Below are 72,089 nucleotides of genomic sequence, written 5' to 3' on the forward strand. Positions count from 1 at the left end.
TCTGTCTGTACATCCCTCCATGATCTGTATGTACATCCCTCCATGATCTGTATGTCACACTTACATTTTTGCATGTATTTTATAACTTTTACATCTTAGTGATAGTTCTTATCTTGGATGTACAACTGTGGTGAGAGATGGATGTTACTGCGTGACAGAGACAGAATGATTCTTGGTGATAAATCTCCCTCCTGACCTGTAAGGGCGCTTTGTAAAGGGAACAGAGTGCCCTGGACTGGATGGACAGACAATTCATTCCCAGTGTTAGAAGGAAGTTGGTCATCTAGAAAGGGGGGGGGAGCTACGGTACACTAAATCATCGACCCGGAAGGGAAACGACGTGGCAGCCGCGGATTGGAGTAGCGGTTGCACTCGTTAACCAAGGGGTCATGATTGATGGTACAAAAGGGGGCGTAGCGAAGTGATCTGTTCCTTGTTATGGTTTAACGCTGAATCGGAAAGAGAACCTGTATTGTACTCGTGAGTGTTTTGTTTGTTTTTTTTCACGATAAACTGTATTTGCACCACGAGCACTAGAGCACGCTCTGTGGACTGGTGATTGTGTTTGTGTTACGTGTGGGTGTAAAAAGATCGGGACTGTTATTATTTCAGGACCAACCCGTGGATTACAATGAAGCAATACATGCCACTGTATTGCTAGTTATCATTATTATTAACTGTGTTTTGTGTCATCAGACCATTTGATTTATAAATAAAATATCATTACACCTGGATTATCAATGTCTGTTCATTGCACACTGCTGCATTCCTGCATCTGCACACCGTTAACCACTTTGCCACATAGTGACAGACTTGTTTAGCAAGGGAGTAACACAAAACAAGCTCTAAAGGTATAGCCTATACACGTTTTCAACATACCTTTAAAATGGCAATTTTGTTGACAAAGGAGGTGTCACGTCGGCCTGTCAACAGTAGAATGTGTGACTGAGCTGGAATTAAAACACTGGGGGAGAAAAAACGGGACTAGAGACCAGTCAATTAAAAATGCTGCAGGCGCAGATGAATATTAAATCAAATAAGAGTACAGTATCCGGATATGATCAGGAAGGCATTTTAAATTATTTAGACAGCTATTTTGAAAGTGTAGTTTCATTGAAATGATGGACAAGCTGGAGTCTGAGCTGTGCTGAGGTTGAAAAAGTAAAGTCTTATGACATTAATAGAAGTTAGTAAAAAAAATAAGTGTACAACATGTATAATGTAGTAGTGTTGTCTAATCTGTGTTTTAATAAATAATCTACCGCATGAGTTTCCTGACTGAATTCATGTGCTGTTTGTTTGTTTCTGTTTATAGCCTGGTCATTTTTTACGCACACATGGGTCTTTATCAAAGTCCATGGCTGGGTTCTCCTATAACTTTCATGAAAGCAACATAAATTCATTGAAAAACTCTGAGTAGAGGGGTCATTATCCCACAGGTGACCTCTCAAAGCTAACAGGTCTTTAGTATATTGGAACTCACTTTAAACAGCAAATAAATATCAAGCACCCTGAGCAATCCATTTAAACTTCCATATACATTTAAACTTTCATTCATGCACATTAATGCTTGATTAAACTACTGAGTTGCTTGTTACTAGTTTTGGAACTTTTCTGTTTGCAAAGAGTGGTGCAATATGCCAATTCATTGTTGCTGTTTTCTAGAGCGATGAATCAAGTACTGTGATATGACTGTAAGGTCATGTTTTGAATGATTCAGTCAGCTGACATTCTAGTGGTCACAGTGTGAACAGTAAACGTCAGACAAAAATGCTACTATGGTGCCATCTGCTGCAGAACAGCAGAAAAACAAGAGACCGGAATAGAAGATTTGCAGAAATGAAGTCTTGTTATTTAGCCTGCCTTAACATTATAGTAGTAAATTGTTAATTAGCCAGTGCATAATACTAAATTACTGATAAGTTAGATATGTTATGCATTTGTACACTGCCTGGTCACTTTATTAAGCCCTATACCTAACATAGGGCTGGGCCACAGTTTGCACTGATCAGCCTTGACATGGCATAGACTCCACAAGGTGCTGGAAGGTGTCTCCAGTGATGACGAATGCTTCGTTCAAGTTCATCCCGAGCATGCTCAATCAGTGACATCTTTGGATTGTGGCGGCCATGGACGATGCCTGAAATCCCTGTCATGCTCCTCAAATCACCCACACACAGGTCTGGCTCAGTGGATGGTGCATCATCATCTTGATAAAAGTCATCGCCATCAGGGTACAACTGCTGCATTGTTGGGTGGACTTTACCACCAATGCTTACCGGTAGCTTCAGATGTCACTTTTAATATTCTCTTACTATTTGAAGGCGTTCGCAGTCATTCTGAGTGGTTCTGGGTCCTGTTGCTCCAATGTTGAGCTATTTTTCTCTAAATATTTTTCTTTAAATAGATCCTAAGTGTCAACACTGAACATCCTTCTTAATTCCATTTGAATCATGACAATGTGACCTTTATCTTATTTTGTGTGGAACGATAATTTTACCAGTTATTTTTAGACTGCCAGCCCTACCTACTCTCCATGTATATATACAGAGAGTAGGTGTGGAGTTCATATAAACTCACACTAATCATATAGATTGAAGTGCCTCTGATTAATATCCCTTTAACTTGTGCCTATGATGAGTCCCAGTGTCTTCCAGTGCCTGTGATGAAAAACCTTAGCATGCCAGAAACAGCACAGTTTGTGATCAAGAAAGAATTAGCTCTGAGGCACAATACAAGAACACAGTCTTTATAGTCATGTGGGGTCCTGTATTAATCTTGTTGGTTAGTGTAATCGCATGAGGATTTCAGTGATACCAAAGCATTCATATGCAGTGGTTGACAGCGATGGAGATTCTGTTTTTGTTCATGTCTATAAGTATATACCTTTTAAATGTATCATTTATTGCATATGAGAATTCAATCACTGTGCATCCTGTGCATAAATCCAACCCTTTTTATGTTTAATAGCAGTAGTTCAGTCTTCATTTTTGTGATTTCTAATGAGTTCATATTCTCTTACTATTTGAAGCCGTTTGCCGTCATATTCACTTTTATAAAACACTATTATTATTATTTCTTAGCAGACACCCTTATCCAGGGCAACTTACAATTGTTACAAGATATCACATTATTTTTACATACAATTACCCATTTATACAGTTGGCTTTTTACTGGAGCAATCTAGGTAAAGTATCTTGCTCAAGGGTACAGCAGCAGTGTCCCCCACCTGGGATTGAACCCACGACCCTCCGGTCAAGTGTCCAGAGACCTAACCGCTATTCCACACTGCTGCCTAGTTAACACTATTAGTTAACAGTCTCATGAAAATCAACAACAGACCAAATCAACTTGAAGAACTGGAGATTTATAAGAGGGACATCATTTACAATTTATTTCCTTGTTTGACAGACTCTTTTGGGACCTAGAATGCTATGGTGTATGATTCTACTGGTTTTATTAAACTAGAGAAGTGTTTCTCAAACATGAATTTTAAAGAGCCACATCTGCGGCCCTGAAACATGACATGGGGCCGTGGCAGGTGGAAGTCTGTTTTGAAAATGTCTTTTCAGCCCACACAGCGCTCTATATATTTTGACATTACATACTCAATGCATCATTTAAGAACAAATAAAACACTGCACAGCTGTGGACATGACGCTGTTAGTAATACATGTTAAAACAAAATAAAATGTTTACAATTACCTTTACTGATGACTCATGTGAACTTGCATGCCTCTAACCAGGGCCATAAAGTCTGCTTCCATATCTGTTATAACACATCTCAGTTCAGCTTCCAGAGGAACTCTGGTAACAAATGTATCCATTATGAAACACTACTTAAAAAGCATCAGTAGGCCTTATCAAAATATACTGCTGAGAAATTAGCTGAGTCGGTGTGTATTTGAATTTTTTGTGCCTCCTGCTGGGAGAGTCCAAATAGAAGTCCTAAAAGGGGGGTTTCGAGGAAGCCTCGCTTCCAGTTAAACAAAAAACATCTATGTATGATAGAATCACCCCTGTATCTTACCAGTTACCAAGTGATCCAAAAACAAAAACCAGGCATTGTTTTTTTTAACTGACTGAAAAGGATGTTCAGTCTCATAAGTAGCTCGATAGGTGAAAGTATATGCGGGTCACAAAACAAACAATACCATGCCTTAGAGAACCCCTGAACTACAGAGTTTTGACTCAATAGACTCTTCTAGGAGAGCATTACTTGGTTATGTTCTTGTATAAAATAAAATTTACACAGGCAATGTTTATAGGCAGATGCGAAAGCAAAGGCAAAAATGATTTCAAAGGTTTTAAATTAGCCAGAAACTACAGCAGAGTCTCGCTAGTCTGAATCCGCTGGGATCAGAATCAGTTCAGAATAGTGATTAGTTGGGAGTGCTGCTCGTCACCCGTACCATAATTAAAATGCTCCATGGCCTTCAAATGAAACAGATATGCTGGAAGTGTTTCATGCACTTATCTCTGGATTATGATCTTGAGGTTTGGTTTCTACAGCTGCAATCAGCCTGTGTTCTATTATGACAGCGACATTAGGGGTCGCACTGATGAGTCAACTGGAAAAGTGAACTCAGAATCTGGTAGTCCATTAATCACACACTTCATTTTCAAAGCAGCAGCAGTAACAGTTTTTTTTTTTAGTGTGCCCAATTATTTTAGCCTCAACTTTCTCCCCAATTTAGAACGTCCAATCATTTTTTCCCCTCACCACAGCAATTCCCCACACAGCTCAGGAGATCTGGAAGTTCAATGGGCGTCCTCCGATTCCACGAACGAGCCAGCTTCCTCTTCTACACCCAGGAACTCGACAGCGGATGTCAGCGAGCTACCGCCCTCTGGAGGACATAGGCCAGCCCTGCAGGTTCTGCCTGAGCTCACTGGGCATCTGGCCAGTAGGGTGCACTGTAGCGCGATGAGGAGAAACAGTCCCTGACAATGTGACGGCCTCTACCGAAATCCCCAGCGAAGACCGGAGACTTTGCACAGCCAGGACGTGAACCTGCGCTCCCCTGACAATATGACTCACCCTGCACATCATGCAGCTGTGCTGTGACCAGGTGAGCCACTTGGAACCCAGCACAGTAAAGATTTTGTGTGTTAAAGTGTGTACTAGTAGAGTGTTACACAACAGTACACAGCACCAGACATTAAGTAGTCAATCCCTAGTTCAGTTTATGGGTCACTTTGCACTAGCAGTGATCAGATTAGCAAATCTACTGTAATCAAGACATTACTTTAACTGGTCCTTCCTGCACTAAGTTGTTTGTTGCTAATGTTATAGAATTGTTGGTATATTCCTCCTTTGAGTCCCATGAAATATACATGTATTTTATTTCACATCAGAGTTGAAAGTGCAGACTGCTATTTAAGAAATGTCACTTCCATTGCCAGGGACATGCTGCAGAGTTTCTGTTGTACTACGATCGATTTACACTGTGGATATTAGCTTTCAATTGCTTTATGGATCTCAACTTTGTATGACTTCTAAGTAACCATACATTGAAACAAACATACAGGGGGCATATAAAACAAGATAAATATATATATGAACCATTTATATAAAATGTATAGTTTCTATGTCATACATTTGAAATCTGTATAGGTTTCCCCAGCCCAGGCTACATGACCTTGCAGATCTTTGATGATGTGACTGTGGGCTGTTCCATGTGTGATGCTTCTTCTCTGGTCTCCCCCTGGCTGTGTTTCTGGCTCCACTCCTCTCCAGTCTTCTCTCCACACTGCAGCTCAGCGAGGACTCTCTTCTGCTCTTTGAGTTCGTCTTGCAGTGCCCTCTCCTCCTGCAGCAGACAGTTGAGGTGATTCTGCAGCCTCACCACCTCACTGCTCCACTTCTGAGAGCAAAGAACAGGGCGAGTCAGTGACACCAGGAACGCAGAGTGCAGGGTCACGGTCATGGAAGAGAAGGGGGCGATAGTCTTCATTAAAGGGAGTAATTCCCTTTAACATGTTTGAAGTTAGTATGAATTCAATGGAATAAAACCACATTAAATATGTGTTAATTACACAACACAAGACCAAGTGCTCCCTCTGTTGCCCTTGCCTACACAATTATTGAGCACCAATCAACCTGACAGTGTGGTTTAATATAACCTGTCAAATACAGCAGATTTGTTACATTTAAAAATGTATTTTTATTAGTATTCCAATGATGATATTGACCGTTTGCATTTTGTTAATGGTTATTTATTATTGCAGCTAGTCATGTAGTTTTCCCCTGATACTACTATCAGGAGAAACATAATGTTGACGACAATATAACAATATCAGAGGTTTAGCTTTTCATGCGGCAGGTTTGGAACAAGAAAAAAAAAAACACTGTTTTGAATCTGTGGCACAAAAAAGAAAAAATAACTCCCACCCCAACAGGTAAGAAATGTATCTCTGTTTTAGGTGGGGACCCCAAGTGTGTGAATGTTTTCTCTGGTTGTATAATCACCTGGCGGCACCACTCCTGTATGTCACTCGCTTTGAGGGGCCCCTGCAGGCTGCCGTCCCGTCGCATGTACACCTCGCCATGGTCTGTCTCGTAGAGCACGGGCTCTCTCTGTGGGACCGGGGGGTGCACGCTGAGCCGCACCACCTTCAGGAAGAGGCCGGTGGAGTCTCCCTTCAGCACGGGCAAGAAGCTGAGGGAGTAGGCCTCAGGGAACACCTGCGGGCGGAAGCCCTTGAGAGCAGAGTCCACCAGCAGCCTGGTCCGGTCCTCGTCACGGTAACCACACTCCACCCCGCGCACCACCCCGTCGTTGTCCACTCCCACCAGCAGGCTGCCCCCCTCCCCGTTCAGGAAGGCACAGGCATACTTCCGCAGGTGGTGATGGAACCCCATCCTCAGGTACTCCCCTACCAGAAAGACAGTGTCAGTCACAGCACTATAAAAGAAACAAGTCCATTTTTATCTTACCTTTCCTATTGTACAATCAAAACTGCACTTTCTTTTTGTCCTTTTTTTTTACTCTTAAATGTTCTATTTCTTTTTGTTGTTTAATTGTTCTAGCTTTTTTTTCTCTGACTTTTTCAAATTTGACAATTATCAAATTCTGTATTGGACTGTTTTTAATTTAATGGTTTAATTGTTCTTTCTTTTTTGTGTGTGTGAACTGCTTTGAGATTCTTGTGATGACCCTATAAAAATGTGAATTGTTGTTGGAGATTCCCACTGATGAATCCTCAGCCTGGTCTCCGTTGCGAGACAGCAGGCTGACCAGCAGGAGGCGCTGTGCCATGATGAGGTGAACTATACCTAGGGCTTCTAGTTTTATTTTTAATCATGTCATGTCCCTTTAAACATATTTTGAGCCATTCGCTTTCTTAATCAAACACTAATTACCAAAGGAAGTTGTTTCTTTTTACCCTCATATCTTGATTGAGTTAACAAACAACGTGCATTGATATCTCATCTGATTCTATTTGAACCTGCATTTCGTTCTGGCTCTAATCGCCGAATTCAGCGTATTAATTTCCACTGCGTTAGTTTCTAGTATTGCATCGCTAATTTAAACAATCTGGTATTCAGTTAAGGCTTAACTATTAATTAAGGTTTAAAGAGAGGGAGAGAGATGGAAAATAAAACCAAAAACTAGAAGCCCTAACTATACTCAGTTCACTCCTCACAAAGGTTCCCATTCATTCACAGCACAACATGCCAATGGATTACTGCTTGTGCAAAGTCCCACTAAGACTTGTGACTTTATATTAAAATACGAAGAAGGAAAAACATTTAGTTATAACAGCTATAACTAGAGGATGCATCTTGGGTATTGTTCTTTCCTCATACATTCGACACCCATTTAGTTGCCCATCATATCTTATGTGCAGGGTCTTTCAAACAGGGCGTCTTGTGTCATTTCAAACCAGAACCACGCATAAGGCATTATGGGCAACTCCAAAGAGGTCTATTAGATCAACAGAAATATCCCAGTAATGGCTAGTGTACCTCCCCCGCGCTTGAACTCCATATTGCGAGTCTCGCTGCCCACATGTGCCCCGTAGAACAGCTTCTCGCTCCCCAAAATCTCCTGCCTGCTGATGGAACTGTCGGATTGGGTGCCCATGACTCCTTTGCCCCCCAAAGGGGACTCCTGGGTGTCGCTTCCACTCCCCAGCACTAGTTTCTTCTGGGGTAGGCAAGGGATGGACGGACGCTGCAGGGACTAAAACAGAACCCTCTGTATTTGTATTTTGGATACCTTTATAATACAAGACTGTCAGCATGACGAAAAAGGTTGATGACCACGACAGCCACTGTTTGTTCAGAACAGTATAGAATAAGAAATGGCAAGGAATAGTTTAATGAGGTCAGCGAATGTTAGTGTCCTGGTTAATTCTATTTTATAAGTATCAATAGGGGGTTTATTCACTGCCAGGTCGATTAGGTTAGTGTGAGCTTTGAAACTTCCCGGCTGTACGTCAATGTATCGAGAGTTCATTGCCAGGATGAGCTGAGCTATACTGGATACCTCATTCTGTATTGTGGAAGTAATGATGCATCTGATCAAGTTTTTAAGCCCAGCAGACATATAGGATTTAGTGTTCCAATCCTGCGACTCTTTCCACAGAGGATCGCGCACAGCCATTGTGCGGCTTTGTTAGGATTTTGAACATGTTTGTTTGTAAAGTATTGCTGAGCTACCTTTGCTGGAAACCTAGCAATAACTCATTGTACTGAAATTGAGAAATTGAAGAAGTTATAAATAAATAAGCCTCGTGCAACCCCCCCTGCCTCTCTGTGATTCAATATGAGGATCCTAAATTACTATTTGGAAAGCACTGAATTTATATCCTTCTACAGTGAAATATAGCATATGATAATTTATTGTCAGCATGAGCTAAACCATGAGTTTTCAAAGTTTGAAATGGTCTGTATTTCCATTTGTTTAGGGTCCCCATTCAAAAAGTGGGCATCCTTATTTGCAAAACCTGCCTCTATTTGTGACACTCTACATGGCAAACACAAGAACTGCCTTGTTTTTGCATTAACTTCTATCATACAATCCTGACCTCCTGCTGATGTTTCAGATTGCATTTGGCTACAGTTTTCTAAACTCAGTTGTATACCAATGTGATTATGAGGACTCTGTGAATGTGCACGCACTGGTTTTGTTAATGTGTCACAGTTAGAGTGCTTGGTGTACTGATGGCACAGCCACTCCTACCTCGGAGTCTGTCTTTTGTCTGCGGACAGTCAGGCTCTTCCCAGACGCTGCCAAGTCCTTCAGGACGCCCTGCTTGGCCCTGTGTGACGCGCTCTCCAGGCTCTGCAGTATGGTCTGAGAATCCTGCTCCGTCTGCAGGTGGATGATGGCGAGGAAGCGGTTCTGCCGCTTCACCACCTCGATGTCCTGCCTGGAGAGGCTCACGTCCAGCTCTGACAGCACCTCTCTCAGCATGCAGGCCAGTGCAGAGCGGGGCAAATCCTGGTTCAGGTTGGAAATAAACAGGGACAGTGGGGAGCCAACCACACAACTAGGAGGGCCAGCCTCATTCCTGTGGAGGTCAGCTTCACTGTTTAGGAGGCTTGGCAACTCAGCCTGAGGGCTAAGGGGGGAAGCCCCGGCGCCAGGAGTCACTGATTCTGAGATAGGGGGCACAGATTCTGGGTTAGGAGCCCCCTGTGAATTTGGGGGGGCCACATCAGGACTAGGTGGGACAGCATCAGGGGTAGGAGACTCAGCCTCATTGAAAGAGGGGGCTGATTTTGGACCAGGGGACTGTCTAGGGAGCATAGTCGCAGGGCTAGGAGGGACAGCCTCAGGGCTCAAGGGCTTACTTCCACGAGGGTCTTTTTTCCTAGAAGCAGAAGGGTCATTGATAAGGGCAACAAGCTCAGTGAAAGAGGGACTGGGCGCGCTGCTGATTATACCAGACGCACTACTGCAAACGCTGCGTCTGTTCTTGCTAGGGTCAGGAATCTTACTAGTGGAGACACTGTGCCTCCGGCTGGGAATAATAGCCTTCCTACTGTATGTACTGGGCTTCTTGTTCATGAGAGGTTCAGGATCAATGAGTTGGCAGAAAGCTTGGCAGGGAAGTTCTGTGATCCTTCTCAAGCATATCCTGTGTTATGCCCACAAAACTGTAATAAAAAAAACATCAAAAGATAATTATCTCTTTGCTTTCTGTCCTTATTTAAAGATGTATTTTATACGTTCACAACTGAGACGCATGCCTTTTGTGCCCTGACTGTCATTATATTAGCACGAAACATCCCTTGTTTAATAACCCAAATAGCCATTTGTAAACTCCAACAGAAATCCTCGCTCTGGAACTTTTTGACAGAGTGCCCAGTGAGTGTCAGATCGAGTTTACGAATGCACCCAGTTATACAAAGCAATGATGTCACTGCATTGTAATGATGTCACTTCATAGCACAGTGTAGGAACACAGGGATACATTGTGCGTTGCCCATGCAGAGCTCTCATTTACAGGCATACACAGCTGGGAAACCCATTCAGCCAAATAACTGCTAATATGTTTCCTGCTAAGAAGCAGACTGTTTCACAGCTCCCTCGGATCACAATCCTGCAGAAACAATCTTACCTTGCCCTTTCAGCGATGAGACGATATCGATCTTCCCTTAAACCCTATAATTGTTTTACAGGGGAAGCTGTTCTTAAAAAGACATCTTGTTCCTATCAGTGACAGACCAAAAGGGATCGCCCCGATACACACATTTCAGGGTTGTTTTAGATGCAGATGAGTCCTGTTGCATGCAAGCTACAGAATCATGTGCTTTTAAAAACCCCTAGCAACCATTATGACATCAGTGTGATGTAAAACGTTTCTTAATGACTTTATGTTAAAGAGCAAGTAGATATAAATACATTACTTTTTACTTTTTATGATATTTGCAATCTAAATAGTTCTGTTGATTAAATATTGAATTTGATTTGGAAAATGCTTCAAAACTTTATAGCTGCAGAAACTTTTACTGAAGGAGTAGCGACAATTTCACCCTCCAGGTTAAAATGACTAAGCAAGTGAACTAATTGAAAGCATGGCTTACAAATATTTATTTAAGTGTAGTACTAGATGTTTTAAAATAAAGTTTTTTTTTTGTTTTTTTTTCCCCAAAACTAGACAAAAGGTCAGATTTATGGAATTATTTTGTTAGCTACAATCACTTTAAACTCAAATCAGAAAACTTTTTCATTCCAGAAAATGTGTACCTTGTGTTTTCAAAGCAATGTGCCTGGTCCAACAAACAACAATACTCAATATACTTGCAATGGCATTCAGAACTATTCATTTGCAAATATCATAAAAAGGTAAAGGAAGGTCAATTATATCACTCATGTTGCTTGATAACTTCTTAGATAAAAATCTAATAAAAGAACGAAAACCACATCATGAAACAACGACTAGCTCACCAGGAGAAATCCTTGAACTTTTTTTTTATTTTTCGTTTACACGAAAAAGGAAAATCGCATGGATGTGAACTCTGATTGGTATGACTGGGATGCTTTAACAGTTGCTCCACCTTCATTTTGGGGGATCCTTCCATGAAACGTTCTTACTCCCCAACCACTGCCCTTCAATGAGAACCTCTAGGTGGTTGCTAGGCTACAGTGAATCATACCAGCTTTGGATAAAATAAACCTAATTCAATGAAAATGGGTTCATCATCACTGGCATACCTCTCCTGATGAACGCAAACCAGTACAACCTGTGCATTATTCCTAGTATTTGGTTTCCAGTCCTGGTGTTGTTTCTGTTTGTTATTACATCCAGTTCTTATTTTCAAGTTTGACCTCAGCATGGTTCATATACATATTTTCTCTACTAAAAACAATTAAGAGTTTCTTCAAGGGCTTTTTGCATGATCAATGTGAAAGCTTAAAGTGTGTGTGGCAGGATGGACCGAGGTTTGAGACTCAGAGACAGTTGAAAGTTCAAAAATAAAGTTTTTAATAAACAAAAATACAAAATAAATCAGCACGAGGGCCAAACAAAAAGGTTTCAAACATAAAATAAACACACAAAACAAAAACTTACAAAAATAAAGGTTTCCAGGCTGGGCGTTGCCTTCACTGGAACAAAAAATCACAGCACAAACAAAACACACCTTCTCCTCTGGAACTCTCCTCTACAACTCTCCAACTCTCTCCCCTAGCCAGGGCCTCTCCCCTGGCTTTTATCCCCTGTGGCTGGAGCCCAATTATTCAATAATTACTGATTAGTCAATTAGGGCTCCAGCCACATTCTCACATGTTTTTCTGGCAGGGAGGAATTTTAACCCCCTCCCTGCCAGTCCCAACCATGATCATAAAGACGGGGCCGTACCCCGTCACAGTGTGAGACTAATTTGATTATTATTCTCACCTTCAACATCTGTGCAACCTTTCTTGTAATGAAAATAAAAATACATCAGACTCATTGCCTCTCATTAGCAGCAGCAATTAACTCAACTAGCCCATCACAATGCAACTGTCAGAAGGGATGTTTTTTTCTTGCCTGAATTGATGCCATACTTCAGCAAAAGAATGTTCGTCCATTGTGATGAAACCATTGACGTCACACCATTCAAACACTATGGATACATAAAACAGTAGTCTTGCTGCTATGTGTGGAATACAATGACATAATTGTTTGATAGGACTGCGCAGTGAGCAACACTCTCACTGAACTCTCCTGAGTTCTGCTGCTTCTGCCAGAGAACCCAACAGCAATTCAAAGTGGTATTTTTAGGCAGTTTTCACATTGCCTAGCAACACAGAGCTGCTGCCGTTTAATTTATTTCTGAGGACAGCTATTTATAAAATGATATATATATATATATACAAAATAATGATGTTACTGTTTTCTGGCCAGGCTGTGCTATACTAACTCATCTTCAGCTCAGAGTGGTTAACTAGCAGTCCATATCTCATGGTATAGCCCAGGCTATTTATTTTTCTAAAATTGTTTTGTTTCACAATTGTAATTCCATTATTGAAACAATTTGATTAATTGGACGCCCTCTCCGGTCCCAATTAGTCAGTATTTACAATACTTTTTTTTTTTTTTTTTTAATATGGACTATTTCTGTCTTGAAAAAATATTGATAATCGGATTGGCTTCTAATGTTTATAATAGAATACAAAACAGTAAAACAGGAATTTATAAAATGCCTGAAATGCCTAAAAGCCCTGTACATATAATAATAATAATAATAATAATAATAATAATAATAATAATAATAATAATAATAATAAAAACTAAAATGCCTTGTTAAACAATATTTTTTTAATTGCGACCCAGCTACGTTTCAGCAGAGGATTCCATAAGCAGGGAGCCTGGTACCTGAATTCCCTCCCTGCCTCTCAGTTTAGAGACAAGCTTTCCAGATGGTCACTATCCCTGCAGGAGAAGAGCAGAGCTAATGAGGGCTGGATTTACTGTTAATAAAATAGATGATACAATATTGTTATTATTCAGAACCCAGAACACAATATGATGCAGTCCAACACCCCCAGGAAGTAACTGGAGATGAATTTCAGAATTTCAGAATTGAATATTGACCTGGGGGCTGCTCTCAGAAATCCTCTATCCACTCCATTTCTTGTAACCCACCCCCGTCCCCCTTGTCTGTACTGGACACCCCTATTTGTACTTAGACGTCTTTCAAGAAGATAATGCAATGCTGGTATTGTCTGCGATTGGTTTAGGGGTTCATGTGACAGATTTCGGTCGTCTTTCTTGGTTCTCAATCCAATCGAGCATCTGTGGGATGAACTTGAACACCGCATTCATAGCCACAATCCTCCCACACTGAGTCCAGGCTGTCACTGCAGATAAAAGGCGTGTCAACCCGGTGTGACCAGCGAGTGTCACACTGATTTGGTCTATACATGCAGAGCAGTGATTACAGTACCTCTATATGCCCTTGACAGCTGTTTATTTGCATCTCACTTTTGGATAACTTTTTTGAGAAAGTAATAGTAGCTAACCAGGTTTCACACCACTGTTCCTGAAAAGTGGCTTTGTTTTCCCTTAGCTTTAGAAAACAGTTATAGAGAAAGAAGAAAGTTTTTAAAGAAATCAACCTACACAACATTACACTTTACAATGCCACTGCAATGCAGATTTATAAATAAATCTCACGTCACGAATATTCACCTGTGGAGGAACATGGGCTGATTTAGTACTCCCTCTTATTTTACTATTTGACTAACACATTAAAAAAACCTAAATATTGACCTGACAGCATTTTCACAGAAAACAGCGTATACCCAAGTGTAATCTCAGACTGCTACTTGCTCTGTTATACAGTACGTCTCGCAAAAGCAGATTGTCACTGTATAAACTGGAATTCATATATTTAATGCTGATGTGCTTACAAACTAGTGAAACACAACTGAAATAATGAATGGACTAAGCATTTTTACATGCAGGTCAATCTTAATTTTAGCCAATACACCAATCCAGCAGCACCCCATGACCTCCATATTAAACATTTAACGGGTAAGAAATTAACTCTAGTCTGCGAGAATTGCACACCATTCAAAAACGATTGCTATTGAAGCCTACGTGTTCACATCTATTGTATACCATTGTATAACAGGAATATGGACAGTATTTGGCAGCCTGCCTCATGCGGAGTAAAGCAGCTAGTGTTTACCTGTTTTATTTTATTTGGGTAACAGTCTTACAGAAAAAATATGCATCAGGGCTGTACAGTGTGTTAATAAACAACCTTGATCTTTAAACAGTAATAAAAAACAGTCATAAAGATGGCGTTGACGCCCATCTGTGGTTCCTCGGAATCCCCCCCCCACCCCTCCAAAAAAAAACGATGCAATTATTATTATTATTATTATTATTATTATTATTATTATTATTATTAAAAAGCACTGGGCCGAGCTCTTCTGTACCCACAATCCCGCAGGGCCGGCATGCTACAAAATCCCCAAAGATGTCCATGGTTGAGAGACAAACAGAAAGTGGGTGGCAGGGTCTTGCTCTGAGCTTGGCTGTGACAGTCTCATGTGGTAAACCGTTTTCTTCTGCTTTTTATAATTGTCCCAGCATTTTGATTTGATTGTTTTTTTTTTTTTTTGAAAAGGTATAAAAGTCTTGTGTTCTCTCAGAACTTGCCCTGCTTGATTCTGTCTATGTGGTAGGTGAGTTTGATGGCTGGGCCTAGCTTCAGGCCCATATATTTCATCATCATGTCGCTGCGTAGCAACAGCAGAGCTTTGCCGTCAATCTCCTGCAACACAAACCGACAAGCTGTCACGAAGCAGGAAGACAAAGCAGGAAGCAGATACTAAGACAGAGAGAGACAGGAGGCACCCCTAACTTACACAAAGTTCATTAAGTAGCTTCAACTTCATTTCTTTTTTCTACATTTAAAATTACATTTCCCCAACTATTGTGTTTGCTATCATTTTGAGTGGTTGTGGATCCTCCTGCTCTAATATTGAGCTGCTCTAATACTGAGCTCCAATCATTTGAGCTGCTTTGCAACTTTCTGGAGAATCTGAACTGGAGACCAAAAACCTTCCTTTTCCAAATCATGTGACAATGTGACCTGTCAGCTCTGCCAGCCCCACATACTCTATACTGATACAGACAGAGAGTAGGTTGCGCTGGCGGAGTTAACCCTTTGCTGTCCTATGTCGGACCAGGTCCAACATTACAATTTTCCCTTTCTGGGAAAAAAAAAAAGGGGGGCGGATCTGAGCACTACACATAGCCCCGGCACATCAGGAGTATTAAGAATGGAGTATTAATGACTGTTTGAATCCTAGCTCAGAATGGACAGTGAAAAACATACGTGTTTCCGGAAGAGGTCTGCATGTGGCCCGAGCTGGGGGTCAGTGTCCCGTACGAACTGCATGACGTCCTCCACCGTCCAGAGATTGGGGTCCCTGCTGCTGGAACGAGGGCTGGACCCCAGGAACCGCTCCGAACCTGGGAGGGGTGGCAGCATTACTCGCTAAAGCACTTCACATATGCAGGGGTCTGTGATTGAGATAGTTCTACCTGGAACTTCAAAGAACCAATCTAACCTCCTTCCAAGTCTTAATGTCTTAATCATTAAATGATAGGAGGATGCCATGAGCTAAACCTTGACCTAAACCATGCTGAATCTGAAACTGTGTCTAATTTTGTTACTGACTGCATGGAACTCATTTTTGGAAAAAAGTGGCACTGGCTGGAATGCAAGCTGTAGGTTTGCCAGGGGGGGGACTCACCTCCCGAGCTCAGTCTCCGCAGCGTGGCCGAAGGGCTGCTGCTCTGGTTCAGTGATCTGAAGGGTGACCGGAAGCTCCTGGCCGGACTGGCCTGATTCACAGTGGTCAGCGCAGAGTCCAGACTGTCCAGCCGGTGCTCAGGGAGGCCGGGGAAACCGTTCTCTAGCAGGAATGGTTCTGCTGAGAGAGAGAGAGAGAGAGAGAGAGAGAGAGAGAGAGAGAGAGAGAGAGAGAGAGAGAGAGAGAGAGAGAGAGAGAGAGAGAGAGAGAGAGAGAGAGAGAGAGAGAGAGAGAGAGAGAGAGAGAGAGAGAGAGAGAGAGAGAGAGAGAGAGAGAGAGAGAGAGAGAGAGAGAGAGAGGACAGACTTCATTAACTACCAGCCTCAAATGTGCTGATACTTAACCATGTATTACTTTGATTATTTTAAAGCATGTTTCAAAGGCTTTCAATACAAGATAATAAAATGGACTTAAGCCATTGACATAAGAGGTCAAGTAACCACCATTACTTGAGCTAGAATGACTTCTTCAACAATTCAGATAGTAGAAAAGGACTTCCAAATAATAATTTAAAAAAACAAGGCTGGTTCTCAGATATGGCACAATACAAGTCATGTCCTCACTGTAAAGTATTAGTAGCAACAACACTTACTAACTTTGCAGAGAGTGTCGATCTCGCACTCAGAATGTCTATGATAAAGCATTCTAAATGTTTAAACACAATAATTCTACATAAACACATTAAATACATTAATTAGGCTTTTCATCTGCTTTTTTTATTTTGTTTGAATTACTTCTTAAGTGTTCAGTGGCTACCTCTATTCATGTTAAGTGTGCAAATATAATAGAACACCACATTGCTTCTGTAGTTTTGATTTGTGCATATGAAATCAAAACACTAACTGAAAATCTTGGAAAGTTGTCAAATTAGGCAAATTAGTGATTGTCTAATTTAATTGACAATCATAGAAATTGTTTAAGATGCCTAATTAAAGCACAAAGTGCAACATTTTCACAGGAGTGCCTACTGTTTCTATATCACTGATTATTGACCAAGAATTCTCACACTGAGGTTTTCGTGCAGGTTGGTATATAAAGGATAGAAATGACACATCTTGAGGTGTTCTAATAAATGAGCACACTGCTTTACATTCATACTTTAACATACTGCAGCTCCTCTCCAATCCAAACCCGTAGTTTGTACTGACCTACAATCCGATCCATGCTACTGTATTGAAATGAATGCTCAGAACAGCTGTTGAAACTTCACTATCAGCAGAACATGTACACCGTCTCTGTATTTGTTTCACAAGTCATTAAGGGTCACAAGTCAAGGGTTGATAAGACACTTTTAGTATGGTACAGTTTCCGTACAGTACGCCGAACACATCACCAGTCTGAACAGGGTGTGATTCCATGTGGTTCGGTATAGCGAGAGTCTACTGTATTGGGAATATTTGTAACTAAGCCACTGTTCAAAGCTCTGCAATTAGTTGCTGTTATGTTTTTTTATATGCATTATTTATTTATGATTGAGTGTTTGAAGTTATGGGTCTGATTATATTTTACTGCTGGAAGTGGCACACCTGGTTAAAAGCATAGTAAAGACTAGGTTGAAAAGGAAGAAAATAAAAACAGAAGGCAGACAAAGTACAAAAGCTAGTTCCGAAGAGGTACCTTCTGAAGGGTGGCGTTCGTTTTTGGCCAGTTTGGGGGAGAGGAGGGCGCTGTAGGGTGGGAGTCCTGGGGGCGTCTCTTAAGACTTACTGACTCTCCTCAGACCAGATAGGGGCCCGTCCCCCAAGCTGCTTCTGTCTAGATAGGTCAGCACCCAGCAAGAGGAGGGCAAAGTGAAGCAGGCAGGACCTCAAACACTCAATCATAAAACATGAGAAACACCAACGACAAGAGGCCACTCAGCTCATCTGTACTCGTCTGGCTCCCAGTAGCTGACTGATTTCAATACTTTGTCAAGCTGGGTCTTAATGGATCCATGTTATTCAGCATCAATAACGTGACCAGGTAATCCACTCCATACCTTCATATTACATTCATAACAGCAGACGGTTTGGTTCTTTGTTTTAGTATTCAAGGGTACCATCCATTACCATGGTAACCCAAGGCTTTTACAGTGCTTTTGGCAGCTCTCCACAGTGTTACTCTGTGTCTGTTTTGTGACTGTGAGTACCATCTTTAAACAACTTCAGCGTTCAGTATTTTATTTAGCATTATGAGATGCAATGAATATTTAAAGAGACCTGTTCAAAGACGACACTCGCATTAAAAGATGGTTGCAATGCAGTAAAAATAAGCGTTTTAATACACATGGAAAAAATAAATATACCAGCTATGGTATTTCCATTAATGATGAAACAGCTTCCATTGCTGATATTTCAGTGCTGTCCGTCGCTTGTAGTGGTGTTTGCTGCAGACTCACCTGGGTGGTATGCGGCGCTGTCATACTCCAGGGGGCAGTGCAGCACGGCACTGCTCGGGGTGAAGGGCTGGTTTCCGAACAGGTTGTCACTGCGCAGGTTGTGACACAGCTTCTCCAGGAAGCGCAGAACGTAGGTCACACTGTTCACCGTGGGCAGGGTCAGAGTGTGCTGCTCGTGCTCAAACGAGGCTGGAACACAACAGCAACACGGGGCAGCTCAATGCAAAGTCTAAACCTTCAAACCAGTCGAAGGCAGACTGCTCTACAACTCAGCTTAATACTGCTACATCTCTGTTGTGAACCAATTGCCAAGGCTGTGTTTTTTTTCACGGTTATCACAGATTTCCATGAAATGTACCCAATGCTGTGTAACATGTAGTTCCCTGTGGAAATTCCTATTTCTGAAAGAAGTGTAAATATACATATTTTTTATCGTGTAAAAATAAATACAGCAAAGGTTTGCCTTATTGATGCACTACCTGTTACACTGCATTTAGGAACCTGGCAGCCGGTTTAGTTTGCTTCCTGCCTAGTAAATGATTGAACACACACTGCAGAGAGCTGCACGATTTCTTTAAAATGTCTTCAACGAAAAAGACACCAGCTGCATTGTAATAATTTTGCTAATCACGCTGTCCAGTACAAGGGGACAGTTCATGTGTCTGTTCTTATTTTTTCTTTGATAATTTTTTTTCAAAACGTTTTATCATTTATAGTCCCAATACACTGTAAATTAAATTTAAAATTAAAGTATAAAGCGGACTGAATGCAGTCAACCTTTTCATTAAAGAAGTGTAAGATAATTTAAACGCTGCACAAAAGGTTTGAATGTTTAATCTACTAAACGTAGATTAACAGTGTTTGTCTAAATGAAATGCTGAAATCCCTTAATTGTATTGCCTAATGCTGGAGTGGGGGTTTTAATTGAAACCACTGAGCTGTTCCAGCTGGTATTGAAATGTTAAAAAAATACCAAGACAGAAACTTACAGCTGCCCGTGTGATAGTGCTTTCATGTTAATGCAATTTTGTCTGGGAATGGGTAGACACTATCTTATTGTAGTGCTAAAAATAAACTTTGTAATATATTAAGACACGGTAAGGCTATGTTAAAGTACATTTAGCTACAAATTCTGTTGAATTCTATGATTTGCCGTTGGAGGGAAACATAGGCATTTTAGTTACAATACAACAACAAAGGCATGGAAGGCCTCATTTTTAAAAGTGCTCCCTACCTTCTGTTCTAAACTTGCTTGTACTCAGCTTTCATTTATGCCCTCTCGTTCTCTCTGTGCTAAACGTGAAGTTGTGTCTTGGGTTAACTATCTCTACCTGTTACTATTAGTTATTATTATTAGTTTATTTAGCAGACGCCTTTATCCAAGGAGACTTACAGAGACTAGGGTGTGTGAACTATGCATCAGCTGCAGTCACTTACAACTACATCTCACCCGAAAGACGGAACACAAGGAGGTTAAGTGACTTGCTCAGGGTCACACAATGAGTCAGTGGCTGAGGTGGAATTTGAACCGGGGACCTACTGGTTACAAGCCCTTTTCTTTAACCACTGGACCACACAGCCTCCTATGATTATGATTTGTTATGATTTGTAAAGTGCGCTTTGCTTTAAAAGCAGTGCTGTGTGCAGCGGTGTGTGTGTGTGTGTGCGTGTGTGTGTGTGTGTGTGTGCTCGCGCCTCACCTGAGATGAGCTCTCCTCCGTGGCTCTGCTTCAGGAAGGAGTACACTGTTTTCTGGTGGTGGGCGCAGTCGATGCAGGCCTGGACAGACTGCTGCAGCACCACCGAGGCGCGCGCCGGCCCGAAGTGGTCTGGAAGCTGCTGGACCTTCTTCCGGTCCAGGTGGGGTCCCATATTGCCGTTCTTATTCAGGTACACGCACACTGTCCAATCACAACACACAGCTCCGCTTGACTACGCACATCAGAAAGCAGGTTTCAAGTTGTTCAGTGGCTACCTCTAACCAGTCTCTGTTGTGTCAGTGACTGCAAATTTATTAGCACACCTCAAGATGTGTCATTTGTATCCTTTATATACCTACCTGCATGAAAACCTCTGGGGGTGAGAATTTCAATTTTCGGTTAGTAATCAGTGCTATAGAAACAATAGGTACTCCTGTGTGAAAATGTTAGACCACTTTGTGCTTAAATTAGGCATCTTAAACAACTTCTAAAAAGTCTCATGCATTTTACCATTTGTGGCTATGTGTTCCTTTTTTCTTACTATTTCAAATGTGTGGCCTATTAAAGTCATCAATTAAATTAGACAATCACTAATGGTTTGTCATAGACATTCTCAGTGCGAGATCTACACTCTCTGCAAAGTTAGTAAGTGTAAGTGTAAGCAGCCTTGTGTTTTTAAAGTAATTTTTAATTATCTGAAGTGTTGAAAAAGTAACTATTGCTCAAGTAATGGGGGTTATATCGAAAGCCTTTAAAATGATCAAAGTAATACATGGATAGATTAATCAACACATTTGAGAATCCTCTGATTGAGCTCTCCAAGTGAACAGTTAAAGATTTTTCTGCCAAACTGTTTCATTTTCTACACAGTTTAGCATTTTCTTCTGAAGCCACTGTTTTAAAAAGAGTTTAAACCACTTGGCCTCTAGAGGGTGCTGTAACCCAAGACAATAAGACTCCAGCTACTGTATAAGACTCCAGCTACTGTGCAAAGCAAAATCCCATATCACTGGTATCGGTACTGATGCAATATAGTCATTTACTGATGCAAGAGTTCCTTTATTGCTGAATCTGTACAGCAGAATTAAAGATTATGTCAACGGCACGAATGTGCCCATGGGCACAGCTTTGAGAACCACTGCTACAGCCGATCAGCCCTCTATCCAAGTCTGGAACAGGAACAGCCTTTCAGTACACAACATCCATGTACACAGGGATCCCAGTGCTCACTACAGACACTGCAGTGTCCCCAGTGTTTTAGATCCTACTACTTCACCTGGTAGGCTATTCCATGCATTTCTAACACTGTGTAAAGAAAGTGCTTCCTATCTTCTGTTCCTAAATTTCCAGGTATGCCCTCTTGTTCTACTCTCTGTGCTAAACCTGAAGTGGAGACTTGGGTTAACTTTATCTAGATGGGGTGTCTTACCGGTGGGTGCCTGCAGGGCGGCGCTGGGGATGGTGGCGTTGTCCAGGGGCACAGTGCTGGTGTCTGGTTCGGGGGTGCTGCTGGTTGGGGAGGTGGGTATGGGGTTGGGCACCACCCGAGGTTTCCTCTGTCAACACCAAACACACGAGAGGGAGGCACTTAGAAACAAATAAACAGACTCTCCTACCTTTCAACTAGCTTCAACCTCAGGGTTCACTGCTGTCATTTTTTTTAAAGGGATTTAAACTCGGCACATCCTAGAGGCGTTAGATTCTGCTTAATTTCCTATACCTTTAAGATTGCACAGTTTTAAACTTTACCATATCTGCTGTGTTGGCTGTCACTCAGATCAAGCATTAAAAGCAGCAACAGAGTTCAAAATACAAGACTACAGTGTTGCTGAGTATAAGTACTAAATATTAAACACTGAAAATTGATTTTTTTCTTTAGCGCATTACAGACAGATGCCTACATACAGTACAGTATATTCCACACTAATACTTTCAAGAACGTGCTAAAGAAAAAAACAAATCAACTTTCATCAATGAATAAACTCTTATGTCCATAGTAAATTTCATCTCAACTGAACAAGCAATTCTCTAGACACATGTAAAAATGTAAGTGTGACGTGTAGTGATGTGTAGGCACACATGTATTTACTGAGTAACTCCTTTGTAAATACACAGTAATTAGAGATACTTGTGTTGCCAATCTTTTTACCCCCTGACGTTATCAATAACCTGGGCTAAAGACTGTGATTAGCAAGCTTCACAATTGGGCAAGCCGTTCTCTTGATGTACGTAAAAATGGAAGTGGTAAAAATGTGACAAACACAAGAAAAATTCAGTTGACCTAAACTGCGGGGAATGTAATCGAGTTCCTACAAAACGATTTTCAGTGTGCACAGTGTCTCCCCTTTCCTTTAATTCCACTTCTCACACTGTACATTTTTTTATTTTTATTTATTTATTTCTTAGCAGACGCCCTTATCCAGGGCGACTTACAATTGTAACAAGATATCACATTATACAGATATCACATTATTTTTACATACAATTACCCATTTATATAGTTGGGTTTTTACTGGAGCAATCTAGGTAAAGTACCTTGCTCAAGGGTACAACAGCAGTGTCCCCCACTGGGGATTGAACCCACAACCCTCCAGTCAAGAGTCCAGAGCCCTAACCACTACTCCACACTGCTGCCCTGCAGGCTGGGATTAGTCTAGCGTGGCATGGCACTGCAGATCACACAAACCGAACCTGCTTCTCTCCAGTGCAACCTGAGCGCTGCTGAAAAACATGAATCCTGTTCTTTTTAAAATCGCCCCAACCCATCAATGAGAATCTGTTAGGAAAGTGTACATATTCTCTGCTTTTTATATTAAAAAGTAAGGGCATGGCCATCCTCCTGGAAGGGCTGTTTGTGTTTCAATTTCCTAAACGCTGGTATTAACTGTGAAATTAAGTTATATGATTCAAAAAGGAACTCTTTTATTGAGTATACATGAGAACACGACAAAAAACTTGCTGCAGAGCTGAGTGGAGTCTTTAGACTGGTGCTCATTATGAAGATGCAGGGTAAGGACAGCGCTGCATAGCTGAGAGTGGAGTGTTTAGACTGGTGCTCAGTATTATTAAAGTGCAGGGTAAGGACAGCGCTGCAGAGCTGAGAGTGGAGTGTTTAGACTGGTGCTCAGTATTATTAAAGTGCAGGGTAAGGACAGCGCTGCAGAGCTGAGAGTGGAGTGTTTAGACTGGTGCTCATTATGAAGATGCAGGGTAAGGACAGGGCTGCAGAGCTGAGAGTGGAGTGTTTAGACGGGTGCTCATTATTATTAAAGTGCAGGGTAAGGACAGCGCTGCAGAGCTGAGAGTGGAGTGTTTAGACTGGTGCTCATTATGAAGGTTGCTGGTAAAGACTACAGCCGACAGCGCAGGGCAGTGTGTTTGCTGGTTACCTTGCTGCCTGGTTTGGGCCCTCTCTTCTTGGGTATCTTGACTGGATCCACCGGTTTGCCGGCTGCGCCGTGCTGGCCTGCAGCTCCTTTATGCAGCCAGATCCCTGGCAGTCTCCCTGGCAGTCTACCGCGCGGGCGCCCAGGCTTGCGGCCCCTCTGCCGTGGGGCCCCCCTGCCCGCCGGGTGCATGCTGCTGCGCTCCGAGCTCGACTCCAGGGGGGTGCCGGGGCTCTTGGGCAGCACGACTGAGACAGACAGGATGAGAGAAAGAGAGCGAGAGGGAGAGGGTTACAAACACAGGAACGCTGGCTTGTGGATCTTGGAGATGGGATATTTGTTGCCCTTTCAACCCTAAATCAGACTTGTTGGTTACTAAATATCTTAATGATTGTCCATTTTCTGTTATTTTTATAAAATGAAACTTAAATATATAAAGCTATGGATATTGAAAGGGTAACTATCTGAATATTTTTAGTGCCAATGAATTTAACAAGTGTGTATGACATACATACAGTACATATACCATACATTAAAATACCTTTTGGCATTATCTCTGTGTTTGTGTCACCTAGGGTGGGAGGTTATCTGTCTAAGGTAGGATACAGATTTAAAAACAATTCAGTTAAAACGAACAAAACTTGCACAATATTCTTTTCTTAAGGATATGTTGAAGTCCACTACCTTTCACATTGCAGCCAAGCATTTCATTTTGACTTTAGTGTGTGCATGTCACGTGTATTCTCCAAGTACACAGTGGATGTAGGTCACAGTGATACTGGCTGGTTTAAGTTTGTATTTACTTTGTGTCGGGGGAGTGTAGTAGGTGCAACCACACTTGTTGATGTTATTTTAATAAAAACACACACAGCTTCATCGTATCTCTTCACACCATCTAACAGATATTGTAACCACTAACATCCACCTGGGCAGCATGTTGGACTGCTGGACTCTTGACCGGAGGGTCGTGGGTTCAATCCCTGGTAAGGGACACTGCTGCTGTACCCTTGAGCAAGGTACTTTACCTAGATTGCTCCAGTAAAAACCCAACTGTATAAATAGGTAATTGTATGTAAAAAATAATGTGATATGTTGTAAGAATTGTAAGTCGCCCTGGATAAGGGCGTCTGCTAAGAAATAAATAATAATAATAATAATAGTTAAGTGTCCTTTGCTAGCATGTCAGTAACATACATCCCCTGTCACAACTGAAAATACTTGTGCTAAGGAATGGCTTTATCAAGTTTCATACCTGTTTAACACTGAAACTAGCATATATACTGTACATGCCTCACCCTGCACTGTGGGTGTGCTTTCACTCACTGAGCTGCTGGGGGGGAACCCCACTACATATCTTCAGGGAGAAAGTGCACTTCACTGCAATTTCAAAGGATGCGGGCCGACAAGAAGGGAATTTTGCCTATAAGTGGTGACCAAAATTAAATATTTACTACAGAAGTCGTTCCCCCTTTGATGGAACTACCATAGGGTGCATTTGCAGTAGTGATCTCGTCTAGAGCCTACTGTTTCCCATGTGTACTGAATCCTGTGTAGGCTCACTTTTCCTATTAATTTCCCACATCCAGTAATAAAGTAGAATGGAATCAAAAGTATCACAATATTATAGCTCCTGTGCTTTTCATTTCCTGATTAAATGTTAATATTCAGAAAGTTATAGGCTCTTTGTAGATGGCCATAATCCTGATTACCAGAGCTTTTACTTTTTTATATAGATAGAAATCACAGTGCAAGTACCTCAAGAAAAATACAGTAAACACTGAGCCAGGAATGGGGAAAGTGAACACAAAATAGTCTTCAATGTTCTTTCAGTGTTTATAGGATAAACATTGCTCAAATGTTCTTTGTTTTGGGGATGTTTTATCAGTGTTTATCTGTTAGAACCCTAAACTCAGAAACCATGATTATAATTATTGACACTTGAGAAAAACAAAAGATTCTGATGAAATATGTTTTCATTTAAACGTCCGCTGAACTATTCTGTTTAGCACTTTTTGTTTTGAATAACCTGTTTAAATGTTTAGACTTCGATCTCAGAAAGGTTTTAGGGGAGGGGTCACGAAACAAGCGGGCCAAAAAAAAGTTTTCTTGTAGTCGCAGTTAATCTTTTCTGTTAAATCTATCTGATAAAGAAAGTCAAAATCTACATGCACATATTTTTAATAAATACTTCCAAATCCTGTATCCTGTATTGTCTATATCATTTTTTTCAACGTATTCCTGATAGTTTTTATCTTTTTTTTTTTTTAATCCACACATCATAGGTACATAAACTAGGGAAATACTCTTTTCAACTTTTACTCGGGAGCAGTCAACAGGAGAGATTTTTTCTTCTAAACATCGCAGTGTATCCAGTTCATGTTTCCTCCCGCAACAGTGCTAGTGCCCTGAAATGAGTGCGGTATTGTGGGAAAAAACACTGCAATCCTTAGAATGAAAAACATGTTTCTCCTGGTGAACGCTCCTGAGTAAATGTTGAGAAATGTATTACCCAGATTATTTATGATCCATACTGAATGACTAAAAATTTCAAAGGAGTCGTCAGTACGTCAAAAAATATACGGACGACATGGGACACAGCAGAGCGAATGTAATGTGTTTCTTGTACACAGACCCACGTCAAATGAGGTTCCATGAAGAAAAAGTTTGAGAATGGCAGAACAAAACTCTTACTTGACCTGCTCATGGCTGGCTGCCCCTATCTTTATAAAATAAAATAAAAACATTTCTTCTTTATAACATTCTCAAATTCCTTTGCCACTAGCTTTCTCTTCTTTATTTTCACTGCTTTAAGATGAACCTGTTGATAAGTTTACTTCCTGTGTTCTAAGTAACAGGGTCCTCACCTGACCCTTAAACTTGTGTTCCATGAAATGTTCAGACAGGGTTCTATTTCCTGTAACACAGGAAGGAAGTGAACGAGGAAAGGAAACCGAGCATTGTAGTTGGAGAAAATGGGCTGAAAAGTGAGGATTAAAACTACAAAATAAAAGTAAAACAATAATGGCTTTTAGGAGTGTCGCTATGCTGAAAGGTAATATAGTTTTGGAATACCAAATGTCTCAATTCCAATCCTTAGTTTCATTAGCTACACATGTTCTCAAATAAACGGTTTTGAAAGAAATAGCATTTCAAATCATGGTATCCCACTTCAGTTTCTAGACCTTATTCTCTGGATATCTGTTACACTTCCTGGGTCAATTCACCTCAGCAGTCTTCTGGGTCAAAACATGTTACTGACTGAAAGCATGTCAGTCAATAAAGGAAGTAGCTGATTGGTTATTGACAGGAAAGAAGCCAGTAAAGGGGTGGAGAACAATTTTACCCTTCAGGTGAAATGACCAAGCAAGTGTTACCTGAAGGCAAGGCTTGCAAACAGAGGTATTTCTTTAACCAATCGCAGTGCCAGATATTTTCAAAGAAAAATATTGACTAAAACTGTACTGTAGATCTGAGACCTACATAACGAATGGCAGTGCACAACAGGAAAGATTGATGGGATGATTTTGTTAGCTACAGGCACTTTAACAGCCCAGGCCTATCATAGCAGTCTAGGTACTCTGACTATATCATCATCATCAAAATTATAGATAGAAGCTTAAATTCAAACTTACTGTAAAGTCTTCAAAACAGGTTGCAAAGCCTTTTAAAAGAGTTTGAGATTGAACTGAAAATAAAATAAAAAAAACTCCTGTGAAAGGATCTTGTTATTAAGACGAGAGGACACCCACTCTTGGCAACCAAGATGGTAGCGAGTGAGCGAGGGAGGGAGTGTGTGCATGTGTCTGTGCGAGAGTGTGTAGGAGTCACTGTGCTAGGACTTCCTTCCTCTCTAAACCTCAGCTGCTGCTTTCCGGTTGCCGTAGCAACCTAGTTTGATTTACCGAAATACGAGAACTAAAAGTGACTTACTTTTCTGCAGTTTACAGTTCAATCTGAGATGGTGGAAAAAGGGAACTGTGTCCCCGCAGAACTACTGCAGAGATTGTCATGAATTACTGTACAGCATTTAGATGTGGTTTTAACCCCCTGTAATCCTGGATCCCCAGTGGGTGCATTGTTTCCTATGCTTTATCGAACACAGGCTGCCCACTGCCCTTTTCAACAAGAAAAGGGAGACTGGATTAAAAACATCAGCACTCAATTAAATTACATGGAACATCATTAAAAGGCTCTTCAGCCGAGAAAAAAGAAGGGAAAGAGGGGACTCGATTGAAGTCTTTAAAATCATAAATGGTATAGACACAGTTAACCCAAGACGCTACTTCCACTTTTTACACAGACTTGCATGGAATAGCCTACCAGGTGACATAGTAGGATCTAAAACACCGAACATTTTAAAAAAGACTAGATGCTGTGCTTTTAAATGAGTTCCCCCTCCAGAAGGGGAGAATGGTGTGCTAACAAGAGACGAGCCTTGATGGGGTGAATGGCCTGAATAGTTTTGCACTACGATGTTTAGAAGAAAAACATTTCTTTCTCCTAATGAGCGTTCCCAAGTAAAAGTTTATTCACAATATGTTGAAAGAATTTCCTGCGAAGTGGACCACACGGGTTACAGCAAAGTGAAGTACTGTGTTTCTTGTAACACTGCAGGGGGTTCTGGAACACTTTCACACTCATAGTTAGGAGTATGTGTGTACCCAGTATAGTTCAGTATAACACAGAGTTGTGATCCTAAGCTCTCAGTCCTAAAGGGCAGCCTCACCCTCACAGCCCTGGGAGGGCAGGCTTTGGCTGGGCGCCCTTTTGGCAGCGAGCTGGAGAATAATCTAATCGAGAAAACTAGCTGTGTGCCAGAGGCAGGGGAAGAGAGCAAATAAAAAAAAGAACAAAGCTTTTCACATCTATTTTGCTGAAAATGAAAAAAACAAACTGTCTTATAGAATGTGCGAAAGCATAGACCACCTCTTCCTGAACAGGCAGTCTACGAAAATAGACTTCTTTTTTTTAACTTTCGTTTAGCTTGATAAGAAACATCCTTTTGTTTTGACACGGCCCTCACACAGTCACAAGAGGCCCCTTTGCTTGTCAGCTTTGCCAGTGGCAACTCGCTAAGATCTAAAAACAATACGCCTTCCTCCTTTTGACCCCTATAAAGACTTATTTATCAGTTTACTCGATAACATTGGGCAACACTAGACTGAAGGGTTTATATGCACCATTTGTGAACTAGTGCAGGGACTGGGAGGGAGGCAGGCAGCGTGGTCTAGTGGTTAGAGCTTAGCGACTGGGAGGGAGGCAGTGTGGTCCAGTGGTTAGAGCTGAGGGACTGGGAGGGAGGCAGTGTGGTCCAGTGGTTAGAGCTTAGGGACTGGGAGGGAGGCAGTGTGGTCTAGTGGTTAGAGCTTAGGGACTGGGAGGGAGGCAGTGTGGTCTAGTGGTTAGAGCTTAGGGACTGGGAGGGAGGCAATGTGGTCTAGTAGTTAGAACTTAGGGACTGGGAGGGAGGCAATGTGGTCTAGTAGTTAGAACTTAGGGACTGGGAGGGAGGCAGTGTAGCCTAGTGGTAAGAGCTGAGGGACTTGGGGGCAGTAAAGCAGTGTGGCTTAGTGGTTAAAGATGAGGGACTGAGAGGAAGGCAGGTTGGCATTACAGAAGTTACTCTAAAAGACGAGTGTTGTATAACAGTATTACGTGAATGCCTCAAAAATAAAGCAAGCCATTTACAATTACCCATTCCCACTCACCCAAACCAGTAATCAACTGAACTACACCTACGACTGTGCCTAGCAGCTATTTAATCAATACACTGAAGCAGTCCTCACTCTAGAACTGAATGCAAAACTCTCAGCCTTTTGTATTGAATAGTCTGCAGTACAATCAGTGGCTGTTTAAGGTAGCGATTAAGTGGGCATGCTGCAGAAAGCAAGGCAGAACTTACAACAAACCAAGTAAAGTGGATAAATATTTCATCTTGTGCCTAAACAATCATACATTACCGACCAATACTGTGTGGTATGAATCACCTAACCCAGCTTCGTTTGTTCCAATGGGAGGGGGCAGCAGTGTATAAAGAGGAAACCCCTTAAAAACCACATGCCATTTCCAGACTGGAAATAAGATTTCTAAGAAACTTAAATAAAGTTCTAATCAACACTCTGCAGCCTGCCAAACTGACACCCGTCTGCCTACAACACAATTACTTCTCTAAAATCTTTCAGTAGCTTTATTACCATTTAAATGGAAGCTCTTATGCTCTCTCCACAGCCTCCCTTTGCTCTGTGCTGGTGGAGCAGAGAAATAGAAAGGGATGCTCTTATACTCTCTGAACATCTTTCATCCTGTTCTTTCTCTGCTGCACCAGCAGAGCGGAGGGAGGCTGTTAACTGAGTATAAGAGCTGCTCTTTCTCCCCTCCACCAGCGCCGATAGGTTATTCAGAGAGTAGAAGAGCCTCTCTTCATTTCTCTCCCTCTCTAGTTTGAAAAGATCTGTTCTGTTTTATTTGCTCTCTTCCCATGCTAAGCTAGTTTCCTTCACTAAATTCCCCAGCCCTCTGCTAAAAGGGCTCTCAGCCAAAGCCTGTCCCCCCTGGGCTGCGAGGGTAAGGCTACCCTGGGGAGCCGGCCTGCTGCTTTCTTTAGGACCCCGAGCTCAGGATCACAACTCCTGCCTGTGGCCGGTTGCGTGTGCAGGCTACAATCCGTAACCGGGTCATAGATGTATGTGTCATTGTAGTTGCTACGGTTTCCACACATACCTACTGACTGTCGCAATGTAGGGACTAAATAAACTGTGCAAGAAAGAAAAAATACTGAATGAACTTCGTGTCTGTTATAAAATGGCAAGAATAGAGGGAGCAATCTCATTGAACACCTTGGAGTGTTACTGCTTTCACAGATCTATCAGCTTTGTTCAAACGTTTAGTAGTAGTGAACTTGACACCCCTACTTCTGTCTAGCACATCCCTTGTTAGCACACCATTCCCCACTGCTGAGGTCTAATTTTAAAGACTTCAATCAAGTCCCCTCTTTCCCTTTTTTTTTCCAGGCTGAAGAGAGGTAATTCTTTGAACCTGTCCTCATAGCTCATGTCATTAAGTCCTGGGATCAGCCTAGCTGCCCTTCTCTGTACTGGGCCTTGAGTCTTACTTCCCAGCAGTCACTACCATGACTGTAAATACCAAAGAGTTTTATTAAAATAGTATGGCTTGTTTGTAATACAGAAAAACATCTTTAAACGTTTAACTGCTAAACAGCACGCTGTGCCAGGATTAAAACAGCAGCTTTATGTCGCTCGATTAACCCCTTAAGGTACACAAGGAATTGAGCAGTTCTTCAAACGGTTTCTTCTTAAAATACATTTAGGATGACCAGATCCAACCTGTCAGTATATTTTAAACCCTGTTTCGTGCACCTCAAAGAATAAAGTTAGCATTTTACATCCCTGTACATTTAATTCTTCATATAAAAAAATAATAATTGTGCAGTGACAAATATAGATTGGGGTTATTATTGCAGAGTAGTAAAACCTGGTTTAATCCGATTCGCTGTGACATCTCCCAAGGAGACTGTAATCCCACATGACCAGACAGAGGCAGTGTGTTTTAAAGAGACTTATTTGGTTTGTAGACATGCTGTTACAACCTGTATGTATCAAAAACATCTTAAAGCCGACACTTTTCATCTGGTGCATCAGGACAGGCAGTAAAAGACTAAAACACGATAGTAAACAGGCATGCCATACAACAATCCACTCCAGCAACTACAAAGCAACAAGCAAACAGACTCCCTACTGTACCTGCCTGGGAATCCCTGGTTCATGTGAAGCGCTGAGTTCGTTCTGTGCGCGTTTCCCCTCGCCTCCTCTAAAACAAGCCAAAGTGAAACCCAAACTCCCTTCCCCACTGTACTGTGCAACAGCTGGCCTGGCAGCGGCTCCGTAACCAGCCCCACGGGGACAGCCTACTCTGAGGCTCTTCTTCCTTTCTTTACTTTCTTTTTTCTGCTAAGAAAATGCTGAAATGACATACGAGGGAGACTGTCTATCTGCTTGTGCCAGACCCCAGTTTGCACCCTCTGCCAAAAAGACAAAGGTTAGTTGTGTATTAACCAACACCCCCACCCCCCCACCCCTCGCTCTGTGCCCAGACACCCCCTGCCAGCTGGGATCATGCCAAGGCCTAGCCTCCATCCTGAAACATTCCTGGCTGCCCAGAGAACTGAAATATCAGCTTTAAGGATTCACGCTTAGTTCAGGCCAAAGACTCTTTTTATCACTTCTCTCACTTAATTCAATTTAATTTAATCCAATCCTGCTTTACTGCCTCGGCCATAAACTAGGATTGCCAAAGCTATTACCTTCAGTGTACCTTTAAAACCTTTCTCAGTACTGGAGCACTGTACACAGTGTCTCTCTCTCACACACACAAACACACACACACAAATAGACTACAAAAGACTTTTCTGTACTAGAGATTGAGAATAATAGGCACAAAACAGAATAAACTCCCCCTCTCACACACGCCTCCTGAAAAAATAGCAGCATCTGGTGGAGAAAAGAAAGCATGCCCTATCTCCCGCCTCACACTGCAGTTAAGGGCTTCCTGTCACATTTTTTGAATATCTACAGGCAAAACTATTAAGACAGAAAAATATAGTATCAACTGTAAACAATGCAGGTGAGTTTTTAGAGGTCCTCATTAAAAGACGGGGACCCTTATGCAGTGAACATGTCCATCCGTCTCTCCATGTCACACTCTACATGATAAGCACGATAACTGCCTTGATTTTGCACAATCTTCACCAGCCTTCTATAGAAGTTTCACATTGCATTTGGCTATAGCCTGATGAACTACATTTTTTACAAATACATTTACTACTGGCAGAGAAGGGCTTTTTCTTGATCACCAGAGAGAATCATAGAATACAGTTGTGTACCAGGTATGTGTTCGCCAGGAGAAATAGAATTTCATGTTTCCTCTTGCAGAAATGCTGCTGTTTTTCTGTTCTCAGAATACGGCCCTGTGATAGAGTCCTGGTATACTTGCCTCAGGTGGCCGAGGAGAACACAGACGAGACTGAGATAGAGATTGACGTTGATACGCCGACACAGGCGCACAGGATTTAATCAATAAACATAAACAAAAAAAGTAAACAATAATGTCATGTGACGCTACCAGCGATGGCAGCGCACAGAGGACGATACATGACTGTACAAACACTCAAAATAAAACACAATACAACAAACTATAAATCAAACGGCAGGCCTTGCAGCAGCCCCGATCACAGTGATCGCTATGTTTTTATACTGACGCTCCGCTGAGACACGCCCACCTGCCTGCTGGAACAGTCATTGCTTTCAGCAGCTGCTGCACACAGACAGGTAATCGTCCACGGCGGAGCGCAACATCAATTAAACTGTTAATTAAATCAATTTACAACAAATAATGCAAAAATATACAATAAAACTACATATTTCCCATGTGTAGGGCTTCAGCCCTGCCACAGGCCCTCATTTCAATAAGAGCACCAGTAACGTGGCACAATCTAAATACACTACGGTGCTCGGGAGAGAAATTCTCTCCCTCCTGGCAAATGCTCAATTGAAAGTCGAGAAATGTATTTTCCAGCTGAACAGTGATGTTGATTAAAAATATCAAAACAAATCAGGAGTACGTTGAAAAACATGTCATTTAACAGCTTCAATTGTGTGGGAAAGCTTTCAGAATGAGGTAATGAGCGAGGCTGAAGATTAAACAAATTCCTCAAAAAATGAGCACACTAAAAACTTCCAATTACAAACAGCAAAAACACATGCTGTGCTGGGCTATTACTGGCCCCTCCCTTCTTCCATCCATTAAGTTTTCTTTTTCTTGCTCTCTCGGTTGCTATTTTTTTTCACTCTCCTCGCCCCCCATATTATAGTGCTAGCAGATGTTTTCAGGCCAGTCTCACAGTCCCTAATTTGCAAATGGAAAATCCACCGCACATCAATTCAGCCTGGTCCCTCCTGTCTGCTTGAGTTTGAACTGGCTTTAACCGTTCAATGAAGTGTTACAGAACGATGTCACCTTACCGTTGCTATGTCCCCGTGTTGTCTTTTTCACAGCGTTATATTTTTAAACATATTGCCGACTCTTTTGAAGTTTTTATTTATTGGGCAAAGCATTTCTCAATATTTACTCGGGAGCGTTCGCCAGGAGAAATAAAAAACCTCTCTTTAACAATCGCAGCGTCTCCAAATCACACTCCCTCTTGCAACAATGTTGTTTTTTTTGTTCCAGCAATACGCCCCTCACTGCACACACTGCAATGTTTCCATTTTCTCGAGCACAGGCATTGATGTCGCATCAGGAATCAGCAAACTGGAATAAATAGTTCAGAAATAGCTTGACTGAATAGTCAGATGATGCTAATTAGTTTACTTTCTATCTTGACATGTCACTCAGTTTGTGTTAAACGTACAAGATGTACCGCCCCTAATGACTCCCCCCAGCTCACTGTAAAGAGCAAAACCCTGCAAAGGGCAAAAGCTTCTCCTTCCAGAGTCGCCCCAGAGGGTAAAACTCAAAATCTATGGATCGACAAATGAACAAGATCACAATTTGAGATAGACATGAAAAGGGAACAAAATTAGACGAAACAAGTTGTTTTGATCACAGTTTAAGTAATTTTACTTGGAAATGTTTTTTGTTTTTTTTAAGTTTAGATACCATCACAACTGGATTACCGTTTTTTAAGACATATCTAAAAATGTCAGTGACCTACTATACATAGTCTGTACATATCCCTGTGAAGTTATGCACCAATCAGGATTAGTATTATAAACAGCCTAATAACATCTTGATATGAATCGTGAACATGCAGTGTTTTACAACATGTGAAACACAAAGGCTACAGAGACTAAAGGCCTGCGCACACTAACCGACCCGGTTGGACAAGATCTAAAGAATTGTGACACTGACAGATCTCCGTACAGGGTGGCCTCTGAACCCACCGCCCCCTGGTCACAGAACGGATGTGAAGACAGGCCAGTAATGGTCAACCAAGCTACGCTGAAATAGCGGGGCAGGCTGGTTATATACAAATCTGCAGTTACGTTGGACATATCTGCAATAGGCATTCATATCAAATAACTACAAATGAATTTTTACATAGGGATGGATTAAAGATACAGATGGTCCAATGCTTTGCTACTGATTGCTATGTACAGTGAAGAAAAAAACGTCAATGCCTTGTTTCCTGTGGTCCGTTTCTGGTATTACACATACACAAAAGACTATCTGTATTGTATGCAATTAATAACGAAGAGGGGGAATAGGGATGGCCCTGGTTTTGGGTTATTAAAAACAGATAAAAGTAAGAGGGAAGGGGAGGGATGGGGGGTGCCCTACCTTTGGGGTTTTGTACAGAGACAGGAGTGGAGTGGGGTATCTTTCCACTGGTGTCAGGCAGTAGTAGGTTTGTATAGAGAGGTGGGGGGCAGGTGGAGTAGGGAGGAGGGAGTGCAGGTTTGTACAGAGAGGCAGGGCAGGGGGAGTGTGGAGGAGGGAGGGGAGGTCCTACCCTTGGTCCCAGGTGGCTGCAGGTTATCTCCGGTCAGCACACACCAGCCCACAGGGAAGATGTCACGGGAGTCGTAGCGGCAGTAATAATCGAAGGCTCCTCTCCAGCCATCGAAGGTGACCAGCACCTCGCTCCCTCGCACCTCCCCGATGGTGGCCGGGCAGATGAAGTGAGGGTTCTTGCGGTCCACCGCCTCCAGCTTCATGCCCACCTTGAAGGAGTTCTGAGCCGGGGCAGGGGGCTCCTGCTGTGGGTGAGAGGAAGGGAGAGTAGGGTGAGCGATACACAACACTAACATTGAAACTGGGTGAGCGATACACAAGTTAAACTTAAAACAAACTAGAAAACAACTGATCTCGAGCACTCAACTGACTATGGTAACCACTTGACGAGACATCTCCTTTCAACATTGCTTTTTACATTTCACTCCTGCATTTTATCAGTGTCAATCAAAGTGAACTGCATGGGAGGTACCCTTTGCACCAGTGACTGATCCACTGGTGTGCATTCGCAATCGCTTGCACTTGATTGCAAGCATAGCCTACTTGAATCTGCAGGTACATAGCTAAATAGTGCCTCACATTTACATGCGCTTCGCTAAAAGGATGCATCAGTTGGTTTTTCCTACTCATGTTGCATCTTGTGTAACTCCATCGTCATAGTGCATGAAGTCAGGTGTCACCGTTATATTTAACGCATACAAATCTGGAAAAGATTTTAATCCCAAAATCAACGCATCAATCTCGTACCGACAATTACACAGGTTTGGTCAAGAGAAGTACAATATGAAATACACAAGTCTGTTTAATTCATTTCCATACGACTGCCATGCAGATCAGGTGCGCAATTGCCTTTAGTTTGTAACAAGTCAAGTGATAATAAATACCTTGTGGAATATCCGGACAGGCGCCATCTCGGCTCCGTTTAGCGTCTTTAAAAGGAACATCGGCCAGGAGGAAGCGTTTAGCCGGAAGCCTAAGATACAGCAAGCAGACAGAGCCAGCAGCAGCGATACTGTTAAAAACATTGATTTAAAGCACTAACAGCTCTCCTTTACTGGCCTTGCAGAAGCAATCAGTATACAGTATGTAGGATGTATAATAGTAACACACATCCCAACATTGGACCAATCACATTGTGATGAAATAGATCACCAGTATGCACATGGAAAAAAGGTGACTTTCTATTGAATAGACCCTTATTCTGCTACTCGTAATGACTTGAGGTAAAGAATGTCCTAACCATGTGATCACATACTGGATCAGCGGTTTTCTAGACGCATGTTCAAATACATAGTGTGTGGCTCCTCTACAGCCCTGTCATTGGGGTTAACAATCCATTTACATCAAACTAGAACTGAAGACGAATACATTGTAAGACAGGGTCATCTTACAATAGAAAAAAGTATTTTGTGGGTAAAAACTAAATGTCAGCCCTTTCAATATTAGCATAAAACCTTCTCAGTATTCAAGACCTGTTTGGAGTCACTCTGCTCTGCAAGTGTTCAAGCACAGCTAAACAGCACCCCCTAGGGGTCAGATTCAACGTGCTGCTTTATTTCCAAACAGGATTTAAAGATGACCTGCGTACTCACCGGCTGATCCGTACGTTCGAAATGATTTGAAGGTTTTGCTTTTAACCTACAAGGCATTGCTTGGCTTGGACCCTCACCCCTCCCTGCCCGGGCTGGACACTGGTCACCTTGTGGTCCCTGTATTCCTTTTTTGAGTGTTTGAGATGCAGATTCTGTTTGTTTGTTTTTAATCCTAGGCTTTAGATTTATGTGGTTGACCTAGCTCTTGGTCAGGAGGTAGCACTGGGCTCTTTTATGCATGTATTCATGTGTGTGTAAATTGAAGCACTGAAGATCACATTTGTACTTAGGTCAGTATAGATAACATGCAAGGTATCCATGAACTCAAATTTGTACATTTGTTAGTTCATTTCAGAATATTTTTACTGATTAAAAAGATTCTTTATAGGGCATTTTAACAAGTGTAAAATAAAGTGTAAAATGCATTTGTAGATCAAGAGCACCCAATGCTGTGCACCACATATTATTATGATTATTATTATTATTATTATTATTATTATTATTATTATTAATAATACCGTGTAACAAATGTTATTTTTTTTTTTGTTCCTGGGTAGTAAGTGTTATTTCCTAATTGTTTATGCCTCAAAAGTATAGAAAATGGCTATTATTCCCCACAAACTTTGCTTTTGTGACCAGGACAGTGATATTTTGAAATTTACCTATTTCCAATGAGAAAACGGGCGACTGTGTCTTTTCGTTCACATAAAGTCAGAAAAAAACAACATATGAATCCAAATTAACATGTATTTATACTAAAGTAATACAAAAATGACTACAAAAGATTTAGAAGTGAGTAGTTTTTCGAGATTTACGATTATACTGTAAATCAGTTTCACGAATCAGCCCCCAAATGTAGTCTCCTATCATGTTCTCGTTATACTGTCCTTCATTGACAGCTCATCCAGGAGCCTCAAAGCCGTGCTGCTCCATAATGGTAACAAGTACCCGTCTCTTCCCCTGGCTCACTCGGTGCACCTCAAAGAAGATTACAACAGCATCAAGACCTTGCTGGACGCCTTGAAGTACGATGAGTACGGCTGGGACCCCCGGAAGGTGCTGATGCCACCACTGCACATCAAATTGGGCCTTATGAAACAATTTGTCAGAGCTCTAGATAAGGAGTCGGCAGCCTTCAAGTACCTTCAAGACTTCTTCCCTAAGCTGTCTGAGGCAAAGGTCAAAGCCGGTGTCTTCGTCGGAAAACAGATAAAGAAGATCCTGGAGTGCAATGAATTCCCCAAGAAGCTCACTAGTCAGGAGAAAGCGGCTTGGAACAGCTTTGTCGCAGTGGTTCGGGGCTTCCTAGGCAATCACTAGGCCGAAAACTATGTGGAGCTGGTTGAGACTCTGGTGAAGAACTACGGCACAATGGGCTGTAGGATGTCCCTCAAAGTCTATATCCTTGATGCTCATCTTGATAAATTCAAGGAGAACATGGGAGCGTACTCGGAGGAGCAAGGCGAGCGCTTCCACCAGGATATACTGGACTTTGAACGCCGCTACCAAGGACAGTATAATGAGAACATGATGGGAGACTACATTTGGGGGCTGATTTGTGAAAGTGATTTACAGTATAATCGTAAATCTCGAAAAACTACTCACTTCTAAATCTTTTGTAGTCATTTTTGTATTACTTTAGTATAAATACATGTTAATTTGGATTCATATGTTGTTTTTTCTGACTTTATGTGAACAAAAAGACACAAATTCGCCCATTTTCTCATTGGAAATAGGTAAATTTCAAAATATCACTGTCCTGGTCACAAAAGCAAAGTTTGTGGGGAATAATAGCCATTTTCTATACTTTTGAGGCATAAGCAATTAGGAAATAACATTTACTACCCAGGAACAAAAATTGTGTTACATAGTGTAATAATAATAATAATATTCCCCTGTCCGGCAACACATAATGTACTATATATGAAAAATTCTGGTTTGTGAGGCTAGATTTAAATAGAGGGATGGCTAAGCAGTGTATCACATGTAAGGCTACGATTTTGGCGCGGTAATTTTTAGTACATTTCATGGGCGAGCTTTTAATAGTACATCAAAACCAATATTATAAAGACTATTGCTTTTGACTGCTGACAAGTTTAAATGTTACTTTAGAGTACAAAATTTAGTTAAGAGTTTCCCACGACTGAAACGGCACTTTGTAAAGAAAGCCTCTGCAAGTCCGTAAACTTCTGTTCCCTGATGCATTTGTTCTTGTCTTAACAGAAAACAGCTCACGCACCGTTTTTTGTAGAGCTGTCTTTCCTACTGCAGATTCAATGGCTTATAGCATAGGGCAACTGTGTGGAGTAGTGGTTAGGGCTCTGGACTCTTGACCGGAGGGTTGTGGGTTCAATCCCACATGGCGGACACTGCTGCTGTACCCTTGAGCAAGGTACTTTACCTAGATTGCTCCAGTAAAAACCCAACTGTATAAATGGGTAAATGTATGTAAAAAAAAAAGTGGTATCTTGTAACAATTGTATGTCGCCCTGGATAAGGGCGTCTGCTAAGAAATAAATAATAATAATAATAATTGTAGCTTCCGTTTATGTAAAGCGCTTTCAATATGTTTGTCACAGCTTGCTTTTCTTTTCGTTAGCAATCCACAGGAACATTACATGCAGAACAAAACATCCTACCACCACTTTCATGAAATGTCCACATTGGCTATTTTTCACTTCTCTGCTTAGCAGTAATATTTGCCACTTTGCTTGCACGTTTGTCGCCTTTTTATCCACAACCAAACAATTTACAGATACTCGCCGATTTGTATTTTCAGTACATGACTGCATTTTTCACAGAAATAAAGGAAGCGCCTAAATCAAATGTGTTTTTACATCCATTTCCAAGATTTCACAGATTACTCAAATTCCCGATTTCTGTGATCTCCGTGACAAAATTGAGCCCTTAATCATGTGTGACACAGAAATGAGCATTACAGAGTTAAGAATGCTTGTTACAAATGAAAAGTTGAACTACGCAATGATCTGAGGCGCAGTGAAAAGGATCTGAAATCCACTCACCCAGGGGTGGCTGCAGCATGCCCGCGTTCTTCTCGCAGTTGCCGATTGGCTGGATCTCGGAGGAGTCGACCAATCGCCAGAAGTCGTTCTTGTTGTCGCTGCCGTCGAGTCGGAGGCGGAGCCTTACCCCGGTCAGCCCGACGACAGTTGCTATGCAGGTGGAGGTGGTGTTGCGTGGGTCCTGGGCCTCCAGCTTCATCCCAGACTTGAACTCATTCACCGGGGGGGTTAAGCACTAGAGAGCGGGGCACAGTCAGCGCTGGGACTTCCACTTACTGCAGTAACTCTGCTGGTTACACACTTGCCACATAACTTAAGCACCATGAAACCAGGCTTTAGAACTCAATCTCATCTCATTCCAATATTAAACTGGGGCTAAGTATCTGGCACTCTTTCCCATGCTGTGCTTCCCATTAAAGGAACGCATCCGAGTTGCTTCTGAGTTTGAGTCCTTGTAGGAAAAAAACAAACATTCTGAATGTACATTTCTTTAAGACAATGCTTGCCCTTTATTTTCTTTAAAAGAACTCCAGCTCTCAGAAGCTAGACGCACTGGCTCGCATTTGAGTACCAGTCACTGCGTTTCCTGCAGTATCTGCAAGGAGCGTTCGACAACTATAGCAATATATATTAGGTAAGATTTACTGGAATTATTTTGTTAGCACCATGTACTTTATTCACCAACCTCCAATATTTCTCTTACAGCATATTTACATCCCTCATATTCAGAATACATATTTTTTCCCCTCATCCTTTGCATTGGACACTCATTAGGTAACTTCTACCATCAGTGCAAGATGGAGATCCAGACGTGCCAGCCCTCATCCCTAACTGGAGATGACAGTCCGATTGAGTGTAGACTTTGCAGCCCCCAAACCTAAAGCAGATGGTTGGGGCTCCCCAGGATCCTTCATGACTGTTTTGGATATTTATTCAGCTCATTTTAGTTACACATTTTTATTTCACTGAAACCTTGCCTTTCAGGACACACAGCACTTGACAAGGGTCTGTGTTTTAATCCAGCCCCTGGAGGACGAAGGCCTTTTTAGGCCTCTGCTCTGAGTTCACCGGGTGTATGGCCAGAAGGGCCCACTGTAGCACCACGAGTCTCAGACGAATTTGCCTCCCTAACCTATGCAAGGGCCAAAGCCAATGAGACGCTCCCTGTGGAATTCCCATCTAACCAGCACTCCCCTGACTGTATGACTCACCCTGCACACCACACAGCTGTGCCTTTACCAGGGGAGACAATCAAGGAGCCCTTTACCATGGTGTCTTGGTGCCTACCTGTCTGAAGCAGTGTGCTGGAGCTGCAGAGGACCCTGTCTCTTTCAGATACTTGTCCCAGCTGAAGTGCCCTGCAAAACAACGCAGTGATGAGGACAGGAGAAGAGTAGCACAGCTCCAACACAAAATCTAAAAAAAAAAGCCATGCTCCAGATTAACATTTCTAGCGCCTCAATTAATTACTGTATTAAAAAATAGCACTTTCGGTTAAATTTCTTAATTTCTGGAGAAAAGAAAAATCAGAACACAAGCTGTATTTATTTAAGCAATTTGATTACATTTAGATTTTTGCAGTTACTAGAATAAATCTCTCAGAACTGCAGGAAACGTCAACAATCTACACACGCGATTGAATGTGAAAGCCAGACGTTTAAAGGGAGGTCAGCTTTAATGAGGTGTACAGCCCCTCAGTGAAGCCCCTTACCCTGGTACTGGGGAGGGATGCTGGATGGGCGTCCACTGCGGGCGTGTTTGTGTCGTCTGCCATCCTTCCACTCAATCACTGCAGAGAACACAAGCAAGTGACGACACAGACCATACAGAAACACTCCTGAGAGCAGGGTTTCATCCCTCTGTGGTTGATGAGCAGGTATCATGTTTGTATACATGACTACAGTCAGCACTCACATATCCCACCCTATAAAATGTTGACTTCAGTGACGGTTAAACGAGTGCGACGCATATCTCATTGGGGCAGCAGTGTGGAGTAGTGGTTAGGGCTCTGGACTCTTGACCGGAGGGTCATGGGTTCAAACCCTGGTAGGGGACACTGCTGCTGTACCCTTGAGCAAGGTACTTTACCTAGATTGCTCCAGTAAAAACCCAACTGTATAAATGGGTAATTGTATGTAAAAATAATGTGATATCTTGTAACAATTGTAAGTCGCCCTGGATAAGGGCGTCTGCTAAGAAATACATAATAATAATAATAATAATAATAATAATAATAATAATAATATCTGATTATTTCATTTTGGCCTGTTCCAACCCTCGTCCGTTTTTCAGGGAACACAAAAAAGATACAATGTCAAAAATGCATAGCTGAAAGGACTGTGTTTTAAAATAAGTAGGCTTAGATTAAGATGTACTGTAGTTGGTTTTGTTGGTACAGTAATATATTTTCAACAGAAGAAGTATTTTAATTCAGAATGATATGATTCTGAAAATATCACTTAACAAAAGAGGCGACACGTGGACTGTAATACAGTACATACGTATTGTAGCAGTATGCAAAACCCAACAGCAAAATTATATCAAAATGTTACTCATGCACAGAACTACGTAAAACGTAAAAGGCAATGCAATTTAGCAAAAGATTTAAAAAAAAAACAACAACACCAGTTTCCAAAATTAAAACAGCATAAAAAGTCAACATTCAAAATTGTAGAATATAGTGCTCGATAAGGCCCTAATGTCAGTTCACTTGCAAATGAAAATGCACAAAAGCAACTAATGATCACAGATTTTTTAAAAATGCATCACAGTATTTAAAACTGTTTAATGATTAACTGAACATTACCGTAGCTTGTCTCGTTCGCTTGGTTTTGGCTGCATTTTCGTCATGGGAAATTGGAGGAAGCGCTGTGGAACTGCACAATCAAGACAGACTGATTTGGCTTCCGCGAAAAAAAAAAATTTAAATTGCGGGCTGTGACGGATAAACAAGTACATTGTAAAATTGAAGAGATGGACTTTGTATCAGAAAACTGGTGACTGGTGAAATCGTGTGTGACGGGTAAGTGCATTAATTTATTACATTATATATATATATATATGAGGATTGATTTAATTCTTAATACAAGGCCAGTACAACATGACTGACGTGTGTCTGGGTACCGGATATCCGAGTGCTGACTGTTTATCAACAGAACAAAACTGTATAGAAGGAGAAATGCCTATGAACAGTTTAATGGAAATTGCATGAGTGGTGTGTTGCATCATGGGAAACTATATTACTGGGTTACAATATGGGGAATGACTTCTTCAGTTCTCACGATACATGTAAAAACATTAATTGAGATACAGATGGATGGATGGATGAATAGACAAACAGATGGATATCCCCATAATCTACAGGAACTGATACTGTCAGAAACATACCGTATGCTAAATAAGGTTAAGTTTCATTACAATTGGTTCTCCAGATATATTGAAAAATGTGTGGCATACAGTGGTGTGCAGATGTATTAGAACACCTCAAGATTTGTCATTTATATCCTTTATATACCTATCAGACTGAAAACCTCTCGATGTGTGAAGTAATCAGTGATATAGAAACAATAGGCACTCCTGTGTGATGTTAGACCAGTTTGTGCTTTAATTAGGCATCTTAAACAACTTCTAAAAAGTCTCATGCACTTTACCATTTGTGCTGTTTCTTTTCCCTTACTATTTTAAATGAATTGCATGTGTGGCATATTACAGCACTCACCTTTCTGAGGTCCTGGTTTCCTCATACTCCAGCAATACTGACCAATGCCACAACTCTGCTGACTGCTGTCCTCTCCACACTCCAATCTGACAGGGAGACAAAGCAGTCACAGACCCATTCACGTGAACCACCAGCCATGCAAGACTTTCTCATCTGCTGTTCAGAGTATAGGAGCCTCCCTTTCTCTTTCCCTGCTCCACCAGCACAGAGCAGAAGGAGGCTGTTCAGAGAGTGTAAGAGCCTCCCTTTCTCTTTCTTTGCTCCACCAGCACAGAGCAGAGGGAGGCTGTTCAGAGAGTATAAGAGCCTCCCTTCCTCTTTCTTTGCTCCACCAGCACAGAGCAGAAGGAGGCTGTTCAGAGAGTATAAGAGCCTCCCTTTCTCTGTCTCTGTTCCACCCGCACTGAGCTGAGTCTAAGCTTATCTTCTAATATGTTTGTCTTTTACTTTCAACATTTCTACACTACATCTGCATACTGTACATTTCCCTATTACATTAATTAGGACTTGAGGTTCGTCAATACTAAGAAAACAAATTACGGTATGAGGGGACCGTGCACAAACAGTGTAGGATCACAGTTTAAGATGATATGAAATATTGAAATCCTTCGTACATATTTTACTATATTACCCCATAGTTCAGCTTGCTGTGCATTCAGAATGCAGGCTGTGTTGATAGTCCAGTTTGATCTCAAAGGGTACGTTACGGACACAAATAGTCACTCCACAAGCTAACAGGCAAAGTACATTACAACAGTGTTACTGGTCCAACTTGCAGCAGTGGGAGGGTATGAATTGGATATACTGCAATACAAATATATAAATACATTAATTTAAATGGCAGCTTTTCCTTTTATATTGTTGTATATAGAGCTGGCATTTCAACATGAGCTTGAAGCAAAAGCCTTAATATCTAATAATGCATTCAAATTTTTAAATGCAACTTGCATGGGAACTTCTACCCTATATATTTACAACAAACTTTTTTTAATGCATTTTTTTCAATAAATACAAACATTGTTTTCAATCTATAACTGTTAGTTCAATCTATGTAGGAAATAAATCAATTACAATGCAGTAGATTCCGTTTGTTTTGACATCAAATCAAAACAATACCCTCCCCCACATCTTTCGCGGGGGGAAGTAACGTTTTTCTTTTTTTTAAAATAAATAAATAAATAATAAGTCTTATGAAAAGAGCGCCCTTTTTGTACCGTGAGCCGATAACGTGCAAGCTGAACAAAACCACATCGCTCTTTCAAAAAACTGACAAACCTCATCCCAGACTCCTTTGATTGACAGCCGGGGCAAATTTCGCCGCCCCACAGCCAACAGTCTGACCTATTAAATCTAGCATCAGCACCGACCAACCAACTGTGCAACAAACAAAATATTTAAACGTCTCATCCATTCAAAAACAAAAAGCAGCAACACTGGCTATACACTGAACGCGCCACACTGCAATTACAGGCAGAACAAGCAGTACACACAGAAGCGCAGAGTGAAGTATTTCCAATACTGTTACCAAAGCGGGATACGTTACAAAGCTTTGCATGGACACACACACAGACACAAAAACAGGCATGCTCTAGCAAAATGAATACCATTGCTCAGTCTAACCGCAGCTAGTGAGTGGGACACAGACTCAGGCGCGCCGTGTTAAAAAGGGGCCTAGGGAAGCGTTTTAAGATTTTGAATGTTATTACCTCGGGCTTTTTTTGAAGCTTTTTTTCTGATGTGGATTTCAGTACCTATCCGCCATTTTTTCTAGTGCGTAGTAGTCGAGAGTGTGCGAGGGGGCTGAGAGACCGTGGATTTTGACTCATTTGGGAGAGTGAGTGAGTGAGAGAGAGAAACACAGGGTTACTGCCAGATAGACACGACCCCTGCCGATAGAAGGAAGAACAGACCGTGGCGCGCAAATTCAGATTTTGAGCTAGATTAAAATGAAAACACAGACGAGACACCGTTATTGTGTGCTGTTATTATTACTGTACTACCACATAAATAATCCAGACAGACCTTTTCATTTATTTGTTTTACATTTAGGGTTTTATTATTGTGTTTTGTTTTTTTGAGTGCAGTGTTGTTTAAAAATAATAATTACAAATACAAAATACATAAAGTCACAATGTCCTACCAACATGGGGTACAGTTTATCTAAAATGTAATGGATGGTTTATTAGTTTAATAGCAGTGTTTCATTACTATATATCCCCTTCAGGACACTAGTATTTCATGGTACACCACCAGACCGTATTGTCTATCCAAGGTGGTTATGTATGTTAATGGATGCAAGTTCTGTTTTACCTGGGGGTGGGGTTACAACTTAATAGAGTAACTTCAAATGTGAGTTTAGTTTCTGGTGGTGAAATACTGAGTTACTATAAATAAAAAAAATTATACGAACAGATCATGTAATCAAAGGAACTACAAAATGATATTGCAAAAGGCTACCAGAATCCATATAGTAGTACAGTATTTCATTTAGATTGAAATTAGAGTTCCTTTTTTGTCAGTATATGGAAAACTACAAAGGGGTATGTTGAGATTCAACTTTATGAAGCAAAATGGGTTGATTCTATAGGGTGATGAAAATGTCTGACCATTTGTGCTTTAATTAGGCACAACATCTAAAAAGTCTGATACGCATTTTACCATTTGTGGCTATGTCTTCATTTTCTCTTATTATTTTAAATGAAATGCACGCATGGCCTATTAAAGTCATCAATTAAATTAGACAATCACAAATGTGCCTATTTTGACAGTTTTCCAAGCTTTTCCGTTACAGTGGTTTGATTTCATATGCACAACAAATCAAAACTACAGATGCTATGGCGGCAGGTTGAGGCCATCAAAAAATAAATAATAATTCTTCATTATGTCGAGAACACGGGATCTCAGGATCTCGATATTACCATTCCGTTACCTTGTGATCACAAGATAATATTTTAGATAATATTGCAGATCCATTGTGTGATCCTTGCATCATCCAAGCACAACCCTTTTTGTGCAAGACATGCACAAAATCCTTCCTTATCATTGCACAGATAGTGCTTTAAACTTTATAATAGGCATGCATGACATTATCCTAGCATGATGCCTGTGTTTGCATTGGTCAGGGGGATCAGTTTCAACTGCTCTATACTTGTTCTGATTTCTCCTCTTCAGCTTGGTTGGATTTAGAACTGGGCTATTGACCAAGAACCTTGATGCTTCCACCACAGTGTGTAAGCATTAAATGAGAATGACTTGTGCTACTCAGGGGACAGCATTGAAATGAATACAGTGTCAATACTCATGGGGACCACTATTTGCTGGAGATGCCAAACTACAACTGATAGGTTCCCTGTTTTATGAGAATGTCAGAAGGTTATATTGGTAACACTGCAGTGTGTGCAAGGGACTCCCTTGTAAATGATGGTACTTTTCATTTATGTAGTCAAGGACCCCCCACCTCTTCGGATATCCTGTCAGGACATGTATTTTTCAATGTACAGTCGAGCACCGCAGTTACAAACTCCTTGAGAATGGAGGTTGTTTGTAAGTCTGAAATGTCCGTAACTCTGTAAATCAGTTTTCAGTGGTTTTAATACCTGCTGTCTGCACCCTCAATCTGGAGAGGGTGTAGATAGCAGGTATTAGTGAGTTCAGGAGCTGCTCTTCAGTTGTAGTTGCCTGCCATAGATATATGTAATGTAGGCTAGATCAGTCAAAAGTGTCTTTATATTAGTAAGCGTCAGCACTATCTTGTGCACAGTCAGCACCATGCTTCAACCCAGGAGACATTGCTGGAGTGATACAGTGCATCTTAACACAGATTTATTAAAAAAAAAAAAAAACTGTTATAGAACCACTCAGAATGCTTGAAAATACCATAAAATATTAAATAAATGTAAGAAAGAAACTACAATGACATTTGAAATTACTTACTGGTATCTAGGAGCCATGCATTATGTTTTTTTGTTTTTCTTCTAAGAAGTGTTAAAAATTGTTGTATGGCTCCCAAGGAAGTTGAATTGAGTTAACTTCAGTCAGGAAACGCATTCGACAGATTATTTATTAAAACACTACAATACACTACTACAATATACATATTTTACACTACATTCTTTGGCCTTTGGCCTCGCCTTTCGAGGTACCCCTGCCCATAAATTAGCTAGCAGATAAGTGGTCATAGGGAAGCCATGCAGAAGGGGGCAGGATCGCTGCCCTCCCCTGTTAGAAGAAGCCAAAAAGCAGCTGGAGGCTGGGGAGGATGAGGCGAACTCTGATACACAGCTGAGACGTAGCGGATTGAGGTAAGATATAAATCCTTTCCTTGTCGATCACTGGACGTGTTGTTTATCGAGGGACGAATAAGAAACTAACTATTCGACTGGTGATTTAGTCTGGTATTGGAAGTGCCTAAAATAGGCTTGATGTTTCCTTCGTGATTTGAGCTGAGTTTAAAGTGAGTTCCCTGCCAGAGCCATCACTTTGCTGAATTGTTCTTAAACATATTTAGAAGGGAATCTCAAGTAGCACATCAGGACAGACAGCATTGTATTTCCATAACATCCATGTCCCTCCTCTTTAATCAGCTTCAATACCATTTTCACTACTTATCATACTGTTGCACTGCTCAATTCCCATCCGGTTTCTTCACTTTGAAAAAGTCTCTGATGCAAACCTGTAGACAAATCCTCTCCTTCATGTCAGTCTGCACTTATTAGAATTGCCATAACTGTCTGTGTCCCATACCTGTTGGAACGCCACTTAACTAACAAAATCATTCCCTAAATCTTAACTGTTTTGCACCTCTGTTAGCTACATAGGCCTCAAATGTGCAGTTTTGAAAGCACATGTACTTTCATTTTAAAACATGATATCTGTTACTGCTTAAGTTTAAAGGAAGTGTATCATCCTTTTTTCAGTCCTCTTGCTTTTATTAAAGAATAAGACAGCTGACATAAGCACGTATCACTGAATTTTTGACTTGCTTGGTTTTGGCACTCAGTCTTGCCTTTCAGAGCATTTGGAGCTGTCTTGACATTTTGATTGGCATCTCCCAGCAGGCACAGGGAAGCAGTTCAAATGCCAAGCCCCCTGGAGAGAAGGTAAACTCTCTGCACTGACTGAAAAGAGAGGTTACATTTACCAGGCCTGGATACTATTGGTAGCTGCCACTGACAATCCTGTTTGTTTAATTAGAAACACATTTTATATGTAGCACATACTTTTGTGGACAATACCAATTAATTTATAGTTGGGCTGGACGAAGCATTAAACTCGTCGTTCAAAAACAAACGTCTTACCATTCAACTAAAGAGCAAGCTTTCTAGTAAAGAGGTCAGTACTGGTCTTCTGCTGATGGCAGTATTATTAACTCATCAGCTGCCAGGAGGAGATCCATTTCATGGGAGTAATTCTTATATGAACATTTTACTTTATAATTGTATTTTATACTTTATAATTGATTGTTTTTAAAGTTAAGTGAGAGCATTTTATCAAATATATTTTTACTCTCTAATAGTATCACAGTTATCGCTATAAACTAATGCGCTCTGCTGGTAGATCAATGTAAAGAAAGAAAGAAAGAAAGAAAGAAAGAAAGAGAGAGACAGAAAGGCACCACGAGGGGGCAGTGTAAGCCCTCACACTCTCGGTTCTCTGGGATTGATGATTCTCTTTGTAGCAGACAGACAGCTCCAGGAGTTCAGAAGAGAGTGCGGCAGGCTAGACATGACTCTGTGAATCCCTTCAAATCAAACTCAGCGGCTGCCTTATCTAATTCAGCAGGGAGAGCAGGCTTGTATCAGCCATGACCCTGGGACTGAGCAGAGCCTGGAGAAGAGAGCTACTCAGTGGTAATGGATCTCCTCCTAGCAGCTCATGAGTTAATAATACTGACAGCAGCATGAGACTCATCTGTCATGTGGAAAGTTTCGTTGAATGATAAGATGTTTCTCTTTGAACCGTATGGTTTGCGTCCAGCCCTTGCCTTTCTATTCAATGCAATAGGCTGAGATGCCAGTAACATTCTACCAGTATCAGCTTTCTTACATCGTAGCTGCACTTGTGCTACCATTGACCCTTTCAGCACCTTTACATTGCCATTGTAGTGCCACTATCTCCATTGCTGATGGATATAGAAAGCAGACACCAAGAAATTCGAATGCAGTAATTTAGCTTTCCTTGCTTGTGACATGGCAACTTTAAGAGAACCGCAGCAAAGTTTCCCAGGGAAATACGCACTGATAAAAAAGTTAATATTGATGGCTTAGAGCAGCTTTGTCATTACAAGTAGCAAAACAGGATTAAAAAAAAAAAGAATTTCAAACCAATTTATTAAAACCTTTCAGGCATTTTTTTAGGCATGCAAATGTAATAAATCCTAACTCGACTTTTAATGCTTTCAAGTGAAATTTAATTACAACCTCCCTCCAACCCATTCTTTTAATTAGAATGGGGGCAGATTGGAAGAAGGAGTTTGTACAATGAAGACTGCACATTACCTCATTACCCAGCCATTGTTAACGACACACCTTCTGCAGTCTATAGAAGCTAGTTATCTCTCACAGAAAATAGCCTTCTACTTGTTAAGATGCACATGGTATATTGATTTCAATCAGATTTTATTTTTTAAATAACTAGAGAATTAAAACAGTTGAAAGAAAGGAGCATTTTGGTTTTAGGGTGCTGAGAGTGGCCAAAAATGAGGTGGAGTTTGGGGAGGAGGAGATAGTCCAATGAACAGCAACCAGACTAATACAAACAGGGCTTAAAGGACTGAGCTACGAAGAAAGGCTGAAAGAACTGAATCTATTTAGCCTGGAACAAAGACAAAACAGGTCTTTAAAATCTTGACATGGTTAACCCACGCCAACACTTTAAACGCAGTACAGAAATCAGGACCTGAGGACACTGATGGAAACTAAGTGGAGAGAGAAATAGGACAGAGGGAAGGAGACACTTTTTCACACAGAGAGTGGAGAGAGTATGGAATGGGCTACCTAGTCATGTTGTTGAGGCAGAATCACTGGGATCCTTGACAACATTTTGAGATCAATCAGCTGCTAGGGACCAGACGAGCTTAGATGGGCCGAATGGCCTCCTCTCATTCATATTTTATTATGTTCTTATGTTCTAAACTCAAATTGTGGACAATGATTAATCTCACCTAAATTATTAAAATTACATTTTGATTCCATCAATAATATTAACCCTTTCGTAGTTCATCTGTAACCCCATACCGTCAACCTGCCCCCCTAGAATACTCTGCCCCCTGGTGGGTGTAAGATACAGAACACAATGTGGTATGTCTTAGCTCCACTGGGGCAGAGTCTTCTAGGGGGACAAGTAATAATATTCATTTGGTTATAACCACCTTCACATTTACCAGTTACCACCCCAATTAATATCGTTTTGGGAAATAAAAGCATAACATTAGGTTTACATGCATGTTTACTGTATTGTATAGATATTAATGAACATTACTGTAGTCCATGCATTTATTTTGCAATTATTACAATTATTTTGTGCTGAAATGCTTATGTGGCTGTGGGAAATTCCTGATGAAGTTCACTCATTGTTGAATTAATGTCACCAGCTTTGGTAACTGATATTAAAAGCTTGACTGGACTAACAAAATGATCTTCACGTATCAAGTAGCACCATACTAAAAAAGGAATGCAATTAGAAAAACGTTCTGACAAGAAGTCTTTGTCATTGTCTTTTTTGTTATTATATGTCCACCTCCAGACTCAATAACATGTGCTTAGAAAGGCCTGTAAACTATTGTAAAACAGTGTGCTATGCAGTACATTCGATCAAAGTTCAGGCTAAATTAAATACCCTTAGAAAAATTTACCATAGAAAAGCATTGCAAAGCCCAGAGAGGTATGGTAAAGCATATTACAAACTATGGAACATGATTAGTATAACCATGGAAAAAGCATAAGAAAAAAAAGCAAAATTACTGTGGAAACTTAAACAGACGTGCTCAAATTTGTTGGTACCCCTCCACAAAAAACGAAGAATGCACAATTTTCTCTGAAATAACTTGAAACTGACAAAAGTAATTGGCATCCACCATTGTTTATTCCATATTTAATAGAAATCAGACTGCTTTTGATTTTTTATTCAACATAATATTGTAAATAAGAAAACAAATGAAAATGGCATGGACAAAAATGATGGGACCGCTAACCTAATATTTTGTTGCACAACCTTTAGAGGCAATCACTGCAATCAAACGTTTTCTGTAGCTCTCAATGAGACTTCTGCACCTGTTAACAGGTAGTTTGGCCCACTCTTCCTGAGCAAACTGCTCCAGCTGTCTCAGGTTTGATGGGTGCCTTCTCCAGACTGCAAGTTTCAGCTCTTTCCATAGATGTTCGATAGGATTCAGATCAGGACTCATAGAAGGCCACTTCAGAATAGTCCAATGTTTTGTTCTTATCCATTCATGGGTGCTTTTAGCTGTGTGTTTTGGGTCATTATCCTGTTGGAGGACCCATGACCTGCAACTGAGCTTTCTGACACTGGGCAGTACGTTTCACTCCAGAATGCCTTGATAGTCTTGAGATTTCATTGTGCCCTGCACAGATTCAAGGCACCCTGTGCCAGGCGCAGCAAAGCAGCCCCAAAACATAACCGAGCCTCCTCCATGTTTCACTGTAGATATGGTGTTCTTATCTTTGAAAGCTTAATTTTTTCGTCCGTGAACATAGAGCTGATGTGACTTGCCAAAAAGCTCCAGTTTTGACTCATCTGTCCAAAGGACATTCTCCCAGAAGGATTGTGGCTTGTCAATATGCATTTTAGCAAATTCCAGTCTGGCTTTTTTATGTTTTTCTTTCAAAAGTGGAGTCCTCCTGGGTCTTCTTCCATGGAGCCCACTTTCGCTCAAAAAGCGACGGATGGTGCGATCAGAAACTGATGTACCTTCACCTTGGAGTTCAGCTTGTATCTCTTTGGCAGTTATCCTTGGTTCTTTTTCTACCATTCGCACTATCCTTCTGTTCAATCTGGGGTCGATTTTCCTCTTGCGGCCGCGCCCAGGGAGGCTGGCTACAGTTCCATGGACCTTATACTTCTTAATAATATTTGCAACTGTTGTCACAGGAACATCAAGCTGCTTGGAGATGGTCTTGTAGCCTTTACCTTTACCATGCTTGTCTATTATTTTCTTTCTGATCTCCTCAGACAACTCTCTCCTTTGCTTTCTCTGGTCCATGTTCAGTGTGGTGCACACAATGATACCAAACAGCACAGTGACTACTTTTCTCCATTTAAATAGGCTGAATGACTGATTACAAGATTGGAGACATGTGTGATACTAATTAAAGAAACTAATTAGTTTGAAATATCACTATAATCCAATTATTTATTATCTTTCCACGGGGTACCAACAAATATGTCCAGGCCATTTTAGAATATCTTTGTAGAATAAGGATAATTCATCTCTTTTCACAGCTTCTTTGCTTTATTCTATGACATAGCAAAGGCATGCAAGTATACATGATAAAATAGCTTTTCATTTCATCGCTTTTCATTAGGAATGAAGCATTATTTCAATGAGCTGTAAGGGTACCAACAAATTTGAGCACGTCTGTATATGGGTTCTTCTGCATTCAAGTTTATTTAATTGAAAAGTTATATTTATAGGTATACAAAGAACATTGTGAAGAGAAAGTCGACCCCAGCATCCTCACACATTCAGATCTTGCAGCCTGTCTGCCTGCCAAGCGAGGACACATCCATAAAGAACGTCTTGAGAAATGACAGCTGTGTAGAAATAACAGCCTCCCCAATTATTGCAGTGTGCCAGACCAGCAGCAGTACTTCAGGCAGTTTAATGAACTGCAGCAACTCTCTGGATCCTGGGCCAGGGACACACACCAGACACAGAAAGAATCCTTAACACAGCTTTAGAGATATAAATCTGAAACTGTAATTCAAAACATTCCAGACAGTCATGGTTAACAGGAACACCCCTATACAAGTTCCCTATAGTAAAAGCACAGCCAAGTGTAATACAGCATAGTGTGAGAAAGCATAGCTTAGCATTGTAAATCACAGCGAGGTATGGGAAGAGTATTCAGAAATATAGTAAACTATGGTAAATGCATCAGCGCTTGCTTAAACGTCAGTGTCTCCACTGCAGTGGCTCTTAAAGCTCATCAGTATAAACTCTTAAAAGCAGTGCAAGCAGTATAATACAACGCTAAAGTAATTCAGTAACACTATGTTAGAATATAAAGAAACAGAGAAACATTTCTTACAATGTACAACCATGGGAAAAGCAAAACTGCATTTCTACCGTGGTGAGTTTAGGTCGCATACAGTCTTGAAGAAAAAAGAAAAGATCTGTAATCATGTTTTTCTTCCGATGCTGCACTGCTTCTGAATCATCCTGTGAATGGACAGACAGAGCTGAATATTTTGTTTTCATAGTGCAATATGTTCCTTTATTGTTTCATCTGGGTTTTCCCTTTGAACTCTGTGCTCATTAAAGCACTTGTATTAAAAGACATAAAAGGGAACGTCTTTAATGAATTAATTACTTTTCTCATGGCGAGACACCCTACCCCCCCCCCCCCCCCCCCCCACACACACACACACACACACACAAACACACACAAACTCCCTCTCTGAAACCTGAACCGAGTCCTTCAGAAAAAAAAAGAGAGGGGTAAAAAAGCTGGGTGTTTCTAGCAATGCTTCTTAACATCAAACAGCTGGAAGTAATGAAATATTTAAGATGCGCTGGAGTCTGTGAGTATTAATCCGGCAGTTTTCTCTACTCCACACCCTTTGCGACCTTCAGTCTCTGGCGACCTTGTTTACAGTGTGGAACCTGGCTGCATGTTAATGATGAGCCTCAAAAATGCTGCTGCTGTGCCAGCCTCCATCTCCTGCCCATGCACAGAGAGGCACCCTGGCATCTCCAAACCACTCCTGTCTTAAAGTGATCAAAGAATAAACTCCAGAACTTGTAGGCATGATATCTGCTGCTACACTTGCTTAAAGAAACCTCTGTTTCAATGCTTTCAGATAGTGTTGCACAGTACACAGTAACATGCTATGACCCAAAAGACAGGTGAGGTGAGCCAGGAAGTGCAAGTATACTGCATAGTTTCTGTAACAAAAAAAAGGGTTAGAAAATTGAAATTGAAACTTTCTTTAGCCTGAAGTAGAAGCAGATATCATGTTTTAACAGGAAAATGCATGCTTGTTGTAACGTGTTTCTTTCAAAACTGCACATCTGAGACCTATATAGCTAAGGAAGTGCAGCGTTATGTTGTCAGCTTCAATTACTTTAACAAAACAACCCCATGCATTCCCATGCCTTTCACCTCCATCTACTAAACAGTAGGGGGAGAGCGGCTGCTAATCTCAGGTACAGTCCAAACAGATTGACTAGTCACCACTTCAAAAATATTAACAAATAATGCATTTGATAACGTCCGCTGTTCTGTTTGTTTATGTACTGGTTTGTAATACCTTGGTGCACTGTATTTCAGAACTGCTTTGAATTTTAAAAACAATTTATTATTGTTCTAAAATGTCATTTACATGGTAACAGATTGCTACCGTGGCTGCACGTCTGTCCATTCCATCCACGCTTCACAATTACAGCAGTGCGCAAGTTTTATTGGAACACCTCCATATTTGTCATTTATAGCCTTTATATACCTACCTGCATGAAAACCTCAGGGTGTGAGAACTTCAATTTTCAATCAGTAATCAGTAATATAGAAATAACAGGCACTCGTGTGAAAATGTGAAAACCACTTTGAAATTTAATTAGGCACCTTGAACAACTTCTAAAAACAGTCTCATGCATTTTATCATTTGTGGCTGTGTGTTCCTTTTCTCTTACTATTTTAAATTGCATGTGTGGCCTATTAAAGAAATCAATTAAATCAGAAAGTCACTCATTTGCCTGTTTTTACCATTTTCTAAGATTTTCAGTTCCAGCGGTTTGATTTCACATGCACAACGAATCAAAGCTACAGAAGCAGCAGGGTGTTCTAATACAAAAGCAGCAGGGTGTTCTAATACATGTGCACACTGCTGTATGTGACTGGCAGTCGTCTACCACTTTGCAAGGGTGACTTGTCACGTTTCTGTTTGACTAATCAACTATTCAGTGCTACTCCTATGCAGGTCTCAGATGTGTAGCTTTGAAATAAATCTATCTTTTAGCAAACACGTATTTTCATTTTAAAACATGATAATACTATAGGTCAGAGTCATTTCTCAGTTTCTATGACTTACTCTCAGGATTTCTTTTTTTCACATGTCTTCTGGATCAAAAGCATGTCACTGGCAGAAAGCATGTTTAGTTAATAGCGGAATCAGCTGGTTCTTTAATGGCAAGAAAGATGCCACTGAAAGGTTGGGGATAGTTTCACCCTCCAGTAAATAGTGAAGGGAAGTGCATGACAGGTACAATTTACGAGAGTATTTTGTTAGCTGCAGTCACTGTAAATGTCTTAATTGAAGTTTTAGCAACTGCTAAATTTGGATAATTAATTAACTAGCCAGGTAGTGCTCCTGATTTGAGATATAATTGATTCAATTCTAAGGGAAGATAAACTCTTTCTAGTCATCCCCTGTGGATCAGGAGTGGAGGAAGGGGGGTGTCTGGGGTGACTAGTCATCCCCTGTGGATCAGGAGTGGAGGAAGGGGGGTGTCTGGGGTGACTAGTCATCCCCTGTGGATCAGGAGTGGAGGAAGGGGGGTGTCTGGGGTGACTAGTCATCCCCTGTGGCGATCAATAATTATGTTGATAAATCGCAAAACCACAATCCCAATAACGTGAACCTGAACTGGGCAACAGAATTTAGGTAACCCTGAGGATACCGGTAGGCTAACCGATGAAACAAACATCAATGCTTCATTTCTACTAACGCTGGTGTTTCCATATTGGAGCAGTGTAATTCCTTTAAACCAACTAACTCCATTTCCAGTTGTGTATAAAGTCATCGCTACCGTATAATATATAATTTGCCAACTAGCCATTGTGTGTGAGTAGTGTGAAGCAGACACAGTGATGAATCCAGTGGCATTAACTCAGCAGCCGTCAACACCATGGGCATTGGACATGTTGTTGGAGTGAAGAATCGTTCAGATCACCAGAAGTGTTTTTATCCTCACGAGTGCTGGGTCCCATCTACAGAAGAGCAATTCCATTGAACGAGATGAGCAGGGTCGGATAGCTTTCTTTCCATCCAGCATCGATGGCTACATCATTCAGAATGGCTTGCTGTGGCAATGTGCCCCGCCCCTGTGTGCATTTGTGTGTTATATGTTGTATGTTGTGTGCGTGTGTTAATGTTGGTGTATAGAGATTGGTACACGGGATATAAACGGGTCTGTGTTTCACGTGTATTTAAAAAGTGTAGATTTGTATTTAGGCACGAGGAGAGCACAAATCACTTCACGTGCTGGTTAAATGTAATATGTGAGCACGGGGTTGCACAGAATTAATTCACGTGCTGGGATTCAAGTGAATAATTAATTAGTAATTGAATCCCAGCACAACAGTATATATAGATGCACGTTTCTTTCACTCAGGGTTGGGTGTTCGAGAGTGGAGAACGGGTGAGAGAGAGAAGGAGAAATAACTTTAAAATATCAATTGCTATTACGTGCTGGTAGGACCAGCACAATACTTGTTTGTTTAAAACTCACCGTGTTTGTTTGTGTGTCTGTCCGTGCACTGTATAGTCCGTTTTGTTTGTCTCTTTATTTTGGCGTGAAGTGCCGTGTCCTGTTTTGTGTTCAAACCTTTTATTTTCTGTGCTGTTTTATTAAATGCTGAGCGAAACCATTCGCTCAGCTCCACCAAACTCCAAGTCTGTCTGTTTATTTCCTGCTTCTGGTCTGTCGCCACCCACTCCGGCCGTCTTTGTGACACTTGCCTATAATAATAATATAATAATATCTTTATATAGCGCCTTTCATAGTGGACCACCATCACAAATCGCTTTACAGAGGTAGGCCGTGAACTGTGCATTGTATGCAGAGTCACTTACAGTAGGACATTGATATAACATCTCATCCGCAGGATGGAGCACAAGGAGGTTAAGTGACTTGCTCAGGGTCACACAGTGAGTCAGTCAGTGACAGAGCTGGGGTGACCTACTGGTTACAAGCCCTGGATCTTAACCACTGGACCATACTGCCTCCTTATAGCTGTTTGAAAGGCTAGCGTAAGAGAAACCAGGGCGATTCTCAACCATGCCATTTACAATGTTTAAAAAAGAGACATAACTAATGAACGAAAACAATATCCCATTGATGCGATGTCATGTGCTGCACAGCTCAAGCAGACTTTAATAAAGCCCTCATCAAAAATTGACTCAGTGATTATTAACAGCCTCAAAGCACTTCATGAGGAACTCAAACTCTCTCCTATGTGGTGAAGACTGTCCTACTTGTGAAACACAGGTTGTTGCTTAGGGAGCAAGGTGATGCTTGCATTGATTTCAGCAAACAGTCTGGAAGGAATCAAGGCCATTTCATTGTGGTTTTATACCTGCTTGTGTACTGGGCAGTACTGTACTGCTGTTAGGGATGCTGCCCCCTGTCGGTGAGATGAGATGAGGTTAAAAGCTCTTAAAGCATATTATGCAAATCCACGTCAGTACATTAAGTCTAGCAACTAAAATGCTCTCACTCTTCCTTAATTATAAGATCCGGTACCTTTTTATTGACATATGAATCTCTGATCATTGCGGTCCACTGACAGAGCTTTGGGGAGCATTACTGAGTAACAACAAAATGACTGACCTCCACTGAAAACAATGGGAGAGCCGTGTCTGCTTGTTGTATAATGTGGGATAATACATTCTGACCCATATATTATTCTATATCTATATATATGCTTTATCTATTATTTCAATTCATGGTTGTTCCAGATTGGATTCCCTGTTGCCTCTTGAAGAGGGTGTTATCAAACACTAATGATATCTTTAATCAAAGTACATCCATAGTTGGAGCTTCCTTTAAATGCAAGTCTGCTGTTTAGGTATCAGACTGCTAACAGGAGAGCTAGCCCAGCACAATGAATAATGATGGGGAACGTGGGACTTAATTACGATTACAATGTCGGTAAGAAATGACAAATTGTGGCACTACAGGTATGCGAGGTAATCAGTCGGATAATTGTTACCGATTCACAATGCTTTAACTCCTGACGCACTCAAAGGAACACATTCTCGAGCATCACAGCATAACCAAACAAGTAAGTCAGTATCATCCATCCTCCACTCAAAATCAGAGCTACCAGTGTGATGAAAAAGTTGATAACGTGACATATATCACCAGTATGTACAGAATCGTAGAGAAGAAGAGTATGCAATGACATGCTTAATCACAATTTTATAAGTGGTTGTCCAGGGTCTTCAAATGTGTGACATACAGACAGACTTTATTGCATTTTGATATGTTTTAACCACATTCCCCATGTAGTAATACATTGCACAGCTATACCAGTGCAGGCAAGGCAAACTCTCAACCAACTACCTGTGAGTCTGCCTGGTTCCTCGTTATCCATCAGTTATGAAATATTTTCCATGCTAGAAATGATCATATATTCAAAAATGCCATTTTCAATTCCAATGCATTTTTGCAAATACAAAAATTGGTTTATATAAGAATGCGAAATGGCTGTAAGCCACAACTAATGGTAATAAAAGCATGCATTTCGATCCAGCACTATTTATACCATTCCGATAACCCTGTTAGTGTCGTTGTCTGGGAGATAAGGTGATGTCAAAGAGAGACAGAGAGAGTGGAGCGGAGGGGAGGGAATAGACATCCAGACTTGCCGTCCATCTCATCCATCTCTCCTCGCCCTCTGGGAAGGGGAGCTGACTCAGCAACTCCAGCCCTGCTCAGCTAACAACCATGCTGCTAATCCAGCTCCCTGTCTCCCGTCTGTCTCTTTTGTTGAGTGCTAGGGTTTCCTGGGCTATGGTGCAAGAATGTTAAGTAGACATCCCATCCCTCCCCTCTCTCCCTTACAGGAGTTTACCATGGTGAATATGCACAGTCATTTTGCAGTTTTCCCATGGTTATACTAAGCACTTTACCAAAGTCTATCACGGTTTGCTATGTTTTTTAATTATTATTATTATTATTATTTATTTCTTAGCAGACGCCCTTATCCAGGGCGACTTACAATTGTTACAAGATATCACATTATACATTATTTCACATTATACAGATATCACATTATCTTTACATACAATTCCCCATTGATACAGTTGGGATTTTACTGGAGCAATCTAGGTAAAGTACCTTGCTCAAGGGTACAACAGCAGTGTCCGCCATGTGGGATTGAACCCACAACCCTCCGGTCAAGAGTCCAGAGCACTAACCACTACTCCACACTGCTGCCCTACAGACGTGCTCAAATTTGTTGGTACCTGTGACAGTCTGGCTCACAGTGGTGATGTGTGATGACGTCACGGACCAGGAAGTAACTCAAACCAAAACAGTGGATGGGCGGGTGAAGCTGAACGCAATAGCACTCAGCGTATTTATTAACAAACAAAAGATTTAAACAAAACACAAAACAAAAAGGCACAAGGGCCAAACGAATAAACAAACAAACAAGTAAGTGTCGTGCTGGCTAATCCAGCACGTTTTAGCAATTGTTAATTGTCTTATTCTCCTTGCGCTCTTTCTCTCTCCGCTCTCCCATACTCTCCTCAACACTCCACCCCGAGTGCAGAGAGCTGCAGGTTTATATACTCTGGCCGAGGGATTAACTAGTAGTTAATTATCTTATTATCCCTCGGCCAGAGTCTGCACGCGTTTGGTAAGGATGCATGACTGTCAGCTAGTTAAATAATCAGTAGCTGATCAGCCATGCATCCTCACGGGGTTTTTAAATATAATAATAAAAGACGCGGCGCTTTTACCCGCGCCGCAAACAAAAATACAAATAATAATACATAGGGGCGGGACACTCCGCCACAGTACCCCTCCACAAAAAACGAAGAATGCACAATTTTCTCTGAAATAACTTGAAACTGACAAAAGTAATTGGCATCCACCATTGTTTATTCCATATTTAATAGAAATCAGACTGCTTTTGATTTTTTATTCAACATAATATTGTAAATAAGAAAACAAATGAAAATGGCATGGACAAAAATGATGGGACCGCTAACCTAATATTTTGTTGCACAACCTTTAGAGGCAATCACTGCAATCAAACGTTTTCTGTAGCTCTCAATGAGACTTCTGCACCTGTTAACAGGTAGTTTGGCCCACTCTTCCTGAGCAAACTGCTCCAGCTGTCTCAGGTTTGATGGGTGCCTTCTCCAGACTGCAAGTTTCAGCTCTTTCCATAGATGTTCGATAGGATTCAGATCAGGACTCATAGAAGGCCACTTCAGAATAGTTCAATGTTTTGTTCTTATCCATTCATGGGTGTTTTTAGCTGTGTGTTTTGGGTCATTATCCTGTTGGAGGACCCATGACCTGCGACTGAGACAGAGCTTTCTGACACTGGGCAGTACGTTTCACTCCAGAATGCCTTGATGGTCTTGAGATGTCATTGTGCCCTGCACAGATTCAAGGCACCCTGTGCCAGGCGCAGCAAAGCAGCCCCAAAACATAACCGAGCCTCCTCCATGTTTCACTGTAGGTATGGTGTTCTTTTCTTTTAAAGCTTCATTTTTTCGTCTGTGAACATAGAGCTGATGTGACTTGCCAAAAAGCTCCAGTTTTGACTCATCTGTCCAAAGGACATTCTCCCAGAAGGATTGTGGCTTGTCAATATGCATTTTAGCAAATTCCAGTCTGGCTTTTTTGTTTTTCTTTCAAAAGTGGAGTCCTCCTGGGTCTTCTTCCATGGAGCCCACTTTCGCTCAAAAAGCGACGGATGGTGCGATCAGAAACTGACGTACCTTCACCTTGGAGTTCAGCTTGTATCTCTTTGGCAGTTATCCTTGGTTCTTTTTCTACCATTCGCACTATCCTTCTGTTCACTCTGGGGTCGATCTTCCTCTTGCGGCCGCGCCCAGGGAGGTTGGCTACAGTTCCAGGGACCTTAAACTTTTTAATAATATTTGCAACTGTTGTCACAGGAACATCAAGCTGCTTGGAGATGGTCTTGTAGCCTTTACCTTTACCATGCTTGTCTATTATTTTCTTTCTGATCTCTTCAGACAACTCTCTCCTTTGCTTTCTCTGGTCCATGTTCAGTGTGGTGCACACAATGATACCAAACAGCACAGTGACTACTTTTCTCCATTTAAATAGGCTGAATGACTGATTACAAGATTGGAGACATGTGTGATACTAATTAAAGAAACGAATTAGTTTGAAATATCACTATAATCCAATTATTTATTATCTTTTCTAAGGGGTACCAACAAATGTGTCCAGGCCATTTTAGAATATCTTTGTAGAATAAGCAATAATTCATCTCTTTTCATAGCTTCTTTGCTTTATTCTATGACATAGCAAAGGCATGCAAGTATACATGATAAAATAGCTTTTCATTTCATCGCTTTTCATTAGGAATGAAGCATTATTTCAATGAGCTGTAAGGGTACCAACAAATTTGAGCACGTCTGTATGCTTTACCATACCTCTCTGGCCTTTACAACGCTTGCCTATGCTTGGTCATGCTCTCAGTATGGTTTATTACATGTTCTTATGCTTTTACATTGATCTCTAAGCTTGTCTGAAGAATCTTATGGATCTCTCTCTCGTTATCTATCTATCTAGCTACCTTTCCCAGCCATAAATGCAGTTTGAAACCAGGTAAATTTCTAGAAGTCTATAAATAATTAGAACCAAAGGGGCAATACCAGCTAGGCTTGAAGTAAAAATAAATGAACGATTAATAATTTAAACACACAGCTCACCAGTGTAATAAATATGTATGCATGCAAATAATAATAAATAAATAAAGTGCATCTATCAATATAAAACCTCTTGGTTCAAGTATTTACCCTTTATAAAATGGCTTGGGTAAATTAAACGCTGTGATTGGCTGAACAAGATCACATGACCGCGCAGTTGTCTTACTGTGCGGCTCAGGGAGAATCACCTTTGAAGATTAATGGACGCTGGGTCAACAGGCAGTTGAGGACTTCAGGCCGTAGAGATTTTCAGCATTTTTTATATTTCTTTTATAGTCATACATTAACAGAAATTAAATATAATTGTACAAAATTATAATGATTTCCGTGGATTTATTTTCTTTAAAATTTCAAAATCTCAAACTCTTCGGCCATGGTTCCTCTAAAGCCCTGGGCTTAAGTACCAAATTCCATCGGACTGCAGGGTCTGAAATCAGGGTGGAGATCAGTTGCATTGGATCTTAACAACGAAAGGACCACATATGACAAAAAAATATTTTCAAGAATATGGTATAAAAGTTGAAACACATTACGGACTTGCAGGCATCAGTGTGTATTATAATGCAGTGAGCAGTTTTGTTCCGGTTGACTGATATGACTGCTGTGACATTCTGCATGACGGCCTCACTGAGAGTCTGGAAGACTCTGGTGAAGTTAAATTAATTGTTGAGAAGAGGCTTAGGCAAGGTGTTTGTGGGAATTGAAAACAAAGGTGCAGAGCGTGATTATTGTTCTAGGGAAACTGTGATTTCAAACGTCAGCTTTACTTACCAAAGTGTATAAAACATGTAAATAAGGAGTTGCACTTTAAAAATATTAACCTTGAATATAAAAAAATATTTATAGCTATAAACACAATAAGTAAACTGGGGCACCATATTACAACAGTGGTCTAGCCACAAGTTCCATTATTACTCAGTAATACACCACAACAATGCAATTATCCCTGAAATAGCACCTTTCAGTTTGAACACTTATATCCCATTCTGGTAGGTATGATTCATTTCCCCCTCTCTTCACATCTAAAAAAGGCTATACTAATTAGTGCAGAGCACGTACACTGATTATATCATTTATCTAATTTGACGCAGTCTTCACATTTTTTTTTTCAAATCCATGATTTATAATACGTGTCTGAGGTCAGTAGATTGTCTCCAATTTTTTTGTGAAGAAGACAAACATACAAATGAAAATTGGTGTCGTGAGAGCCCCCTCACAGCTCTGCATGAGAGAGAGAGAAAGAGAGCGAGAGAGAGAGAATTGCGCTGAACTGTGTGGACCACGCTACCTAAATAAAGTGGAATCAACATGCATTGAGACCACGTGATTGCTAATTCATTCATTCACCATCCCATTTTCAAAGCAATGATCCTGCACTGTTGAGGTAGTCCAGGGCTTTTGTTTAGCGATGTGAATTACACTAATGTCTACTGTGGGGATAAGCTGCATACCAGCCAATTGTGCAGCTTTAGACTGTAGACGAAGGCATTACAAGCCCTCTAGAGCACTCCAGCTTTTTTAACTGAGTCATTTCAAGTGCAATGATCTACGTCAGTACTATTGAGCATCTTACCAATACTTATAGGAACATTCATCTTGATAACCTTGTTTATTGTAACTTTACTTCATTTTTGTTTTACAATACCACTGTATTCTGGACTTCTGCTTAGAACCTGCAATTGAATTGATAACACATTTAAATGCAACGTCACATGTGTGTCTATCAGCTACTGTGTTTACTTACAGTAAATTCGGTACATTTTTTTTTTTTTTTTACATCAGAGCAGTTATTTCTTCAACATAACTCGTCGTAGAACTCGTCCTTGAATTGCTTTGAAGCAAGGCTGGACCAATAGTGGAATTAAATCTATATTTGTATTTCTGCTTTGCTTTATAAAACAACTCACTTGCCTTTTTGTGAAATCTGTATTTTGTTTCAGATATGAAACTGGGAAATGTCGTGCTGTTGGATTCCAGAGGTAAAAGGTTAGTGGCTGTCTCGCCTGCCAGACACGTCTCTTTTCAAAGTGTTGAGAAGACTCCACCTCTTTGTGCTTCTAGACCAGTATGAGCTGTCTAATGATAGGCACTGTTGCCACCCCTCCTCGTATTAACACGGGCAAGGAAGAGCTGTACTGTGTCTAATCCCCTCTGAGCTGTGCAATTACACAACAGGCCTCCTTTGCATGGGGATTATGTTGCTGTGAGTTCACGACTGCAGTGCAGTGTGTGAGTGGCTGTGACCCACTTCTCACCATAAGCAGACAGACAGGTGGGGAAGCAAGGAGGCTGTGTAGTTTGGGATTGTGGAGAAAGGAGTGCTAGCCATCAATTTGCCTCTTGCCAGCATCAGGAACATTATCATGGGTCCCCTTTTAAGTTCTCGCAAAGGCTCTTGTTAGTACAAGCAATATTTTTACATTTTTCTGCTGAAGATTTTTGTTAGGTGTTTAAATCTTGATGTTTTTTTCATCGATTCGTTGGCTCAGGTGAATGATCAATACGTTTTTATCTGCAATCTCATTCCTCCATTTGAGAGTCGATCCTAACCGGGGTTGACAGTCCCAATTCAAACTGGTCTGCTGCCGATGGAAAAAAATGAGTTTAAAATTGATTGGAATCAGTCCCAGTGGAAGGAAACATTCTGTCCTGGCTTTGTGATTTATCCCATTCTCAGTAGAACTCTAAGGTAGTCAGTTAATGAATTAGCCAGAAGAAACCATACAGAAACTGCAGAAAAAACAGACTGAACCTCTTAGCTATCTAACAACTGGTTAGGAGCCCTGTGAAAGGGAGTGTGGGTAATCCACAGACAGACAGGAAGAGACACCGGAAGTTGACATTGAAGACGGCACTCAGAATTTGTTTACAAACAAAAGAAAAACCATGTGATGCTGCCAGCAATGGTAGTGCAGAGGGACATACAGGAAGGGAACAGGACAGAAAATGTAAAAAGGCAAAACAAAACATAGAGAAAACAAACTAAGAAACAAAGTGTTGCAGTCAACACAGCGAGCACTACTCCCACTACTCAGGGAGGTCCCGCTGGCACACGCTCCATATATTTGGGGGGATTTAAATTTGCTAATCTAATCCCTGTCCCGAATAATAAGGAGAAACCCAATAGCGGTTATACACACAGATTTTAAAAAAAAAAGTGGTTTAAAAAACTAACATACAAAGCTAGTTTGTAGAAATAGAACAATTAAAATTGGAATAAAAAAAAAAAAATGAAGTCCAATGTCTGTCACTGTTTGCCTTTTATGGCGAGACGCTCCACCGGGACACGCCCACCAGCCGGTCAAGAACCTCATCCGTCCAATCCCTGGCTGCGATTCCCTGTAAACGAACAAAGACATCTGGCAGCACGTCCAGGGCGGAGCATCAGGCTCTAATTATTTACACTAATTAACGCAAAAGCCCTGAACGAAAAAAAAAAAGCCCACTTTTTCTCAGCCCTGTCACAAGCCCTTATAAAAGCTTCCCAGTATAAAAGCATAGAAAAGTGTAATAATAGTGAAAACATGGTAAAGCACAGGTAAGTACTGTAAAGCACAGAGAGGTATGGTAAAGTATATTAATAAAACATGGTAAACCATGACAAAATGTGCAGTATAACCATGGAAGACCTACTGTACATTTATCATGGTTTACCTTGTTTTTTGCTTTAGTAGACTTTTTCAAAGGGAGGGCTTGTTGTACCTTGTGCTACCATTGCCCCTGAGACAATACAGAACCTCTGGTGTCACTGTCTATTGTATTGCCATTGAAGATCATTCAGTGTGAATATTGTGATCAAAATGTACATTTACTGGAAGCTACACAGGGAAGTAATGTTGTAATAAATAAAGGTTGGTGTGTCATGGTGTGTCCCCACTCACCTCTTTCAAGCTGCTGCTCCTGCTCTACTCCCCTTCATCTCCTCCCTCCTCAACACCTCTCTACTTTCTGGTATCTTTCCCTCTGCCTTCAAAAAAGCCTCTATCACTCCCCTCCTCAAAAAACCTACCCTCGACCCCACCTCCCTCCAGAGCTACCGTCCTGTCTCCCTCCTACCCTTCCTCTCCAAAACCCTCGAGCGGACTGTACACCGCCAGCTCTCTGCTTTCTTGTCCAACCACTCTCTGCTTGACCCTCTCCAATCTGGCTTCCGCTCTGCCCACTCCACTGAAACCGCCCTCCTGTCTGTCACCAACTCACTTAAGTGTGCCCAAGCTGCCTCTCTCTCCTCTGTCCTAATTCTCCTCGACCTCTCTGCTGCCTTTGACACTGTTGATCACTCTATTCTACTATCATCTCTTGCTGACCTGGGGATCTCTGGCACTGCTCTGGCCTGGTTCTCCTCCTACCTCTCCAACCGCACTTACCAGGTAACCTGGCGTGGAGCAACCTCCACACCTCACCCTCTCTTAACTGGAGTCCCCCAAGGGTCAGTCTTGGGTCCTCTCCTGTTCTCTCTCTACACCCGCTCCCTGGGCCCCCTCATCGCATCCTATGGTTTCTCATACCATTTCAATGCTGATGATGCTCAGATTTTCCTCTCCTTCCCCACCTCTGACTCCACCATCTCCTCCCGTATCTCTACCTGTCTGTCTGCTATTTCCTCCTGGATGCACTCGCATCACCTCAAACTCAACCTGTCTAAATCTGACCTCCTTTTCTTTCCCTCCTCCTCCCCCTCCTCTGATCTCTCTATCTCTGTTCCTCTGGAATCTACCACACTCTCTCCCTCTTCCTCAGCTAAGAACCTTGGAGTCACCCTGGACCCCTGCCTCTCTTATTCCCAGCACATCTCCACTCTGGCACGCACTTGCCGATTCTTCCTGAGCAACATCCGAAGAATCCGACCCTTCCTCACCAACTATGCTACCCAGCTCCTGGTCCAGGCCCTGGTACTCTCCCGCCTAGACTACTGCAACTCCCTCCTGGCTGGCCTCCCTGCGTCCGCCACCCGTCCGCTCCAGCTCATCCAGAACTCTGCTGCCCGCCTGGTGTTCTCTCTGCCTCGCTTCGCCCACGCTACTCCACTACTCCGCTCGCTCCACTGGCTCCCGATCACCGCTCGCATCCAGTTCAAGACTCTTGTACTAACCTACAGATGCCTTGACCAGACTGTACCCAGCTACCTCCAGACCCTCATCTCTCCCTACACCCCCACTCGACCTCTCCGCTCCGCCTGCACTAGAAGACTGGCTCTACTTCCGCTACGCTCCCCTGCCTCCAGAGCCCGCTCCTTCTCCACCCTTGCTCCGCAGTGGTGGAATGACCTTTTTACAGATGTCAGGACTGCCCAGTCCCTGACCACATTCCGGCGCCTCCTTAAGACTCACCTCTTCAAAGAGCACCTTTAGAACTCCTCTGTTTGTATCCTGGGACACTATCACCCTTCATGTAAATGTGCTTTATTTTGCTCTTATCTGCCCCCTATTTTACTGCATTTAATCCTGTACTTCAGAATACTGTAATCTGCCAAGTGTTTAACCTGTAGTACTTTGTATTTAATCATATCCTGATGTAACTATCACTATTTAATCATATCCTGATGTAACTATCACTATTATCTGCTGTATTATTGAATTGTGGTTTGTCACACTTGTACTTTGCTTGAACAAAAGTTATTGTATTTCTTGCTCTTATTGTATTACTTGTATTGTAACACTTGAAATGTATTTGCTTACGATTGTAAGTCGCCCTGGATAAGGGCGTCTGCTAAGAAATAAATAATAATAATAATAATAATAATAGTAGCTTCTCAACTATTCTGTGGTTTTGGAGTTGAGATTAGTCAATCTTTTAATGAATCAATTTTTCTTGGACTGGAACAGAGAGTGTTGCTTTAATGGGTTACACATGTTCTCATTACAGAACTGCAGTGCTCCTGAATGCTCGTAAACCACTTATTGGCAAAATGCAACAACCATGTACCGAATTCTAGAGAAATGGCAACGCATACAGTGGTGTGCAAATGTGTTAGAACCTCAAGGTGTGTCGTTTACATCCTTTATATACCTACCTGCATGAAACCCTCTGGTGTGAGGATTTCAATTTGCGGTCAGTAATCAGTGATATAGAAACAATAGGCACTCATTTGTGAAAATGTTAGACAACTTTGTGCTTTAATTAGGCATCTTAATTAAACAACTTCTAAAAAGTCTCATGCATTTTACCATTTGTGGCTATGTGTTCCTTTTCCTTACTATTTTAAATTAATTGCATGTGTGACTGTCACAAAGACGGCCGGAGTGGGTGGCGTCAGACCAGAAAGGAATACACAGACAGACGGTGGTGATGAGAAGCTGAGTGCAAATGGTAGCACTCAGCGTTTATTAACAAAGTAAAGGTTTAAACAGAACACAAAACAGGACACAGCACTTTACGCCAAAATAAAACAGACAAACAAAACGCACTAACACTTAACAAACGGTGCACAGAGACAAACAAACACGATGAGTACAACACTTATATTTACGTTCTTATTTATTTTAACTCCTCTCTCTCTCTCCCGTTCTCCACTCTCGAACACCCAACCCCGAGTGAGTCAAACGTGCATCTATATATACTGTTGTGCTGGGATTCAATTACTAATTAATTATTCACTTGAATCCCAGCATGTGAATTAATTCTGTGCAACCCCGTGCTCACATACTATACTTTAAATGCATGTGAAGTGAATCCCATGCCTAAATATAATTATACAATTTAAATACTCGTGCTGCACACACCCATTTATATCCCGTGTACCAACTACAATACACCAACATTTAACACACCACACGCAACATACAACATTTAACACACACATGCACGCAGGGGCGGGGCACATTGCCACAGTGACCAATTAAAGTCACAAATTAAATTAGACAATCACTAATTTGCCTATTTTGACTCGTTACCATGGTAATAGGAAGCTTTATTGCAAGAAATAAACCCTTGTATTGTGTTTATGTTTATAAGACTTACAAATGATGCCAGATTCCAGAATAGACAAATTCCAGATCAGTCCACAGTGATGCAAGCTGCTTGTTTAAAAGCACAAACTTTCTTAATACTTCTGATATCAGGTGGATAATGATGCTGTGGAAACAAATCAGTGTTTACCAAATTCTCTTTGGATTTGGTTTGGAGTCTGTGAGTGAGTCTGTGGGGGTCCTAAAAAGGGGGGAGCGACTTATACACCGGTGTGACCTATAGGCTTTTTCCTGAAATTGTTGTCTCAAAAAGGGGGGGGGACGGGGGGGGGGGGGGACGACTTATACACCGGTGTGACTTATACACTGGTTTTTACGGTATACCATTTGTATTAAGAACCTATCAATGAATGGAGTGCACATACAATCATATGCTGATAATGACAAACTTCAGTTTTTTTATATCACTTAAACAGTGCTCTTACTGATACGTTTTATTTTGCAGGTTGTACTGTCGCGGGGTCTGCGGGTTTTAATGTCAATTTGCGGGTCTGACCTGTGAAATGCGTGAAAAGAAAGAAACTAAGATATTTGTTGCTACTTGCTAATTTTGTGAAGAGCTGCCAGTATCATTGGTCAATATTCTTCTGCTTCTTCTTCTTATTTTTTAACTTACCAGAAGAAGGTGTTTGTAAGTTTTAAACTAGTTAGGCAGAATTAGGTAGTTCTCGTGCTATGTGTCTTTGTCAGTATGGGAGCATGTGTTTTGGGTGTCACCAGCAGAACCTGGATTTGCAAAGAAGCTTCCTAATCAAACTCTGTAAAAAAAAAAATTGGAAGCCTTTCTGAAACCAAAATGTTGTGCGGTTTAATAAAAAGCAAGGCATGAAATGATCCCAGGCTTGTAAAAGAGAGACTCCAGTGCCTGCGTGGAGTAAATAAGCGTGCCGTGCTGACTAGTCAGAGCCATCTTGGCACAATGGATTCAGGCTGTTTGGTGTGGCAGGGCTGTGGTTTCCTGCAAAGTCTTTTTAGGTCAATCAGAGACTTTACCCAGTCTCCCAGATCTGACAGGGAATGTATATTACTTATTATTTCTAAATGTATAGAACACTGTAACAGGATCACAGTCAATGCTATATATATATATATTTATTTAATCTATATTCAGTTTTTGTTAAAGACACTTTTTAAAGTTCAGTTCAGAAGGAAGGACTGCACCCAGAACACATTTCATCACCTTTTAGTCACTTAAGAAATGTATACATTTTTTGACCTCTCTTGGTTCAGTCGATTCACATCCCTCCACCTCCCTCAATCACCACTCTTTCCAATTACCCCATGGTTACCCTTATAAAAGGTTACTGTGGTAGTTTTGCACAGTATTTGTACAACTTTCCCATGCTTATCCTATGCTTTGACACTAGTTTACCATGTTGTTTTTAATATGCTTTATAAGGATAACTGGGGTTCTATAGTCTCGTCCAAATGGTCACGTGATGGACCCTCAAACCCAGTGGGGTTTCCCATCCCATTCATCCTGTTGAGGGGGTTTGTCCTGAGCTGCTGAATATGTTGTAGATTCCACAAGAGGCTGAATGTCACTGTAAGTCAGAAGGCTACATGAAAATGGTCTTCACCAGCTGCTGCAGGCTTGTGGCTATGAACCTTGCTGAGCTTCAACTTTTTAAAAATACGTTTCTGGGATGTGTTGAAAAACAGAAGCAAAACAAGAAATGGAAGCCAAATAACCAAATAAAAATGAGTAATACATTATACACCCTTTCCATTCTACCTTTAGAGTGTTGCTTAACAACATAATTTCATACTTTTTCTCTTCATTACATCTCTCACAAATGTGCGGTTTTGAAAGAAACATGTATTTTCATTTTACAACCATGCTTTTTAGACTGCCTTACACTTGTCCTCACCCCTTCATTGACTTCTTTCCTGTCAGAAACCAATCAGCTGTTTCCCCTGTTGACTGACATGCTTTCAGCCAATAACATGTTTTTGACCCAGAAGACACTGCTGAAGGGAAATGACCAAGGAAGTAAAACGGTAACAGACTTCCTGGAAGGCAAGACAAACAAACTAAGAACTTAGTGTAGTACCAGATGTCTGTTTTAAAATGAAAATACATGTTTGCTGTAAAAAGTATAATAATAAAAAAAAGAAAAAAAGAAAAACATTTGAACCTATGTAGCTAAATTGATTTATTTTGTTAGCTACAATTACATTCATCTATATTGTTGTATCTGTAAAAATGTGCATTACATTAAAGTAAAAAAAGAAACATCTATAAGCTCAATAAAGTGATGACATTGCTAGTAGTAATAAGACTGCATTTCGCTTTACAACTGCATCTTTCTAGAGAACTGAGTGAGCACATCACACAGAATTGAAATGCACCTATTACAGTGGCAGCCGGTTGCTTAAGTGGGCATTTAGATTGAAAATTATACCTTAATCTGGGGATGCAAATGGTCCGCTTGCTCTAGCCTTTCCACTGCAAATGAGACATTTTAGAGGCGAGTAATATAATTGAATCTGCTAAATATAACCCAAAATGGGCATCTTTGGGCAGGAATCTGTGTCATCTGAGCTGCGCTTATAAGATGAAGTGACAGTGGGGGGTTTCTGGAGGTTAAGAGTCAGGCACAGAACCACAGTAATTGTAGCTAACAGAATAATTCCATA

General features: G+C 41.1%; 2 protein-coding genes across 6 annotated transcripts; both read right to left on the reverse strand.

Moving 5' to 3' along the window:
- Window positions 1-4,570: 4,570 nt before the first annotated feature.
- On the reverse strand, window positions 4,571-10,626 carry LOC117413587 (schlafen-like protein 1). The gene is made up of 4 exons (XM_059000417.1): window positions 9,192-10,626; window positions 7,973-8,189; window positions 6,473-6,879; window positions 4,571-5,867 (listed from the first exon to the last, which is right to left on the reverse strand). Exons 1-4 carry the CDS (start codon window positions 10,020-10,022, stop codon window positions 5,634-5,636), a joined length of 1,689 nt encoding a protein of 562 aa, XP_058856400.1. The 5' UTR covers window positions 10,023-10,626; the 3' UTR covers window positions 4,571-5,633.
- A 3,966-nt stretch (window positions 10,627-14,592) lies between these two features.
- Window positions 14,593-45,501, reverse strand: LOC117414219 (polycomb protein SCMH1-like). Of its 5 annotated transcripts, none has more exons than XM_058999850.1 (14): window positions 45,306-45,501; window positions 43,600-43,685; window positions 41,593-41,670; window positions 41,169-41,239; window positions 39,882-40,116; window positions 36,151-36,239; window positions 35,265-35,511; window positions 23,741-23,985; window positions 21,781-21,907; window positions 20,352-20,552; window positions 18,652-18,840; window positions 16,215-16,394; window positions 15,794-15,930; window positions 14,593-15,226 (listed from the first exon to the last, which is right to left on the reverse strand). In XM_058999850.1, the coding sequence occupies exons 2-14, from the start codon at window positions 43,622-43,624 to the stop codon at window positions 15,101-15,103; spliced, it is 1,950 nt and encodes a 649-aa protein (XP_058855833.1). In that variant the 5' UTR covers window positions 43,625-43,685; window positions 45,306-45,501; the 3' UTR covers window positions 14,593-15,100. The 5 variants fall into 5 exon arrangements, with proteins under 5 accessions (XP_058855833.1, XP_058855834.1, XP_058855831.1 ...); XM_058999851.1 differs by lacking the exon at window positions 45,306-45,501 and adding an exon at window positions 45,204-45,226; XM_058999848.1 differs by lacking the exon at window positions 45,306-45,501 and adding an exon at window positions 44,875-45,045.
- Between the last annotated feature and the right edge of the window lie 26,588 nt (window positions 45,502-72,089).

Source organism: Acipenser ruthenus, chromosome 25, assembly GCF_902713425.1.
Source record: "Acipenser ruthenus chromosome 25, fAciRut3.2 maternal haplotype, whole genome shotgun sequence".
NCBI classification, from domain to species: Eukaryota; Metazoa; Chordata; class Actinopteri; order Acipenseriformes; family Acipenseridae; genus Acipenser; species Acipenser ruthenus.

Excerpts from the sequence above, each read along its gene's own strand:
- LOC117413587 (XM_059000417.1), bottom strand. The coding sequence starts at position 10,022 with ATGAACAAGAAGCCCAGTACATACAGTAGGAAGGCTATTATTCCCAGC. Across the intron at positions 6,880-7,972 it reads GGAGTTCAAGCGCGGGGGAG|GGGAGTACCTGAGGATGGGG; the intron begins GTACACTAGCCA and ends TCTTTCTGGTAG. Across the intron at positions 5,868-6,472 it reads TACAGGAGTGGTGCCGCCAG|AAGTGGAGCAGTGAGGTGGT; the intron begins GTGATTATACAA and ends CTTTGCTCTCAG.
- LOC117414219 (XM_058999848.1), bottom strand. Across the intron at positions 41,671-43,599 it reads GAAACCAGGACCTCAGAAAG|TGATTGAGTGGAAGGATGGC; the intron begins GTGAGTGCTGTA and ends TGTTCTCTGCAG. Across the intron at positions 35,512-36,150 it reads CTGTCCGGATATTCCACAAG|CAGGAGCCCCCTGCCCCGGC; the intron begins GTATTTATTATC and ends TCTCACCCACAG.